This window comes from Panicum virgatum, chromosome 8K (assembly GCF_016808335.1).
Source record: "Panicum virgatum strain AP13 chromosome 8K, P.virgatum_v5, whole genome shotgun sequence".
NCBI lineage: Eukaryota > Viridiplantae > Streptophyta > Magnoliopsida > Poales > Poaceae > Panicum > Panicum virgatum.
This window is the reverse complement of record NC_053143.1, coordinates 12,580,469-12,651,687: the sequence shown is the minus strand read 5'-3', so window position 1 is coordinate 12,651,687 and position 71,219 is coordinate 12,580,469. Positions and strand designations below refer to the sequence as shown.

At 46.3% G+C, this 71,219-nt stretch overlaps 4 protein-coding genes and 1 long non-coding RNA gene across 5 annotated transcripts; 2 read left to right on the top strand and 3 right to left on the bottom strand.

Annotated features, from left to right (window-relative positions):
* Positions 1 to 31,569: 31,569 nt before the first annotated feature.
* LOC120645456 lies at positions 31,570 to 33,048 on the bottom strand. The gene is made up of 6 exons (XM_039922239.1): positions 33,034 to 33,048; positions 32,477 to 32,568; positions 32,230 to 32,397; positions 32,039 to 32,149; positions 31,779 to 31,950; positions 31,570 to 31,689 (listed from the first exon to the last, which is right to left on the bottom strand). The coding sequence occupies exons 1-6, from the start codon at positions 33,046 to 33,048 to the stop codon at positions 31,570 to 31,572; spliced, it is 678 nt and encodes a 225-aa protein (XP_039778173.1).
* A 6,978-nt stretch (positions 33,049 to 40,026) lies between these two features.
* Positions 40,027 to 40,968, bottom strand: LOC120646170. The gene is made up of 3 exons (XR_005664302.1): positions 40,859 to 40,968; positions 40,512 to 40,596; positions 40,027 to 40,168 (listed from the first exon to the last, which is right to left on the bottom strand). It is a non-coding gene; the product is annotated as an uncharacterized LOC120646170 (long non-coding RNA).
* An 8,064-nt stretch (positions 40,969 to 49,032) lies between these two features.
* Positions 49,033 to 51,401, top strand: LOC120645455. The gene is made up of 5 exons (XM_039922237.1): positions 49,033 to 49,579; positions 49,684 to 49,758; positions 50,011 to 50,931; positions 51,020 to 51,138; positions 51,237 to 51,401. Exons 1-5 carry the CDS (start codon positions 49,033 to 49,035, stop codon positions 51,399 to 51,401), a joined length of 1,827 nt encoding a protein of 608 aa, XP_039778171.1.
* Positions 51,402 to 54,259: 2,858 nt separating this feature from the next.
* Positions 54,260 to 57,834, bottom strand: LOC120645454. The gene is made up of 7 exons (XM_039922236.1): positions 57,289 to 57,834; positions 56,993 to 57,181; positions 56,320 to 56,376; positions 56,055 to 56,200; positions 55,486 to 55,719; positions 55,328 to 55,405; positions 54,260 to 54,577 (listed from the first exon to the last, which is right to left on the bottom strand). The coding sequence occupies exons 1-5, from the start codon at positions 57,832 to 57,834 to the stop codon at positions 55,710 to 55,712; spliced, it is 948 nt and encodes a 315-aa protein (XP_039778170.1). The 3' UTR covers positions 54,260 to 54,577; positions 55,328 to 55,405; positions 55,486 to 55,709.
* An 8,474-nt stretch (positions 57,835 to 66,308) lies between these two features.
* LOC120643964 (homeobox-leucine zipper protein HOX7-like) lies at positions 66,309 to 69,100 on the top strand. The gene is made up of 4 exons (XM_039920482.1): positions 66,309 to 66,572; positions 67,612 to 67,763; positions 68,083 to 68,162; positions 68,517 to 69,100. Exons 1-4 carry the CDS (start codon positions 66,332 to 66,334, stop codon positions 68,737 to 68,739), a joined length of 696 nt encoding a protein of 231 aa, XP_039776416.1. The 5' UTR covers positions 66,309 to 66,331; the 3' UTR covers positions 68,740 to 69,100.
* The last annotated feature ends 2,119 nt before the right edge of the window (positions 69,101 to 71,219 follow it).

Sequence of the window (71,219 nt, the reverse complement as noted above, 5' to 3'; positions counted from 1 at the left end):
TTGTAGAGTACACAGGTGACAGGTCTAATTGATGCCAGTCACTTTTGAGCCTGATCTAGTATTTCCCCTCTGGCAGCCGCTGGTCGGGCAGGCAATTCCTAGTAGGCAGCGGTTGCGGGCGGCGGCGGCCATTTTGGGCGATTTTGAGGTCGTACAAGGTTAGTGCTCCAAATTGTTCCCCTCTCCCTTGTCTTTTCTCCCCCATTCCCTATCCTTCCTCTCCTCCCCCTCCTCTTCAATTAATTGTTGAAAAATCTTGTGTTCTTGCGGATGTAGATGGAGAATAAAAGTTGGATGGGCCTTCCTAGCCATTGTTGTCCGCAGTACTTGAGAGGGTTGAAGTTTTTCATGGAGATTGCAAGGGCTGACATGGAAGCGGGGTCTAAAACAACAATCTACTGTCCGTGCCTCGATTGCAGAAATGATAAGAAAAAAGCTTACTTTGAAGTAGTATATGCGCACTTGATCGTTCGTGGATTTCTACCAAATTACTCTTGTTGGAATAAGCACGGAGAGGAAGGGCCTGACGAAAGGGGTGAATTGGTCGCTGATCATCAAGAAGGGCCCAACCGCAGGGAAAGGCAGGACGGTGATCAGGATGGGTAACAAGGCAATGGTGATGATGGTCAATCTTACAATGACATCAATGAGGAGTGCATTTTGGAGTGCAATGATGACTAGTTTGATGCCTTGGTGTTGGTATTTTGTAACGTGATGAATGAAATCCGCAAGCGCACGGATACCGCTGTAGATTTCACCCAGGAGTATTCCAGGGTATCGTATCCACTGAGAAACGTGAGTACACTATCTACAGGTTCAGGCTCATCCAAGGACACACACACTTGTGTAGGAGGGATAGGACAGAGAGGACTTCCTAAGATCTATAATCTATGTTTAGAAGAAGAGATAACTTCACCTTGTACTTTGAGCTACTGGTGTCCCCTGGCTTAAATAAGCCAGTTGTTCCGGTAATAATGCTCTATCCTATAACCGAATGTGGAGGGTTACTAGGGCTCGAACAGGGCTGTCACCACCTGCCGGCTACCTCTCAATTCGTGGGAATCTAGAACAACCGAGTGGTAAAGTCTAGCCTAGACACCACGTCTATGCTATACCATACTAATCCTAACCCTGGCCAAGATTATCCTTATCTATCCGGAGTCCTAAGCTAGGATCAAGTGCTACTCTAAGCTTACACTCAATTCAATAAAAGGCAGAAGGAATAACTTGCAATTAAACTCTAATTCTAAATAAGAGAGTCTCGAGCACTTACATCCGAATAAGCATCCGTCGAGGTACAAGTGGAGAAGAGTGCCGACAAACCCGGCACTTCCTCCGACTATCTCCCTTACTCTCGTAGAGGTACAATTTGGAGAAGAGCACCGTTACCGGCGCCCCTCCTAGGTACCTCTACCCCTAAACTCCCCAAGGTGACTCTACACCTCAAGTGAGAACTCAAGAGAAGAGTAAATGTGTTGTGTGGTGTGTGTGTCATTTCTTACCCCCTTCTCTACTATTTATAGAAGGGAACCACCAGCCATTCGCCCGGGGATTGAGCTAAACCACCATGGAGGACCAACCACACTCTGCCATGTGTGTTCTGAGAGGCGGTGGGGCCCGTGGGCCGCCGACACATGTTCGGCCGACCGTATGGTCGGCCGACCGTGGGCTGAGCCAATTCAGCCCAATCTTCGGTCAGAAGGCTGCTAGGTGGACCCCCATGTCATGTACATGGGTAAGGGCCTGTCTTGAGTCAGTTTGGATGTTCTGGTGGGCCCATAGATTCTCGTGAACGCGCCTGATTCATCGAGAAGATTTTGCCTCGGATTGATGACGCGTCACCTTACTTATGGGTTGCATTCTCCTCTCATTTCCAAGCATAAGCAACCTGCACATAAATGTATACCAATACTTTGTGGAATTCGTTAGCAATAACTCCTACCACTAGTGTTGACGCTCGTCTTTCATGCGCTCATGCAGGAGCTGATAGCTTGCTCTGATGGTCGGGTTTGTATCTTGACGCTTGAAGCCTGTTTTACCTGCATTTCTTCCTGAATTCCAATATAGCAATATTTTCAAGAGGAAACGTGGAATTGGCTCTTTCTGGATAACATAAGCAGGTATGAGAATTTATTTTTATGATTTTAGACTCAAGATGACGCTTGAAATGAGTCGTTATTGAGCGTCAACAAGATCTCCCACACTTAGTTCTTTGCTCGTCCTCGAGTAAAGGCTAGAACGAAGGCGGACCCGACTTCACGTGACATGACACCTGCATACAGATTATTCTAAGCTTAACCCTTACCTTTGAATTTTGATGTGTCTACCATAAATTATTTGGGAAGTTGAAGAGTGGAACGGTGCTGACTTCAGTCTCCTCCACTTTCCTGCCATATGACTGGGGTTTTGAAAATATTTTTGCAAAGACCAACCATAGCTTTATTTCTCCATAAGATCTCTCATGTTGATCAATGTGTATATATCCTCACCAAGACATTGCCTCTTTTCATCCTACTTCTAAAGATAGCTTATGTGGAGCTCATGGTAGGAGAAATGGAAGCGTGCACTTGTGTCACATATAATGCAAAATCAAACGATGGATCCATGGAGATGACGAATCACACAAGTTGATCAAGATTGTGCACGTGTGTGGAACGTGGATGGAGGAAATGGAATACTCCTCTTATGGATCTCTCTCCCTTTTATTTGGATAATATGAGGATATGACTATATTATTATTATTATTATTATTATATATATATAGGACTATAGGACAGGGCTATTCCATACTCTGGCTATGCATACCCGAGCCCATCCGGAGGCGCGCAGCGCACCCCGAGCGTGCCTCCCGTTGGCACGAAGCGCGCCCCTCCAAAGCGGTTCACCCCCCACCCCACCCCCCCTCCGCGCGTGCGGTTCTGCCCCCGCGCACGATCCAGCAGCCCGGCCTGTTCTCTGGTCCTCCACCCTCCGTCCCATTTTGCGTGGTTTGTTGGGTTTTCTTAGATTTTCTGTTTTTGTCCTGCTTATCTGCGCAGATACGGTTTCATAGGGACGTGTGATGGAGGAAAGCAAGTACTCTAATCGGAGGATGCAAAATTGATTCATATGCCTGATTCGTAGGGAGCTTTGCGTTCACGAGGCACTTTTTACGAGCTGAAGTGTGTTTTCCTAGCTAAATTGTTGTTAATTACTTGTGTGCTGGTGCTTTACTCAACAAACAAGTATTTTATTCCCATAGGGCAGTGCCGCTACAATATTTCCAATCAGGTCATATGTATTTTGCAAATAGACTTGTTATCAAATAAGCAGCCAGGTGAGTCAAGGAATACAAATTGAACAATAAATCTAATTTTTTCAATCTGTCTAAGGCCCATCTTGTCCCTTGTAGCCGTTCTTTCAGGTAGCTTCTGACCTCGTACACATTGGCATTTGTAGACTGAAGTCAGTTTTCATGAAAACAACATGCTGAATGTGTATACTTAAATGATACAGTGTTTATCTCCGTGGTCATGGATATATCATGCAGAGCTCACTACAACCTAAGCTTGTGTATTCACTCTTGCAGTTTCCTTGCGAGTTGTGACCTCGTCTTAGTCACTACCACCTGCTATAGGAACACCAAAATAGGAGAATATTTTCGCAGATAATGTCACATGTGTATAGAAAACTGAACAATATGCAACCTATCTTGGAGTTTGTTTCTTCATCACAAATAATTACATGCATAGACACAAAAATCTAGCTACCTTCTAAAATGAAGCGAGTGAATCATAAAAACCTGTCACAAGTATTCCCATGTGTGATGGAGCAAAAGACTACAGTTCAGATCAAAGTATACTTTGTAGGCAAAGATTCAGTTGGGTGATATCACATCTAATGTTCACAATTTAATAAAAGTATAAACTAAGCCATATTATTCAATGGTACTAGCTGCACATACAAAAAATAAACACTACGGGAAACTAGCTTACCATAACACCTAGTCTGACTATAAGAACCACACAAGCAGTAGCAGGCTAGAAAGTAACAGCTCATAACCACCACAATGATTGTAGTAACTATTTGTCAATTAACCAATAAAAATAAATTGAACTAATAATCATCAAATTCAGCAAAAACAGCCTAATAATTTGTTAGTTGATTGAGTGACCATAACTGTGGCAAAAGGATGATGAAACGAGGGGCCGCCACACTTTGTCCTCTGCTGGGAGCTAGATCCTGCATCGCTGCACATTGTCATGCATCAGCATGTCACTACCAGCTTGTTGGTAAAACATGGGCATCACAGCAGACCTCGATCCTGCGACCCCATAGAGGAATCAACTGACCGCATCAGGGATGACATTTTTGAAAGAATTATGTTATAGTAAACAGTCGTGCAAATTGTCTATTGCTCTGAAGAATTATTTTGTGTGACTCAGACATATGAGATAATCCATAAACAGGAATCCTGATTGAAAAAGAAGTATTTTATTAGCGATGAAGTAGAATTGAGAAGACCTGTCTCATTGCTGTTGGTAATGTTACTTGGTACAACGTTAGTAGTTTTATCAGTCACAGGTAATTGAGCTATTAGCTTTTACTTCTACACTACTCTAGGTTTTGTATATGTCATAAGAAAATTTACAAAAAGTGCTGCAGCATAAAAACAAGCCTCTATTACAAACTAAATGTACTGCTGCTGGTATTTACCATGCCACGCATGGAAAGAGGTCTTTAATACTAAACAAAGACTAGGATTTTCAGGTCATATTGCAAAAAAATTGACATGTACAACATCGCAGATTTGTTTTGAACTATAGTGCACATTCAAACTAAGTTATGTTGATAAACTTTGCATATAATGCACTAATTACCTCATTTTTTGTGGAAAAGGTCATAATCATCTGTGAAGTACTTCTGTGTCTCCTGTCCAAACGCAAGCATTTCCATGTCAATTGGACCAATTGTCCCGATCATACGTGCAAGAATGATTGGTACTGATTCATTAGGAAAGAGCACCTGTAACATGTTGAAAGAGTTGCAATCAGATATGACTTCTTTCAAAAATCAGGAGAACATGATCTCTCCTACTATTTGAATAGACAAATTATCAAGATAATCATTCCCCATTACACTTTGGTAATTGTCCAGAACTTATTAGTGACTACAATAAAACTTAAATGCGTGAAAGTAAATTAAATTCATGTCTATGCGTGCAATCAAGAGAGCATCCAGCTGCATATCTCTGGCATCCATTAACCATGCTACCTCCAGCAGCCATCACCTACCACACAGTAAACCGTTTGCCATTTTCCCTATGCTAATAGTGAGGCCAGTCTCAGTGGAGGTTTCATGGAGAGTTTCATAACTTTAAATAGCATCAATTTTGTTGACGTGGCAAGGAGAGAGAAGGATGGAGTTTTATGGGATGTGAGGAGAGTTTCATCACCATGAAACTCATCTGGCACAGTTACCTAGTTCTCAGTCTAGGTATCTGTGCCCATAAAACTCCCATTGAGACTAGACTGAGAAAGCAGCACATGGTCCCGTTGTGTTTATGCCATCGGCATGACCTACAGATGAGCGAGCAAGTCAACAAAACTAATTCGTCGGCAAGTTCCCTATAATTTAGAGCCTTGCTATCTTCATGATGTGCTTAAATAATTTAATGCCGTGCTATGTTCAGGCTGCATCCCTGGCATGTAAGCATGTTAGATACAGGAGTGCAAGTTTTTTTTTCTTTTTGATTGCTGAAAAGAATGGATAACAAAAAGTAACACAGCAATAGCATCTCCACATTGGAATATTCAGGTTAAAGTTAAACTCATCATCTGTGCTTTGTCAGATACTCAAATTTCTAAGAGCGCACTCAGATTGCAAATTAAAGGTAGAGAGAGATCACTAAAGCGAGAACGAAGCATTACTTTATCGAGGGAAATGGTCGTACATACTAACATACCGGGCAGGTAGAGGAGCTGCTGCCGGGAGCGAGGCGGGTAGATCTCCTTGGCCTGCTGCGCCCAGCTCTTGTGCAGGGCGACGACCCCCTGGGCGCCGCCGCCGTGGCTGCTGCCGATCCAGGCCCCGCCACGGCTGAGGTGGGCGGCGGGAGGTGGAAAGGGTACTCGCTGGAGGCGGAGACAGAGCTCCTGTGCCGTAGTTGCTGCATCCCATGTTTGCCATTCCAAACGCTGACATCATAAAATTGGGACTCTAAAAATGTGTCTCTTGATTATCATACCATTTAGTGTATTTCCCATTTTTTTCTTCTCAGGTATTTGGCAGGGTGAAATGTTCCTTGTGCCCCTCTGTGATTTTGCTGCAGGCTGGCTGGCCGCCGCTGGGCGCTGGCTACGCCGCCGCCCTGGGTGCTGGGCACGCCTGCCCACCAGGCTGGCTGGCCACCGCCGGACAGGGCGATGAGCGCCATAGCTGTCCGGCCTGGCGTCGAGAGGAATGCAGAGTCCGTCTGATTGGAATTCAACACGCTAACAATCACAGCAAGATGATATTAATATATACTCGTCAATTTTAACTCGATGATGGCAAATGCTCCCCCAAAGCGAGGAATCAGAACCGCACTCGGTCAATTCTACTTTTGCGAGTTGGAATTGGATGCTTGAACCTGAGTACGTTAGACATCAGGGGCAATGAAATTCCTTTCTTGTAAATTGGGGTTATCAATTCGTACTTTTCCTAGCCATGAAGCATCCATAGCCTAGCTAGGTGCAGCACTACATCACAACACAAAAAGCATTTACAGAGATGCAGCAGAGGCGCAGTGAGAATTTAGAAATCAGAACATGGCAAAGTCAAGACGCCGCCGGCCTCGGCCACGGCCGCCGCAGCCACGCTGGGCCAAGCTAGGCTAGAGTTGCCCTCGATCGGGGCAACCAGCACGGCCACGCCGGGCACAGCCACGGTGACGCCGCCCTCGGCTGGGGCAGGCGCGGCCACGCCGGACCAAGCCAAGGCGCGCCGCCGCTGCCCTGGGCCAAGCCAGGCGCAGCCTAGCGGGCTGGGAGAGCGTCAAGGGCGGGGAGCGGTGCGGCGGTGGCCGGGGGTGGGGCAGCGGCTAGAGGTCCAACAATGGAGGCGTCGGTTCTAGGGTTTCCATCGTGTCACGATAGGAGAATCGGAGGGATAGAGAAGATGATGTGTCCACATGCTCATGCAAATACAGAGGGGCAAGAAGGTCATTTCACCCTCCCAAATACCTGAAAATGAAAAGAAAAGAGGGAAAATACCCCAAATTGTAGTATAATCAAGAGACACATGTTTGGAGTCCCAATTTTACGATGTCAGCATTTGGAATGGAAAATATGCGAAGCGCATCGATTGGAGTCCTATTTTTGCAATTTTATCAGTTGTTGCCGCTGGACTGGGGCTGGAGGACGTTGGCGGGGGCTGGCCATGCAGCCGTGGCGTTGTCGGGGAAGGGAGAGGAGGGAGTAGGTGGTGCCGTGGCCGGCGCCGGGGGGCAGCTCCATGGCCCAAACCCTAGCATCGGCGTGGAGGGCCGGCGCCTCACGCGGTAGCGCCCCCCATCAGGAGCGGCGCATAGCTGGGCGGCTGGACCGTGCACCCGTGCTGCTGGATCTGATCCACGGTAGCCGGATCTGGTCCACGGCTACCGGATCTAGTGCCTGGCAGCCCCCCATGGCTAGGAGTCAGAGGACAAGGGAGCAGAACGCGGGAGCTGAAGTCGGAGGAGCAGGGCTCGGGCGCGACCTCTGCGCGGCCGCCACTACTACCTAGACTGGCCTCTAGGCGGAACTCGCCAAGGGAGGAGGCGCTCGGGGCCACGGAGGAGGGTGGGGGCAGGCGGCGGCGGCAGGGCGCGCCGGGAAAAGAGCGGCGTCGCGCAGCGATGGCAGGGTGGTGCGCGCACCGCAGGGATCGGCAACAGCTCGGCGATTTTGGGTGCTGCGGCACAGGGAACGGGCTGGGAATAAAACCTGTCGTGGGGGTGGGCGCTGGGTGGGGCGGTGCGTGACGCAGACAGGGGAGAAGCCAGACGGGGAAAACCGAAAAACCGGGTGGCTTGGTGGATGGCTCGGGTATGGAATACCTTATTCCATAGCCAGGGTGCTAAATAGACCTACTATATAATATTATATACACACACACACACACACGGGACACCCTATTCCATATCCTGGATATGGACACTGCTAGAAAAACTCTCATTAGTACCGGGCGGGAACCCCCGGTTAGTACCGGTTTCCTACCCGGTACCGCTCCTCCGTGCTAAGTGCGCGTGCACTTAGTACCAGGCGGTCTCCGAGCAGTTTAGTACCGGTTGGTAATACCAACCGGTACTAAAAGATTTTTTTTTATTTTTCATCCTTTATATTTGTTCTCTTTTCCTTTCAATTTCAATTAATTAGTATTAGTAGTCGTACTCGCAGCGGTTTGTGTATTCGTACTCATACTCGTATCTAGAATTCGTATTTGTATATGAAGCAAAGCAAATAAAAGAAATTATATACATACATGGATAAAAGAAATGTTAGAAATTATATACATACATGGATAAAAGACAATAATATTTACAAGTATGAATGCACATAAGTTTTTTCCGACAAATTCTTCAATAATTCTAATCATCTTCATCGTCATCGCACCGGCATCCTTCTTGCGGCGTTTCTTGAGTTCAGATCGAGCCACACCTATCCTTGGATCGGAATGAAATTCACCTTTTGGATTTATCACCTCATCCAATAGGAATCCATAGAGTGCTTCTTGAATTGCCCTGATTCTTTCCGGTTCGATGAGGTTCTCTTTCATATTCCAAATCTGTCAACAACAAATAAACACCAAAATTTTAATTTAGTACCTGCATGGAATTAGATACAAGAAATTGTTACTAATGTTATACGTACTTCGAAGTTTTGTTGTGTCACCCTCTTGGTATCTCTGCAAAAAAAGTGCATGTGCTCACATACGTAGTATCCGCAGAGGTTGGTTCCTTGGTTTTGTCTCAAACACTATATACATATATACATGTTATGAAATATTTATGCTGTTTGAATAAATAAAAGTAGATGTGCGATATTCGTACCGGCTTGTTATGGTTGAATTCAAGTTCAGTCGGTGTTGACGTGACTCCTAATTGTGTTTTGAGGAACCAAGACCATGCCCTTTGCATGATGTCTACGAGATTTTGATATAATTCTGGTGGCTTCTTCAAGGAGTCCCACACAGTAACTCGGGACCGATCGATTTCGATCACAAGTAGGATCCAGTGGAAACTGTTGATACATACATATGGATACAATAAATGTTAGATATATACACTTATTGGCTAGTTGAAGGGACTCAAAAAGTCAAAGGACTCACTCGAAGTTGTACGGAAACAGAATAAATGTACGATCGTGCTGCCCTTCCAAGGACATGACTATATTATTCTTGGTCCGATTAGGATATTGGCGTACACTCTCCTCATGTATAACATTCGGATCCATGAAGCCAACATTGTACATCCCGCTCTTCCGGCATTCTTGCATTTTCATCCTGCACGATTACAAATAAAAGGAGGGAATGAGAAATCTAAACGACTTAGTAGAGTTAGAGTATACAATTGACAGGAAACACTTACATAGCCCATACACTGACGAGGGACTTGTCTAGGGCGTCTTGATGGAATAGAAACAAAAAATGGTCAAAATCGATCCAAATGTCATCCATCCCCAGATAGAAATGGGTATGTTTAATTCGAGCGGCTACCATTATATACCCCTCTGCACATGCTTTCAAGTACCACTTATGGAACTCATGCATTCTTGTTGGTAGGGTGTCAATCAACTCTGGCCACATCAAAGGTTCCCCCATTACAAATGGCTTTCTTCCCGCCCCTTGGTGAATCGGGATTTTTTCATGAACTAGGAGCTGAGCTTTTGTGAGGTTTATTTCCTTGACAAACTCAGCAGTAGCTTCATCCTCTTTTGAAAGCACTACTAGAGGGGGTACCATTTTTTAGGTTGTTCTCCGAGCTGGGGAACTCTCTGGTTCTCTCACCGGTTACTCTTCTTCTCCCATGACTTTGTGATCGAGCGGTCGTAGTCCGACATCAGTGGAGGCTTTGGTTGGCACATCATGGAGAGAAAGAATTTCTTCGCTGCTAGATCCACTGGTTCCTTTGGCGGAGGCTTCTTTGGCTTCAACTGCTTGCACATGTCTTCTTGCATCCAAGCAGTCAATTCCTCATCAGTCATTTCATAACCTGACTTCTCTGGCGGGGGCTTCTCTTTCTTCTTTCGTTCTTGGGTCTTCTTCGGCCTTGGAGGTGGCAGTGGTGGCACCCAAGCAGATTGCTTCTTCTTTGTGGGGGGATCTCGAGGCGGACTAACACTGGGGCCCCGGGCAGTGGCCGGGGACGGTGGATCCATGCTGGGGTACCCTTGAGCAGCTAGTGACCACGGAGACGGGCTAGGATCCCTCCCTGTAATTCTTATGTACTGTTTTTTCCAACAGATCCAAGTGTGGAGGGCCTGTCCTAGTTCCTCTTCTCCATCGCCTCCAGGGATCTCGAGGTCGAGGTCTTCCCATCCTTTCTCGACACGGTCAACCATGGCTCTAGCATATCCTTCTAGAATCGTCATGCCATGGATTGTCCCGCCTTGAATAGGGACTTCAGCAACCCTGTGAGCGACAACTTTCATTTTTTTCCTTAGCGGACATAGAAGCTCACAGGGGTCCTGATAGTGATGTCATCCACGGGGTAATGTTCCGCAACCGTTTCCTCTTGATCTGCGGCTGGGTGTTCTTTTGAAGCGATGCTGCTACGACGCTGCGAGCCGACGAGGCTAGTCTCCAACTGAGCCGTTGATCTGGCTTCTGGTGGCTGCTACTGGCTAGTTGCAAGTGCATCTTTGATCGAAGCAACCCGTTCTGCTAGGGTATGCATCTTCTCTACTACTTCAGCCTTTCTTCTCTGTCGGCTTCGATACGTCTTTATGTCGCCACTGAAGCCATGCTTCCATGGAGCTACGCCCATGCCTCGCACACATCCTGTGTGTTCCGGTGTGCCAAGAACGTACGTCAGCTCATCTTTCTCTCTATCTGACTTGAAGCTTCCTTCGGACATGGCCTTTAGTGCCACTTCGAGCCTGTTGGCCGCTTCCCTTATGGCATCGCTAGTGACAACTCATCTTCCATATTCAATGAGCCTCCATGAGCATAGAAGTAATGTTTTCCTCGCAATGGCCAGTTGAAAGTCACCAGTACGATTCCTTTGGCAACGAGATCATCTTCCATCTTCTGCCATTTCAGAATCGCTGACGCATATCCTCCTTGCCCAAGATGATGGAAGTGCTTCTTTTTGCTCGCATTCTCTTTGGCTTGGGCTGTCTTCTTCTCGCTATCCTCGGATGACTTGTACTGCACGAATGCCTCCCAATAAGGACGTTGATTCTTGAAGTCTTTCTCGAAATCCGGCGTGAGTCCCTATTTAACATAATCTTTGTTCAAATTTTTCTTGAACGTTTGAAAAGCAATAGCCATCTTCTTCATGACCCAATCCTTAAACAGTTGTTCTTTGTCCTCCGAAAAGCTGAAATGCCATTTCACATCTGCCCATAACATTTCTTTCTCGGTCTCAGGGATGATGTCAGCATCGATATCTGTGGCTTTACTTTTCTTCCATAGCTTGAAGCTAATGGGAATGTGGTCCTTGACATAACATCCACATTGATTCACCACCATCATCTTCACACCCTTCGGAGACTTTGGTTCACCGTCAGGATGTAGTGAAGTGATAATAGTGTGCCCCTCCATAATTTTCTTCAACCCTCATTTCCGTTTTGGTTTCCTAGTCGATCCGGATGCCTAGAAAAATATGTATTTAGTACGCATTGTGCTTACATACAGAATTAATGCGTATGTTTATATATATAAGTATGAATTGTATATACCTCTGCGCTATCATCTTGCACGGTCATTTGTTCTGGCTGGTTATCATCGCCATCGCTAGTATCGTTAAGGTATTGGCTGCCATCGTCCTCGGCAGCATCCTCTTCGTAGTTGTGCGTGCCCGTACCAATTATGTCCTCAAGAAAGGCCTCGTCGTCATCACGACGAAAAGGGTTCCATTTCGTTTCCTATGTGAATCAACATATGTTTGATATGCAATTTTGTACTAATTAATAATGTATAAAAAAAATTATGAGTGCACCTTCGATAAAGCCGTACAACGCATACATGGACAAAATTTCTAAAATTTACATCATATACATCTTATATACAATGTGCCCCAGAATTTTATAAAATGTGCCCTGAATTTTCTAAGATTTTCTACTAATTACACCTATTTATAGTATAGCAAACTAAAATTTACAAAGAAAAATAGAAATTCAATAGATAAAGCTATACAAGACAAAATTTACATCATATACATTTCATAACATACACAATTCAACAATACCAAATAAAACAATAAATGTGAAGCCCGTAAACAAATGAAGTTTTCTACAATATACAAGATTTTTGTACAATATCCATAATTACAACAATATATAAAGACATACTTCTGTACAATATACCTAAGCAATAATTTTCCATAATTTCTCATAATTTCTCTACATTTTCCATAATTTTCCATACATTTTTCATAATTTTCCATACATTTTCCAATATTTTCCATAATTTCTCTACATTTTCCATAATTTCTCTACATTTTCCATAATTTCTCTACATTTTTCATAATTTTCCATACATTTAACATAATTATCCCTAATTTCTCTACATTTTCCATTATTTCTCTACATTTTCCATAATTTTCCATAATTTCTCTACATTTTCCATGATTTTCCATACATTTTCCATAATTTCCCTTAATTTATCTACATTTCCATAATTTTTCATCATTTATCCTGAAAAAAAATGCTGACGTGAGCCCCAAAGAGGGCTGACGCCAGCATCCTACTGCCGGCGGCACGCCGGCGGCGCACGGCGAGGGCGTCGGGGGTATGGGGAGGGGGGGTGGCCGGCGGGCTTGTTACCGGCGGCGGCGGCCGACGACGATTGGGCGGGGCACGGGAGCGACGAGGAGGTCGAGCGTGGTGGCAGCGTGGCGCCGACGAGGAGGCGCACGGCGCGGCGGCGTCGAGCGGTGGCAGGCACAGAGGAGGCCGGTGGCGTCGTGTGGCCGCGGCGGAACGACGGCGAGGAGGACGACGGCGCATGGAGGGGGCGGCAGCGCGGTGGCGGCGTGGACGATCGACGACGACTGGCGTGGTGGTGGCGCGTGGATTGGGCGGCGGCGCGGCGCACGGGGGCGACGGCGCGGGCGAGGCGGCCCGGATCGACTGCCGCAGAGGGACGGCACGGGTCGGAGCGGCGGCGTGGAGGGCCGGGAGGAGGCGGCCCGGAGTGGCGGCGCACGGGGGCGGCGGCACGAAGGGTGGGACGGCGCGGCGGTGACGACGACGACGACGATCGGGCGATGAATGGGGGGATCGAAAACGGCTAAGTCCCCGATCCCCCCTTTATTGCAGGCAGTTTAGTACCGGCTGGAACCAGGGCCCGGTACTAAACTCGTTTAGTACCGGGCCCTGGTTCCAGCCGGTACTAAACTGCCCCAACACGCGGGAAATTTTTGGGAGGCAGTTTAGTACCGGCTGCAACCACAGCCCGGTACTAAACTGCCCAAAATTATTCTGCCTTTTTCAGTTTTGTAATTGTAATGTAATTCGTCTAAAATATGTTTAATGTGCAATATAATTCAATAAATGATTAAAAAATAGATATATGTATTATTTTCACCATGCAAAATTATATTACTATTGTTAAACATACTTTAATGTAAATAAGTATTAGTCTTTGCACTATGTTCAAAGTATGGACACACAATTTTAAATTTCAATTCGTTTAAATATGTTTTATGTACAATAAAATTCAATAAAAGGCTAGAAAATAGATAAATATCTAATTGAAACACTAAATTTATCAAATTGGGTACAAAATTTGTAGGTTTAGTATTATTCAAATGCATTAAAATGCATATATTAACTATTTGAGCACTTAATTTATCATATTGAGTTCAAAATTTGTTTTGTTAGTGTGTCAAATCTGTTTTTGTGTGTAAAGTATTATACAAATGCATTAACATGCATATATTTACTATTTGAGCACTTAATTTATCATATTGAGTTCAAATTTTATTTTGTTATTGTGTCAAATGTGTTTTTTTGTGTAAAGTATTATACAAATGCATAAAAATCGATTGAGCACTTAATAGTTTTATACTTTACATCAAAACATCAAATCGATTGTAGGTTTTGTCGGGTACCACGATTAGGGACACCCTAATCGGGGTACTAAGATCGCTCTAAAAAACTCAAACACATGTTAAGCGACTGGGCCCGCAAAGGCCCACGGCCTCCTTCCAATCTGGAAGAAAGTAAAGGACTCAAAGAAGCCCAGCATGCGGCCCATTGGCACCCCCCTCGGAGCCGTGGGGCGATCTCCGCCTCGCTCGAGGGCACCCATTGGGACCCTCGACTGCGCCCCGCACCTCCGCCTCGCTCGAGGGTAGCGAATCTACCCTCGAGCGGGCAAACCACCTCTGCCTCACTCGAGGGTAGCGAACCTACTCTCGAGCAGGCGCCTCATCTCCGCCTCGCTCGAGGCCACCCCTCGGCATAAGGGACAAACGGCCCCGCCGCTCAACCACTCGCCGTACAGAGGCATTAAAGGCCATCCACTCCTCCACGACTCCCAGGACAGACGGTGTCATACCGCCCTTCCTCACAGTAGCTACGACCGGAGTCCCATCCGCCGACTTCAGTCACTGCTCCGCCATCCCGGACGCTGTAGCAGCACTATGGGACCTGCGACGTGGGACAAGACAGGCTCGCCACAGCTCCCCACACTATTCCGCCAATTCAGGCCGTCCGGACCCACCTCCTGCTTGGGAAGGGGTCCGGCGACGTCACGTGCCCCTTCAGAAAGGGGGCGCTCAGCACACACAGATGGAGCCCCGGACCCCCCTTGAGAGGTCCGAGACCTCCACGTGTCTCCTGGACCTCCTAGTGTGCTCGCCCGCACTCCGACCAGGGAGTCCGGGACCGCCGTGTGCCCCACTACCGCTGGTGCATGCAGGACCCTGACCTGCAGGGCCCCCCGAACACCACCGCGCCGTATATTGAAGACCATACACCAGCGACGACCACGCCGCCTGCAGGGACTGGCAGGACGCTGGCGCGATCTCCACAGGACCAAGGACGATATCCACGATGACTGCCACGCCTGACGCCATGCCCCGCAGTGTACTTCCTACAGTGTTTGACCATTGTACCCCACGATTCGGGGGAAAATGACGACTTCCACGTCCCCCACTCATGTACACCGCCCCTCCTTGTGACTATAAAAGGAGGTGGCGGGCTCCCTTTAAGGGGGGCTCCTTCTCTAGACGCTGCTGGGGATCAGCCACTGCGGTCACCTACATTCACGATCATCGCCACGCTCAACTCCTCTTCTTGCAGAGACCTGGGAGCTTCCCTCCCTCTCTCGCCTCGCTTGTACCCCCTACTACAAGCACTCTGGGTGCAGGATAATACAGTGCCCTCGCACACCCCCTTTGCTGGACGTACAGCCCCGCGGCTGGAGCCAGGATAAACCATGCGTTACTGTGTTGCCTCTTTTCGCCCAGACGCAACCCCGTCACTCCGACTTCACCGGCCCAGCGCAACAGGCACTCGGGCCACCGTTCGCGACAAGCACGCGCGGAGCGGCGCCGTGCGGCACGCCACAGCTCCCCCACGTGGGTTGAGGCTGGCATGTCACAACTTAGCGTCGTGGCCTATGGGGCCACCGCTTCGTCATCACGTGCCTCAGCACCATCTGCGCCGGCACCATCATCTACTGCGGTGCCAGTGCCTCCCAGGAGGGGCTCGACCTCGCCGTCGCCTTTTCCCTTCGGGATGCGCAACGCTACCGCCCGCGCCTCGTTAGCCAGCGCTAAGTTCACCAAGTATGAGGATCTGCCGGGTCATCATCTTCTGTCGATCCGCAGCCTCATCGCGTCGTCTCCTGACGAATCCTACCCCGAGATGGTGAGCTCAATCGCCGACGACGTCAACTTCTTCATGAACAACTTCACGGCCGAGCAGGCCGGGGACTATTCAGGGGTCCGCGACCCCGACGCATTCCGCTCGTTCCAACTCGCGACGGCCTATTGCCTCACCTACTCTGAGGACTCCAGCGAGGGGGATTATGATCCCGCCTGGGAGTGTTTCATGGCTGACCTCATGGACAAGCAAAATGACAACGCCCCTAGCGTCGACGGGGACGGCGGGGCAGACGCGCAGGCAAACCAACCGGTGGTGCCGCCTGCAGCCCCTTCTTCTTCGTCAAGCTCGGCGGCGTGGCAGGCTCAGCTGGCGCAGCTCAAGGAGCTTCAAGCCAAGCTCGACGAGCAGCGTCAGCAAACCCAGGAGCTGCGCACCGCACTCGAGCAGCAGTGTACCGCACGTGGTGCACATGCCCAGGCGGCGGGACGTGTTGCCCGGGAGCGCATCCTGGCCGACGACAACATCGACAAACCTCCAGAGCTGAAGACGGCCAGCGAAAAGCTCGTCGCTGCGGCCTATCTACTCCAAGCTATGCCCGAGCCATCGACACCTTCGGGCCGCAACCTGCGCCGCGAGGCACAGGAGCTCATCGAGCAAGCTGCCGTGCAGCAGACCGAGAGTTCTGCGTCTCGTATGCGCTCGAAAGCCCTAGAGCAGCCTGGTGGGACTGCGCACCAGGACCGCGAGGTTTCTGTGCACACACCACCAGCAGGGAAGGGCAATGCAGCCGTAGCGCCCGGTGCGAAGACACCTCCGGTGCACGAGCGCATCGGGAGGGTTCCCGTAAGGGAGCGAATCCGTGACACTCGCGGGCATGCCGGCGACGGCGACGCTCGCTACATCATCGATGGCAGGAGGTACACCCCTCGACGGGTTGGACGCTTCAACCCTGAGCATGACAGGGGTGAGTCACCCGAGCCTCCGGACACCCGGGTGTTCAGCCGGGAGATCCGAACTGCTTTTTTTCCCCCGCGCTTTCGACAACCCAACACCCTCGTCAAGTACTCGGGCGAGACTGATCCTGCAGTCTGGCTCAACGACTACCGCCTAGCGTGCCAGCTAGGCGGTAAGACGGAGGACGCGGTCATCATCCGCAACCTTCCTCTTCACCTTGCTGACGCCACACGAACGTGGCTCGAGCATCTGCCTGCGGATCAAATCCACAACTGGGTCGACTTGGTCCAGATCTTCGTGGGCAACTTCCAGGGCACATACGTGCGCCCTGGAAACTCTTGGGACCTCAAAGGGTGTTGACAGAAGCCCAACGAGTCCCTGCGTGACTATGTGTGGCGCTTCTCCAAGCGATGCACCGAGCTCCCCAGCATCACCCACGTCGAAGTCATCAACGCCTTCCTCGAGGGTACGACGTGCAGGAACCTAGTGCATGAGCTCTTGAGAAGCCGTCCGACTAACACCAACGAGTTGTTCGACGCTGCCACCAACTACGCCACCGGCAAGGAGGCTGTTGGTGCCATCTTCGATGACAAGCCGAGCAAGCGCAAGGATGATGCGCCCGCGGAGGGCAACAACGTCAAGCCCAACGCCCCCGCCAAGAAACAGAAGCGGGGGAGGAAGGGAAAGAAGCCAGTCCCACCAAACCAGCATAGGTCGGGGCAGGCAGAGGACTCCGAGGAGGCCTTCGCTGCCGCCCCAGACCGCAAAGCACCTCGAGGCCCCCCTCGAGGCGGTGGTGGCCAATTCGACGACATGCTTAAGAAGCCGTGCCCTTACCACAAGGGCCCAGTCAACCACACCCTCGAGCAATGCGAGATGCTCAAGAAATACTACAACCGCATCGCGCATCGCGACGAGGATAGGAAGAAGGATGCGGGCGACAAAGGTGGAGATGACAAGTTCCCCCCGGTGGAGAACGCCTTCTTCATCTTTGGAGGAGCCACGACGAACATGACTTCTCGACAGCGCAAGTGCGAGCGCCGGGAAGTTTTCTCCGTCACCAAGGCCATGCCATCCTACCTCAATTGGTCGAAGGATACCATTTCCTTTGGCCGTGAGGACCACCCCGACTACGTCTCGCACCCGGGACGATATCCGCTCGTTGTCGATCCCATCGTCGGCAACACCCGCTTCTCCAAGGTGCTCATGGACGGAGGCAGCGACCTCAACATCATGTACGCCCACACCTTGGAACTCATGGGGATCGGACTGGACAAGCTTCGCCCCAGCAAGTCACCATTCCATGGAGTTGTGCCGGGGAAGCGAGTCCAACCCCTCGGCCAGATCGATCTGCATGTCTGCTTCGGCACGGTAGCTAACTTCCGCAAGGAAGTACTCACCTTTGAGGTGGTGGGGTTCCGAGGATCCTATCATGCCATACTTGGTCGTCCCTACTACGCCAAGTTCATGGCCATCCCCAACTACACCTACCTCAAGCTGAAGATGCCGGGTCCAAAGGGCGTCATCACCATCGGCTCTTCATTCGAGCACGCCTACGAGTGCGATGTTGAGTGCATCGAGCGCGCGAAGGCTCAAGCGGAGGACGCGTCCCTCGCAGCCACCCTCGACAAAATGGCAAGCGAGGCCTTGGACTCCACGCACCGACACGCCGGGAGCTTCGAACCCGCCGAAGGTATCAAGAAGGTGCCCCTTGACCCGAGCCACCCCCACGACAAGGCATTGTAGATCAGCGCCACCCTCGACGACAAATAGAAAGTGGTGCTCATCGATTTCCTCCGCGCCAATGCTGACATCTTCGTGTGGAGCCCCTCGGATATGCCTGGCATACCGAGGGAGGTCGCCGAGCACTCCCTTGATGTCCGACCCAACTCCAAGCCGGTGAAGCAGCGCCTGCGACGCTTCGACGAGCTCAAGCGCCGGGCGATCGGCGTGGAGTTGCAGAAACTTCTGGCGGCCGGATTCATCAAGGAGGTATTCCATCCCGAATGGCTAGCTAATCCCGTATTAGTGAAGAAAAAGAATGGAAACTGGAGGATGTGCATAGATTATACTAGTTTAAATAAGACATGTCCGAAGGTTCCCTTTCCTTTGCCACGAATTGATCAGATTGTAGATTCTACTGCGGGGTGCGAACTTTTATCCTTTCTTGATGCTTACTACGGTTACCACCAAATCAAGATGAAAGAGTCCGACCAGCTCGCGACTTCTTTTATCACACCTTTCGGCATGTACTGCTACGTTACGATGCCCTTTGGCCTCCGAAACGCCGGAGCTACATATCAGCGGTGTATGCTCCACGTTTTCGGAGACCACCTTCGGCGGAACGTAGAGGCATATGTCGACGACATCGTTGTAAAATCCAGGAAGGCGGACGACCTGGTTGCCGATCTCAAGATCGCATTCGATTGCCTACGGGCCAAAGGGGTAAAACTTAACCCCGAGAAGTGCGTGTTCGGGGTGCCCCGAGGCATGCTCTTGGGCTTCATTGTCTCCCAGCGGGGCATCGAGCCCAACCCTGATAAAGTCTCGGCCATCACTCGGATGGGACCGATCCGAGACCTAAAGGGGGTACAGAGGGTCATGGGATGCCTAGCACCCGCTGGTAGGTCGGCGGGGAGCTTGCACCCGCTACCGCCCTATTGTCCCCCAGATGGTGGTCCTCGGCAACCGAGGCCTCCTCCTCCTCCTCGTCCGTGGACTCGGTCGTGGCAGGCCGCGGCTTCCCCTCCGAGCGTGCAATCTTGCACGCCTTGTCGTGCCTCGCCTTCCGCTTCCTCTTCCTCTTCCTCTTGACCTTTGCCTCCGCCGCGTCCTTTCGCCTTTTCATCTTCTCCGCGTGGAGGCGGTTGATTTGGCGTTCTTCCGGGACCGGGGGCTTAGAGGTGCCGCACCTCAACCCCTGCAAAGCATGCCCGAGTTGGAGTCAGGAAAAGGGGGCTACACAAGACACAGCGGATTCGGAATCAAAACTTACCAGAGAAATGTACCCCGTCTCGGGGCGCATCTTAATTCTCCAAAGATCCTCGGGATCCTGGGGAAACTCCGCCACCGCATACTTTGCCCTCCGGGCGGCGGTGGTGCGGGAAAGCAGCTTGTACGATGTCCTCGAGCCCTCAACCTGGCTCCCGGGGGTGAGCTGAAAGATCGGCAGGGCCCTTTCCACGAGAGGGATCACCGTCTGCCGGTGGAAGTTTGCGATGACGGCCGCTGCCGTCAACCCCTTCCTCACCAGATGCGCCAGTGCGTCGGTGACGACTTCGAGCTTCGCTTGTTGGGCTTGGGGCGACACCCCCCAGTCCCACTTCTGTGGTCGCACCCGGAGCACCCTGTTGGTGAATGCCGGGAGCGCGCCACTGTAGTTCCGAAGGTAGAACCACCCTCGGCTCCACCCGGCGTTGTTCGTCGTCATCTTGCTCGGAATGTAGAAGTTCTTCCGGAAGTGACGCACGTGGAACGTCAGGCCACCAGCGCGCGCAAACTGCCTCGGTTGGCACCACATGCTCTCGATGAAGAGTTCGCCGCGGAACAGGTGGATCTAGAGATCCCAGTGCACTTCTATCCTAAGGTACCCCTCGCAGACGGCGATGAAGACCGCATAAACCTGCAGACGGGGACGCCGAAGCCTCGCTTGTGAAGGCGCACGAAGCTCACAACGTAGCCCTGTGGGGGTTTCGGCTCGGTCTCGTCCGGATGCGGGGAAATCCACGCCGGCACCCCCGAGTCTGGGTTCCGCGGTAGCAGCCGGTCGGCGACCAACTGCTCCAAGACCGCCACGGTGGCGGAGGACTTCCCCTATGGCAAGGGCTCTTGGATATCCGACATTTCGTCGATTTGAGGGGGAAAGAGGGAGTGAAGGCTCTGGGATGGCTAAGGTGCTCTCTCTCTCTCTCTCTCGCTTTCCTCTCCCTCCTTTCGCTCTTGGCTGCGGGCTCAGGATGCAGGGGAGGCGGAGAAGGCAAAGTGAGACGGAGGCAAACAGCCAGGTGAGCCCAAACAACCCCCTTCTCTCCGTTTTTATTCATCACGGCGGGCGGACTCGCCGCCACAGCCCAAATCTACCGCATTGAATGCAGTAGATTTCGCTATCACTGACGGCTGGGCCCCACGGCCGCAGAGTCTCCCACGCGCGCACGCAGCAATAACTGCGACACGATAACCGGTGGATGCGGTGCGACTGCTGCACTATCCCATCCGTCAGCCGCCGCCCACGCCGCTTCGTATGCCCGAGGCTGTCGCCTGAAAAGGCGCACCCACACTGCACCGCACGAATCGGGCCACGTCGCCCATAACCAGCAGAAGACCCGCGCGCGTGGCTCGCGACTCCGCACCGTTTTCAAATCAAGACGGAATATTCCTTCGGGAGTCCCTTTACCCTCGAAGGAATCGCATTCCGAGGCCTTACTGATCAGGGGTTCGAAGCCTGGCCCATCAAGGGTTCGATAGGTGCCCCAGATCGCCAGAGTCAGGGACTGCATGGGTGTGCCGTACAAGCTACCCTCGAATGCAGAGTTTGAGACATCCTACGCTGTGTTCAAGGCCAGTCGAGAGTGCCTAGCAGGGGAATCCCATCGAGGGAGAGCATCGATCCCTTGGACCCTATCGAATGGGTCCGAGTCCCGCCTAGCGAACCCTCGCGAGCTCTTTATGTGACGTGTCTATGGACCATGAGCCGACCCTTATCGAACGGGGCACGGATGTCCGCTTGAACTACCCGCTAACAGCTCACTGAAGCAGCCATAGCTCGCGGCCCGGGCATGGGTAGCATGGTGCGCTTCACCCCTCCTCCCTGCGAAAGGGCGACGAGGGTCGTAATCTAAGACGAGGGTTCCCCTGAACGCCATCACATAGGCCTAGGCTCGGGGGCTCCTCGCACGCCACGGTTTAGACTGCACCCTCGAATAAGTCGACGACCATTGATTGTGAAGCTCCACGTGTCTAACCAAACCCTCCGCTATTAACGTGCGCTCTCCTGATGGTTAAGCTGAACGCCGGGTCGTTGTACCAGCACTGAGAATGCCGAGGCCGGCTGAAAGAGTGCCGATGCTGGCTGAAAAAGACGCTGGACGACCACCCCGGTAGGCAACCCAGTGGGACAACGTTTATAGCTCTTGGACGAGCACAAACTCTCCTCCAAGGCCTCGGGGGCTACACCCGCGGGTGCGCTGATGCGCCCCCGCGAAGGAGACTCCACACATATTCGAGGGCTGTAACCCTCTGTACATCCCTATATCCTCAGTTATCCTTCCCGTAAGGGAAAAGGGGACTTTATTGCTCAATGCAAATGAAGATTACAAAGGGTTACCGGCGCGAAGCCGTCGAAAGATACAAACACATTGCCACCTACATGGCAATTTTCCCTGTCTTGGGGAGGAGCGAGTGACAAAGAAAGGCACCGAGCCCCTGGCTGACGCAACGGCCAGGCTGCTAGGGATGCGAGGAACAGCCCCCAGACCTCACGGGTCCAGCAGGATGCTCTCCTCGCAAGCTTTCTTGTAGCATCTCCTCCACCGAAGACTATGCGGGGGGTCGAGCAGGCGGACAGCACCCTCCGCACCGTCTCCCCGAGAGCAACCTTGTTGCCGGGAAGGATGATGCGAAGAACAGTCACCAAACCTGGCACTAACGCCATTGTCAGGCGTCTCCACCCCCCTTCAGTCTAGGGGACATCGCGGGAGCAGGACCCCGCGGGCCCAATGCTCTTCTGCTGATCCCACTGAAGCTGAGGGATGGTGCGCACGCCCACTCCGGTCTTCCCCCACCGCTCGCAAGCATTCTTCTAGCACCAAAGCCTAAAAGGCCAGGCCACCCCATCTGGGGGCCGGTCATGAAAGGCAAAGGAAAACAATACAAAACTTAGGCAATGCTGGAGAGAAGAGCAGGGAAGTTGGAGAGGAAAAGGGAACCCCACGACCCCTATTTATAGCTGCGCCGGACACCAAGCTTCAAGCCCGTCGAAGGGTGGAGGTTTGGACCGCCCGTGATGGCGTGGCGCACCACGAGCAAAGGATGCCCTCGGTTACCGCACCGAGACGCGACCAAACGAAATAAAGCGATGCTGAGTCCCTGGGCGCAGAGCGGCGCAGCATCGGCTCTGGCCGACCGCCCTCGAACAACGCGCCGCAAGGCAAACAGGGAAGGCAGGGCCAAGGCCCTGAGCGCGGGACAGAGCGACGAAAATGCCAGCTGCCGAGCAGCAGGCGCCGTCGTCACCCTGGCCCTCCTCAGCGCGCGGACACGTCTTGTTCCCAGGAATAAACAAACAAAAAGGCACACTCCATGAAGCTCTCCCCCCGTAGGCGCACTACCCCAACCGACGAGTTGTCGCATCCATGGGGCCGGCACCCAGGTGCGCCTGGCGGGTGCACAGCACCGATCGATCATGTCAAGGGGTGAAATCGTCGAAATACCCTTTGGCCGAATCCCATGACTCGACCAAAGCTTCAGGGGCTACTGTCGGGTACCACGATTACGGACACCCTAATCGGGGTACTAAAATCGCTCTAAAAAACTCAAACACATGTTAGGCGACTGGGCCCGCAAAGGCCCACGGCCTCTTTCCAATCTGGAAGAAAGTAAAGGACTCAAAGAAGCCCAGCATGCGGCCCATTGGCACCCCCCTCGGAGCCGTGGGGTGATCTCCGCCTCGCTCGAGGGCACCCATCGGGACCCTCGACTACGCCCCGCACCTCCGCCTCGCCCGAGGGTAGCGAATCTACCCTCGAGCGGGCAAACCACCTCCGCCTCGCTCGAGGGTAGCGAACCTACCCTCGAGCAGGCGCCTCATCTCCGCCTCGCTCGAGGCCACCCCTCGGCATAAGGGACAAACGGCCCCGCCGCTCAATCACTCGCCGTACGGAGGCATTAAAGGCCAGCCACTCCTCCACGGCTCCCAGGACAGACGGTGTCAGACCGCCCTTCCTCACAGTAGCTACGACCGGAGTCCCATCCGCCGACTTCAGTCACCGCTCCGCCATCCCGGACGCTGTAGCAGCACTGTGGGACCTACGACGCGGGACAAGACAGGCTCTCCTCTGCTCCCCACACTATTCCGCCAATTCCGGCCGTCCGGACCCACCTCCTGCTTGGGAAGGGGTCCGGCGATATCACGTGCCCCTTCAGAAAGGGGGCACTCAGCACACACAGATAGAGCCCCGGACCCCCCTTGAGAGGTCCGGGACCTTCACGTGTCTCCCGGACCTCCTAGTGTGCTCGCCCGCACTCCGACCAGGGAGTCCGGGACCGCCATGTGCCCCGCTACCACTGGTGCATGCAGGACCCTGACTTGCAGGGCCCCCCGAACACCACCGCGCCGTATATAGAAGACCATACACCAGCGACGACCACACCGCCTGCAGGGGCTGGCAGGATGCCGGCGCGATCTCCGCAAGACCTAGCACGATATCCAGGACGACTGCCACGCCTGACGCCATGCCCCGCAGTGTACTTCCTACAGTGTTCGACCACTGTACCCCGCGATTAGGGGGGAAATGACGACTTCCACGTCCCCCGCTCATGTACACCGCCCCTCCTTGCGACTATAAAAGGAGGAGGCGGGCTCCCTTTAAGGGGGACTCCTTCTCTAGATGCTGCTGGGGATCAGCCACTGCGGTCACCTACATTCACGATCATCGCCACGCTCAACTCCTCTTCTAGCAGAGACCTGGGAGCTTCCCTCCCTCTCTCGCCTCCCTTGATCATGATCACGGCGCAAGTAAGGAGCCTCTTCTTTGGATAACAGGATGCTGGGGTCAACATCGATCGAGAATGGAGGACGGTCATCAAACTGATCAAAATCTTCTGACCTGTCCGAAATGTCTTCAACTCCAATGATTTTTCTTTTTCCTGAAAGAACTATGTGGCGTTTTGGCTCGTCATCGGACTTGCCTTGATTTTTCTTAGGTTTGTTTGTCTTGTCTTTCACATAGAACACCTGCATCACATCCTTGGCGAGGACGAATGGTTCGTCTTCATATTCAATTTTTTTGAAGTCCACTATTGTCATCCCATACCGGTCTATCGGTACGCCGCCACCTGCTCGGTTCACCCATTGGCACAGAAACATAGGAATCTTCAAAGGCCCATAGTCTAGCTCCCATATTTCCTCTATGACACCAAAGTAGGTGTCCTTATTTCCATCATGGCCTATTGCATCAATACGCACACCACTATTTTGGTTCGTGCTCTTTTCATCTTGGGCTCTTGTGTAAAATGTATATCCATTGATCTCATACCCTTTGTATTGGATGATTGTGGCCGATGGTCCCCTAGGAAGCCATTGTAGTTGTACATCAATTGTGCTATCACCTATGAGTTTCCTTTTAAGCCAAACCGCAAAGCTATCTATGTGATGACGTGTAATCCAGGTCTTGGACTTTCCTATGTTTTCAGACCGGACAATATTCATATGCTCATCCATATATGGGGCCACGAGGGATGAATTCTGTAGAACGGTGAAATTTGCTTTGCGGATTTCACTTTCAGGGATGTGCATATTAGATTTCTTACATAGTGTGCCCTTTCCTTTCAGTCGCCCATCATAGCGTGACATGGGGATTCCAATCGGACTAAGTTCATCAATGAAATCAACACAAAACTCAATGACCTCCTCTATTCTGTAGCCCTTGGCGATACATCCTTCTGGCCGAGAACGATTCCGAACATACTTCTTTAATACTGCCATGTATCTCTCGAAAGGGAACATATTGTGTAGGAATACAGGGCCTAAAATGTTTATCTCTTTCACAATATGAACCAGGAGATGGGTCATAATATTAAAGAACGAAAGTGGAAAGACCATCTCAAAACTGACAGGACATTGGACCACATCATTCTGTAGCCTTGTGAGCTTATTTGGGTCGATTGCCTTCTGCGAAATTACATTAAGAAAGGCACACAGCTTCACCACTGCTAGAATACCCCTCAGTGCGACTGGAAGCAATTGGGTCATCAGAACGTGGCAATCATGAGACTTTAAGTTTGTGAACTTTTTCTCTTTCATATTAATTCTTCCATACATATTCGAGGAGTAACCGGACGGTACATTCATACTGTTCAAGCAATCAAACATGCTTTTCCTTCTCCTTATTGCTGAGAGTGTAGCTAGCAGGACGTAAGTAGTGCTGTCCATTTTCTCTCTTCTCAAGACGTAGGTCTTCTCATTGTTTTGTTTCTTTCAAATCACGTCTTGCTTCCAGTGTATCTTTTGACTGCCCATACGTACCGAGGAATTCTAGAAGGTTCACGCAAAGATTCTTCGTCAAGTGCATCACATGGATTGCGTTGCGGACCTCCAAGACTTCCAGATATGGGAGTTCCCATAGTATGGACTTCTTCTTCCACATTGGGGCATGGTCGTTTTCATCATTCAGAACTTGTTGGCTTCCACGACCCTTTCCAAACACCATATGGACATCCTTCACCATCGAGAAAACACACTTCCTGTTTCGGAACATAGGCTTAGCACGAGTTTCTGGTTCCCCTTTGAAATGTTTTCCTTTTCTTCTCTTGGGGTGGTTGAGAGGAAGGAATCGATGATGACCCATGTACACGACCTTCTTACAATTTTTTAGATACAAGCTGTCGGTTTCTTCTAGACAATGAGTGCATGCCTGGTATTCCTTATTCGACTGTTCGGATAGACTGCTAAGTGCAGGCCAATCGTTGATGGTAACGAAAAGCAATGCTCGCAGGTCAAAATTCTCTTGTTTGTACTCATACCAAACACGTACACATTCCTCCTTCCACAGCAGCAAAAGTTCATCAACCAATGGTCTTAGGTACACGTCAATATCATTGCCCGATTGTTTTGGGCCTTGGATAAGCACCGGCATCATCATCTACTTCTGCTTCATGCATAGCCAAGAATGAAGGTTGAACATACAGAGGGTCACAGGCCATGTACTGTGACTGCTACCCCACTCGCCGAATGGATTCATTCCATCCGTACTTAAACCGAACCTTATGTTCCTTGGGTCGTTATCAAAATCTGAGAATTCTTTATCCACATTTCTCCACTGGGACCCATCCACAGGGTGTCTCAGCATCTGATCTTGCTTACGCTCTTCTTTGTGCCACCGCATCAATTTAGCATTGGATTTATTTCTGAAAAAGCGCATCAAACGTGGTATTACCGGGAAATACCACATCACCTTAGCGGGAACTTTTTTCTTGACGGGCTCCCCGTCGACCTCACCAGGATCATTTTGCCTAATCTTGTACCGTTTTGCATCACAGATAGGACAAGCATCCAGTTTTTCATATTCTTCGCCTCGATAGAGAATACAATCGTTAGGACATGCGTGAATTTTCTGTACCTCCAATCCAAGAGGGCAAACAACCTTCTTTGCTTTATATGTTGTAGAGGGCAGTTCATTTCCCTCTGGAAGCATGTTCTTTTCGATTCCAAATAGCTCCTCAAATCCCTTGCCGGTGACACCATTAGCTGTCTTCCACTACAACATTTCAAGTGTGGTACCCAACTTTTTAAGCCCCTGCTTGCAATATGGATACAATAATTTTTTGTGATCCTCCAACATCTTCTCAAACTTCTTTGACTCCTTCAAAGTTTCACAGTCTCTTTGTGAATACACTAGAACATGACCTAATTCATTAGGTGCTTGGTCTTCTGCTGCATTTTCTCCAGCCTCGTCCATTTCTTCAGCATCGTCCATGGGTTCATCTTCAAACGCTCCCGCTTCATATAGATGAGCCAAGTCTGCAATATTATGGTCATCATCTTCTTCACCATCTTGCATCACAACTCCAGGTTCACCGTGCTTGGTCCAAAGAGTATAGTTATCCATGAAACCCTTTTCATAAATGTGGGCGTGTAGAGTGCTTCTCTTAGAGTATTCCCTTTTATTTTGGCAAATGTGGCACAGACAACACATGAAACCTTTCGATGACTTGTGGGCCTCCGCCGCATCGAGAAAAGACTTTAGACCATTAATCCACGCCATGGTGCACCGGTCGCCGTACATCCATTGTCAGTCCATCGATCTACAATTTTGTATTAAGTAACAATATTATTTTACTTGTATTCATATCATTTAATTTGGCACATAACATAATGAAATACAAAAGCCATTTCTGTGAATTTAACATTGAAATACAAAATTAATAGAAGTCCAAATTAATAGATACATAACACTACATGCTTAAATTACACAACATGATAAATAGAAGTCCAAATTAATATATACATTACACTACATACTAGCTACCTAATACAAACTACTCATCATGAGATCTTTGGACCAATGCCTCATAAACTGCCTCGCGAAGTTTTGACACGGAACGGTCATATTCCACCAGCCCCGACTCTTCACGTCTTGCATTATATCGAGCCATCAACCCACAATCCAAGTTCGGCTAGGCGCCGATTAATCAGCGATTAGGCGCGATTACTTGCTAGGCGAAGCCCGTCACGTCGATTTGGCCCTAGGCGAGTGTCTAGGCGTCCGGCGGCGACTAGGTGGCGCGGAAGCGAGCGAATCGCGCACCTAGGCGGAATGCGCGGAGGGCGTGAAAAAATTGCCCCACGGGCGAGCGCGCGAATCCCGCCCGGCGCACGGCCGCGCGCGCGCATTTGCTCGGCCCGCCAAGGATTCCCCTATCCCACCTACCATTTGCTTGGCCCGTTGTTGGGTATTTTAACGATGTGAATAAATCCGCAAGCGTACAGATACAGTTGTAGCTTTCATCCGTGAGTATTCAAGGGTATCATATCCATAGGGAACATGTGTGCACTAATTTCTTACAAAGTAGGTCCAACGACACACCAAGATAAGTGGCGAAGATAGAGAGGATTCCTGAGGAAGCACTAAGGATGAGTTAAGGTCGATCTCTCAAGTTAGATGCTGGGTTCGGGCACCGGCTTACCCCTGAAATGATCAGGAGACTCCGGCCAACGGCTCTACGCTATATCCGAACGTGGAGGGCTACTAAGGACCAACAGGGCTGTCACCACCTGTGGACTACCTCACAGACCGTGGGAAATAAGGCAAACGAAGGTAACCCTTAGCCTAGACACCACATCTATGCTACTGATTACTACCATAGTCTAACTACGTCTGGTACCCCGTAGCAAACTATGGCACTCTAAACAAAGATAGAGCGACAAACCCGCGAGTAAGAGAACTGATATCACTCAAAGATAAGAACTATGCAAGAATAGAGAATCACAAATACTAACTTACTTTACTCCGAAATAAGCCAGTATCTGTAGAGGTACAAGCTTGGAGAAGTACACCGACAGGCCCGGCGCTTCCCCGAACTACTCCTCACTCTCCTCCTTTATTCTAACACTAGCGAACTAGCGCGTCGCCTTTGCAATGTGGCACTACTCTACTCCTTTGGATGGTGTGTGAAATGAGGAGTGAGGGAGGTCCCCTTTTATAGCTTGAGGAGGTCGGTTCCCACCGTATGCATATATGGAAAGAATCAAGGTTGAGTAGGCGCTACTCCTCCCCAAGACGCACCTGGACGGGTGCCCGTCTGGGTTCGGGCGACCCTAGGGGTCGGCCGGCCCCAGATGGCACCCCCAGGCCCTCCTTCCTCTAGCTGGCTGACAGGTGGGTCCTGGTCCTATCCCATGGGTGCATGTGCCTTGGTGCGCCCGTTTCCTATGGTTTGTGGGCCCTTCTTGTAAGTGTAATGCAGGACTGGATCATCTGTGCATTTCTTCTGTGTTCACTTGTGTTTTTCTTTGCATTTCAACTGTGGGTGCCTGCATACCATGATTCACCAAAACTCATGGAACTTTATTAGAATAATCCCTACAACTAAGTTTGGTGAAGAAATGCTATGAAAAGCTGCAGGAGTTGACGACAAATTTTAGGACTTAAGGGCCGTTAACAACACCCCCACACTTAGCCTTTGCTCGTCCTCGAGTGAAGGATAAAGGACTAAGGTGAAACATAACTTCCAAAGGTATGAAATGAGCATAAGAGATATTCCAAACCTCACCTTGCACTTGTGAACCTTGAAGTGTCTATCATGCCATCTCGGGTAGTTGATAAGTGGAACGGTCTTGAATCAAGTCACCTCAACTCCTTATTTCAAGTAGCTTGGGATTTTTTTTGTTAGTTTTCAAAACAAACCTTCCTTAGCTCCTCATTTGATACTCTTAGATCTCTCAAGGTGTTTCATTCCTCACCAAGGCCTTTTATGTGCTTCTTCTAATGGCTTCTTTTTGTGGAGCTGTAGGTATGGAGGATATGAAGGCAAGCTTGCTTCTCATATTTTGCTAAGTCAAAAACTGAATCCAAAGGAGAAACAAGTCATAAACCTTGATCAACATGTGCAGGTGAGTGGATTTTTATTTTGGTGGATGGTGGACGAACTCATTTGCATGATCCCTCTTTCTATCTTTTTTTTCTTTTTTTGTTCTTGGATATGGGCTATCTTTTTCTTCTTCTTTTGACATGCCTTGTGGGCATGTGGCATACCTTCTTCGGGTATGCATCTTTTTTCCCCTTTTTTTCATGCCTTGTGGGCATGTGGCATACCTTCTTTGGGTATGCATGTTTTATTTCTTTTTGCATAGCCCGTATCCTTGATGGTAACTTAGAGAGTCATGTTATGGCATGGAATTTTATTTTGTGAGTGTATGGATGGATGTTCTTGCTATCTTCCAGTGTAGAAGTATAGCATGTGAGTGGACGTGTATGTGATCTTGATCAAAGGAGTATGAAATGAATCTCACTATGGATCGCAACAATTTGACAAAGCTCAACAAGAAAACAAGTTGCATATGTGGAAAGGCTTTTCAAGAAAACTCGTCATATGGCTTTAGTAGGACTTTGGCAAACCAAAGAGGAGCTTTGCAAGTTTTTTTTTCAAATAAATTTTCCCAAGTACTTAAACATTAAGAGCGAAGATCATGTCAACAAACCATATCGCACACATCAACTACTTAGATGAACATGTTGTCCTAGAGAAATTTGTTCACAAGCATCAAGATAATAAGTATGGAATATAACTTATGCAAGCCAACCATAGAAAGTATGTAGAGCGGGTGGAGCATGATGATTCATTTTATTTGAGCTTGATTCAAAAGATCAGTTCTAAAACTCATTCAAACTCTGGAATAAAGGAGGTTGAAGCTTGGGGTTGCGTACCTTCGCTACGTGTAGACACTACTCCAGCACCCCACATCACCGCCGGTTCGTAAGGAGTATCACCAATGGTTCGGGAGGCATTGGATTTATGTCGTTGGTGATGAGGGGGGCTATCACCGCCGGTTCTAGAACCGGCGGTGATGGGGGGCTATCACCGCCGGTTATTGTAGAACCGGCGGTGATGGGTGGCGCATCACAGCCGGTTCAAAAACCGTTATTTAGAACCGGCGGTGATGACTATTTTCCCATAAAAAATATATTCAGACATCAATAATACAACATTTGTATAGCATATATAATATATAATTATTGCAGCAGAATTGAACCATAAGATATTATACATTGAAATCAAATGAGAGAGTTCAAACATCATAATAAAAAAATATAGAGTCCACACATCAAGTTTAAGAACATCTAGTCCATACACCAAATATATTACAATGCTTGACAAGAATGATACGATCTAGACATTACACCTAGATTATGCTATACTCAGATCCTGACTTCACCACGTAGTCCACAAGCCATCCGGCTAGTTCTTCTTGAAGTGCTACTAGCTCGCCCATGCGCAATTCACCTGAATCCAACTCAGTGTTCTGAAAAAAATGTCACAACAACAAGATATTAGACAAGTTAGATAATTCAAGACACAAGAACATATATCAATTAACCATTTCATACCAACCATTTCGGCGCTTCTGCAATCGCCGGTGTAGCAGTGCATGTAATGCATTACATAGAACCCACAGTGATCGTTGCCCGGAGGCTGCTTGAGGATGTATTTAGCCTCTTCTACAGTGAAGTCTCCCCAAAAAGGTCTATGGATTTTGCTTTTCTTACGGTAGTTAGCGAAGGCCCTATATATGAGCGAAATTATGAAAGAGAAATTGCATGAATAAGATACACGACATTGAAATATCGTATAAATTCACTTGCTTTACTTACTTGTTGAGGACATCAATGACGGGCTGGATTAGTGATAATGGCCTCTTTTGTGAGTCAGAAACCTCGATTCGACTATCGCTAAGGCTGATATCGAGTAGGACATGATGATAACTGTATATAAGACACAACAAAGCAAATTAATAATAACCGTGGTGAGAATAACTTTGATATGGAATTAAAAACAAACTTACAAGCAATTGTATGAAAGAAGTATGGATCTTTTATCCTGCATGGAGAGGAAAGCTTTGTACAAGTAGTTAACGGTACTTGGTAAATTGACTGTGTTCTCATGTACGGTGCTAGGGTCCAAGAAGCCTATATTGTTAATCCCACATCGTCTACATTTGTGTGACTCCATTCTAGAAAAAAAATAATGAAAAGTTAAACATGCTAATGAGTGATAAATGACGATAGATGATCAGTAGTGAGGATACTTACACAGTCCACAAGGTCATAATTGAGACGTCGAGAGCAACCTGTTGGTAGAAATGATACAAGTGCTCGAAATCAACCCACACTCTGTCTCCCCCCTTATGAAGAACTTCATCAAGATAACTTGTCCCAAACAGCTTACTTTTTTGCATCTTGTACAAAGAATGCAACTATCGCATTCTTGTGGGTAGCTTCGGGATTTGTTCTGGGGCCACCAGATCTTTCCCCAATTCAAATTGCCAGGTAATCGGTGGTAGTGGCAATGGTTGTTTCCACCAATCTTCTCCATACTCAATTTGAAGAAGTTCTAACTCTGTCATGTTGTTTTGTTCACAAAATGCGGCCCATTCAGCTACATTTAACTAGTGTGCAGCTCGGGTTCCTTCACGCCACCTCTCTATATTCATAGTTCGCTCATTGTCTGAAAGCGGAGATTGATTATTTCTAGTTTGTGGCAGTTTCATTAAGTTTAATAAATGGTCCATTGCACCTTTGGGGACTATGAAGTCCTCCTCTACTTCCTTTCCTTTTTCTTTGAGTAGCGTTGTTATGCTTCCACTCACCTGTTTCTTGCCCATCCCTTCACATGGTCCCTCTGGCTTTTCTGCCGGTTCTGAATATTGCTTCTGAGATGATATTTTCTATGTTCTCGATGATGTTCGCCTTTTTTTCAGAGGGCTAGGAGGAGTTAGCTCTCTTTGAGGTGACGGCGGGCTTGATTCTCTGTTGGACTTTGGTGAAGGAGGTAGGTCCCTCTCCGGTGACTCTCGAGGATCATCATCGGATGACTCAGATTCTGATTCAAATATTATGTAGCGTTTCCGCCACGCCACAAATCCTCCGATGTTATCCCCTAGCAACCTACTGTCATCACCGGGGATATCCAACTCCACATTTTTGTATTTCCTTTGAACATGAGAATCAATGGTAACCTTTGCATAACCTTCAGGTAAAGGGCGATTATGCAGCATAACCCCTTCGCCGGTTGGCCAAGCCTGACCTACAGCCACCTTCATATCAAAGAACTTCTGATGGATATATAGCTTGCAGGTTGTTGGTTGTGTGATCTTATCCACAGGGAAGGTGACTCCAACATCCTACTCAGGCAACGCAGTGCTTCCACAGCTACTCCGAACCAACCCTTGTGGACTTGTAAGATCTGGCGCAGCATTTCTCATTGCTTCTCCTGGTGCCAAGGGAGCACCACGGGAAAGTGATCCCACAAGCTCAGCCCGAAACTTCTCATTCGTTGCATTTACTTCTCCACGGACAGCTTGTAAAAGACTTTGCCACTCGGCCTGTTGTTGAGCATTCCTCCTCCCACGGCTCCTGTATGTGTCCAAATGTTCGGGGAAGGCAAACCTCCATGGAACATTGCCGGTCCCACGTGTGCGCCCTGGGTGCTCTTTGGATCCAAGTGCTCAAGTCAGCTCATCATTCTCCCTGTCTGGCACAAAAGCGCCTGTGGAAGCAGCCTCGTGTGCTTCATGAATCTTGCGTCCATGATCCTCATCATCACGATCACAAAAACCAAGGGAACCATCAGGATTGTAGTACGCACCCCTTGCTAGAAGATACCTCATGGCCCGAGGATCCCACCCATCTGTCTGCAGCGTAACACCACTATGGACCAACCTCTCTGCCTGCTCCTCCCACTCGGGTATTTTTCTAATATACCCACGAGAGCCGGTCTTATGGGGCTTATCATTTTTCCTACAATTCTGTGAATTTGTGGCGCTGCTAGCTTGTGCCTCCTCTGACCTCTTATACAAGACAAACTGTTCCCAAAAAGGTCGTTGGTTCGGAAAATCCTTCCAATCTGGCCCAGTTTCATTCTTCACATGCTTGTTCAAGGTAAATTTGAGGTATCTGAAAGAGTTGCCCATGAGAAACAGGGCTCGACGTCGTGCTAATGGCTCTGAATCCTCGGGGAAGATGAACTTTTCTTTCAACTTGCCCCAACATATTTCCTTGATTGAGTCCGGTACCACCCAAGTCTTATCCTTCGCATTCCAATACCTGCACGTGATGGGCACATTTTCCTTCACCACCACCCCAATAGCTGACTTGTATGGCCCCATCACCTTGACAGGAGCGATGGGCTCACCTAATTCATCGAGCTCGGTAATAAGAGACCGACCCTTAGGCATCTTGTTCCGACCTCGTTTGGCTCTACTGGCAGCTGATATCGTGGTCTCTTCCTCAGTCTGAGCTGGCGCCTGCACATATGTTGAACAGTTATTTCCTACAATTGACCAATTAGAAGAGCACACATATATGCGACACTGAATTACCTCATCATTTTGATTGAGGTTTAAGTACTCAGAAGGGCTTCCATCCCCTCCACCCTCACTATTACTACGGGCCCCTCCATCATCATTCTCCGCATTATTCTCAGCTTCAGCTTGTTTCCCACGATGAGACTTGAATCATGAAAATCGCCCCATTATACCTGCATATGAGTAAAGAAGCATGGTTTGCTCAAAAAGCTTACGGCACAGAGCAGCATTTTCTGACACCACAAAATAAGACGTGATGCATCCATGACGTCTGACAAAGTATTATACCATTAGAACAAGGTAATATGGAAAAGGAACAGAACACAGGGGGCTAGGATCAAAGATCTACTATATGGTGCAACTTATTTGTGATCAGTTTGTGAGCTGAGATAGTATACTGTAAAACAGGGCTTTGCGATCAGTCTGCGGAGATCTATCCATTTTCTATAAAAATATGGTGCAACCAGTGACCCTTCCCTGCCTAGGTTCAACAAGAGGCCGTAACTTCGCTAATCTGATTTTCCTTCCAACTATCGAGTTAGAAACACCTCTGGTATAGTTATTTGACTGAATGAATTGGGAACGTAATTCTGTGGGCAACCCTGAGTTGCAATTGCAGTTATTTGGAATAACAAAATTCTGATTACAAATCAGGACTAGTTGATGGTGGCTAGGGCTTAACCACCAGGGAAACACTGATGCTAAAGGTCCATGTTTAGTATATTAATGTAGTATGTTTATTTCTAAGGAAATGCTACTTGTTATATTAGTTTATAGGATACAAACTGGGCATTATTCTGTTGAAAAAACTAAAGCACTTCGTTATTATCAGATCGACCCATGGAAAATAACCCCCATGGCAATTAACCGTCCTTATTAGCTTTAGAGATTTAGCTATGGTTCTTATTTCTGATTGTCACTTGAAGTCCACAGTGTATAGAAATATCTATCCACCACCACATCCTGATTTTATTATGGACATACGCTTATAAGGACTGTGTCTTAATTTTAATTCAGTAGCCAGTGGTTACCTAATAATTTGTTAAGTATTAATCTTACATAGTTTCAGAGAAACTGAAGATAATCAAACTCATGGAGTACAAAATGCAAGTGAGAGACCTAGAAAGGAATAAGCAAAACCAAAAGGAGGAAGACAAACTTGGAGCCAAAAAAGAAAGCATATACTACTTTACATGTTACATATATTTTACTGATTTTAAAGGTTGCGCATTGTGGGAAAATTTTCCTTCTCATCCACAGCGTATAGAGGCACCGCACATCAAGAGAAAAAATGAAAGAGATCACTCTAGAGCACATGACACACATCACTTCCATCCTCCAGGTGGGAGTAGGGGAGGAGGGCAAGTATGCATACCAGAGACCTGCGCGAGTACGCCGTTGTGGGGGATCCGCGCCGGGAGTGCGGCCGCGTGGCGACGCCGTCGAGAGCGGCCGCGGCGGAGCTGTCGGCCCCTGCAGGGGCAGGGCCGATGGACGGGGGCAAGCGCGGCCACGGCGTGGATAGCCTCGGGGACGGCGGCGCCGGGGCTCGGGGACGGCGGCGCCGGTACTCGGGGACGGCTCCGCGTCTGGAGCCCGGGGCGGGGAACGGCGCAGGGGCGGGGGACGGGCCTCGGGGATGGCGCCACGTCTAGAGCCCGGGGCGGGGGACGGCGCCGGGGTAGTGGACGGGGCGCCGGGGCTCGGGGACGGGGCGCCGGTGCTCGGGGACGGCGCCGGGGATTGGGGATTGGGCGCGCCGCGTCTGGAGTGGCGACTGAGATTTGGTGCGCGGCGGCTAGGGAAAAAAAGGGAAAATAGGGGCTCCACCGTCGGGCCCAGCCCTCACCCGGCGGTGTTGAGTATCTATACCGCCGGGTCTATCCCCAACCTGGCGGTGTTGAGTATCTATACCGCCGGGTCTATCGCCAACCCAGCGGTGTTGAGTCTCTGCAGGCCGTCACTGCAATCAGCTTCGCATGTCTACTTCATCAGGACAAATATGGCAGTAATCCATTCAAGACAAATATGTCTACTTCCCATGTATATAATAGTTCTAATAAGACATATAATTAATAAGTTTTACACCATACGAAGTGGAGGCATATAATTAATAAAAATACTTTAATTCTTTCTAAATATTACATGGTTAAATTAGTACATAAATAGTGAAAAGATAGCTTCAATTGACGATGAGGGCCTCGTTATGATCAAGTCGCACATAAGCTGGTTCTTCTCCCTCTTCAAACACAGGTAGGTCGATATCGGGTCCAAGTGGAGGCATGTCCTGAAATCCCTTCTCTTCATCCTCAGTCTTATTTTCAACACCGACGATCTTCCTTTTCCCTTGCAGCACGACATGTTTGCCCTCATTCGCTAGGTCCTTTGCATAGAAGACTTGGACTACATCTTTAGCCCATATGAATGGTTCATCCCTATACCCTATGTTGGTGAGGTCAACGACCGTCATGCCGTACTTGTCCGTGAACACACCCTTAGGAAGCTTGATCCACTAGCACCAAAAAAGAGGGATTTTTAGTGGTCCGTACTCTAGCTCCCATATCTCTTCTATGAACCCATAATATGTCTCCAATTGACAATTGTCGTTGTAAGCATCGATACGGACACCACTATTTTGGTTGGTGCTTTTCTCATCTTGTTTTCTAGTGTAAAATGTGTATGAATTTATCTCATATCCTTGGAACTTTAGGACCGTACTAGATGGACTGATGGCCAAAAGATCTAGTTGAGCATTGCCGGTATCGACACCTGCTAATTTAAGTCGTAACCAGCTTCCAAACTCCTCTTTATGTTGTTTTGTGAGCCATGCTTCTGACCTACCGCGATATCAATATAAGGTGAGACTACAGATGCCTGTTGCAGAACAGTGAAATGTGCCTGATTAAAAGTAGCCAGGTCATCGATACGAACCGATTGCTCACCAATCATACCTCTGCCCCCCAGCCTTCCCTCATGACGAGATACTGGAACTCCCATTCTATTAAGATCCAGGTAGTATGTGCAGAACTCAACTGCCTCCTCTGTAGACCATCCATTAACCATGCACCCTTCTGGACGATATCTATTCCGAACATATTTTCTTAGAACACTCATCAACCTCTCGAAAGGAAACATCTGATGCAAGAAGATTGGACCAAGATCTTTTATCTGGGCAACAAGGTGAGTGATAAGATGCACCGATATATCAAAGAAAGTTGGTGGAAAATGCATCTCGAGCCGATTAATTGTGTGAATCAGGTCTGCTTGCAGTTTGCCAAGTGTGTTTGGGTCTATGACCTTGTGTGAGATTGTGTTGAAGAATGAGCACAACTTTATGATCGGATCTCTGACCTTCACGGGAAGCACGCCCCTCAGAGCAACTGGGAGCAACTGTGTCATAATGACATGGCAGTCATGGGCCTTCATACAGCTCATGTTGAACTTTAACTCCTTCATGTTCGCAAGCCTTCTGATGTTTGATGAGTAGCTCGTTGGCACTTTGAGTTCGTGGAAGAAGCTACAAATTTTTCCTTTTCTCAATTTTATCCAAGGTCCAAGATGCAACCGGAAGCTTCGTCTTCCCATCATGTTGAGTAATTGGATGCAACTCACTTCTGACATTCATATCTTGCAGGTCCTGTCGAGTTTCAAGTGAGTCTTTTCCTTTAGCTTTCATGGCCATTAATGTTCCGAGTGTGCTCTCGGTAACATTTTTAGTTAGATGCATGCCATCAAGTGCGTGACGAACAATCAAGTCCTGCCAATAAGGGAGTCTCCAGAACAAGGAAATTTTTTTCCACAACGAATCAGCTGGAGCGGGTACACTTCCTTTGCCCTTTCCTAGTACAACTCTTAGTTTACTAACCTTCTTGTATATCTCCTTCCCATCTAGAAACTTGGGAGGTAAACGTTCATCCCTTGTACCATCAAAGGATTTCTTGTTCCGGTGATATGGGTGAGCCTTTGGAAGGAACCTACGATGACCCATGTAAACCATTTTGTTGCTATTCTTCAACCATCTTGCGTCGGTATCATCCAAACAAACCACACATCCCTTGTAACCCTTCGTTACTTGGCCTGCTAAGCTACCAAGGCCGGGAAGGTCTGTGATTGTTACAAACAACATTGCCTTCAGAGTGAAGTGTTCTCGCTTGTACTCATCCCACACCTTGACACCATCGTTCCACAACTTCATTAGATCATCCACCAGTGGTTCCAAATACACATCGATATCATTTCCAGGTTGTTTTGGCCCTTGGATTAGTAATGGCATCATGATGTAGGTCTACTTCATACACGACCAAGGAGGAAGATTGTGTATGCAAAGAGTTACAGGCCACGTACTGTGTTTGCTACTCACCATGTTAAAAGGACACATCCCATCCGTACTCAAACCGAATCTTATGTTTCTTATTTCCTTTGCAAACCGATTCTTGTATTTGTAGTTGATAGCTCTCCACTGTGAACCATCTGCAGGGTGTCTGAGATTCCCATCAACGAGTCGATCTTTGGCATGCCACCTCGTCAGCTTGGCAGTCTTCGCGTTTGCAAACAACCGTTTCAAATGAGGAATGATAGGAAAATACCAGACGACCTTGGCAGGTGGTCATTTGTTGCGGTCACCTTTCATTGACAATGCCGATTCAGGACATTTGTACCGTGAAGCTGAGCACACTGGACATGCATCCAAGTCTTCATATTTGCCGTGATACAAGATGCAATCCTTAGGGCATGCATGGATCTTTTGTACCTCCAGTCCCATTGGGCAAATCATTTGCTTCGCCTGGTATGTGTTTTCAGGCAACCCGTTAGGGCTTGGCAGCAACTTCTACAATAAGCTTAACAAATCATCAAATCCCTTGTCTGACAAACCATTACTAGACTTCATCTCCAATAGCATCAAGTTTGCTTCAAGTTTAGACACGCTGCAACTTGGGTAAAGTGGTGTTCTTGCATCTATCCTCATCTGCTCCAACTTCTTCATATTCTTTTCGTCAAGAAAATCCGGTTCCCCATGACGTATCATCTGGTCTAGTGCATCCACAACATCATCAGCAACTAATGTTTCCTGCATGGTTTCATTTACGCTTTCATGTCCGGTTTCCTCTACTATTTCTGGGTTAGTTGTTTCCTCCACTGTTTCATGCATGTCCTCATGGATGGAGTGCATTGTCTCACCAACCTCACCGTGCTTGTTCCAAACTTGGTAGTTGGGCATAAAACCTCTAAATAATAGATGAAAGCGGATCTGCTCAACATTGCCAAACTGCTTCTGATTTTTGCAATCAATGCATGGGCAATACATGTAGCCATCATCTTGTAGATTCTTGTGTGCCTTGGCAGTCTGCACAAACGAGTCCACACCGTTGACAAATTCCAAATTTCCAGCCTTTGTACCGTACATCCAACCTCGATTCATCTATGCACACAATAAAACATCCAAGAATCTGAATTTAGTAAAATTATCATCTCAGCACATAGATTTTCAGTTTATCAAGTTTCGTAACAAATATCACACTTTAAGGGCCATCTAAATCAATTAAGAAAGAGCCTTTACTTCAATAATTAAAATATCTACTTCAATTTTTGTCAAGTTCCTTATCATCAAAACTAAGAAATGCCATCTAAATTAATTAAGAAAAAGCATTGACATCTCGATCATCACAATTAATAAATATCCTATAAACTAATTAAGAAAGACCCCTTACATCACAATCATCGCAATTATGACAACAATCTAACCATAAAGAGCTAGTTCTTACCTTGAATCAAATATGTGAAGTCCAGTCCTCAAAATTTAATGAGCCTCCATGATGACTTCATGATGAGTGTTCATGAGAAATTATCCTAAAGTGATGAAAAAGAGACTCTCCTTGATCAATTCATCACAAAATGAATGACTAATCCTAAGATAAAGGCTATGAATCAAAGGGATTGCTAGCTACAAACCTAGCACAAGTTGGTTCACTCAAACAACAAAAAAAGAAGCCCCAATGATGAGAAATGATCCAAAAATGGACAAAAAAGCCCTCGTTGATCAATTCATCACGAAATGCATGATTAATCCAAAGAAAATGGGTACAATGCCAATGAATTGATGGCTACTAACCTTAGAATAAGTTGGTGGAGCCAATACATCAAGAATGGTGAGGTTTCATGAGAATTTCGGCAAAATCCGGCAGCAACAATGGAGGAGAGAGGTGTGGCCGTCGGGTTGGAGAAGAAATGTGGTGGGAGGAAGGAGGGGTTGGGGTTTTGTACTGTACAGGCTTATCACCGCTGGTTCGAAACACGAACAGTTGGTGATGCTTAATATCACCGCCGAGTTGTGTTACAAACCGGCGGTGATATGCTCGCAGGACGTCACCAACGGTTCCTACCACGAACCGGCAGTGATAATCAGCATCACCGCCGGTTCCAACGGCCACTACGACCACCTACTCTGGACCCGGCAGTGATACCTCATCACCACCGGTTCATGTTAAACCGGCGGTGATAGCCCATTGGCAATGACCAATTCTCTAGTAGTGAGATGATCTGGGGGTTGGGAGAACCCCCCAACACTTATTCTTTTGCCTGCAATTTATTAGGGAACAAAGCAAAAAAAAAGGAGCCTAGAAAGATAAGGGTTGTCTAGCCTATTTTATTTTGGAAGTTGATTTTAAGGCTAGGTTTCTTCGATGAAGTTGATCACATCATACTCTTTATTATCGGGTTCTAGGAAGATTTTTAAACGATGACCGTTTACCTTAAAGGTCTTACCTTCGTCATCTTGAAGAGTGATTGCTCCATGTGATGCGGCGTTGACGACGGTATATGGTCCTTCCTATTTACTTCATAGCTTCCCATGTCCGAATAGCTTAACCCTAGAATTAAAGAGCAATACCTTATCTCCTGGCTCGAACTCCTTTTGTTTGATCCTTTTGTCGTGCCACTTCTTTGTCTTCTCCTTATAGATTTTGGCACTGTGGTATGCTTTGTCCCTCCATTCTTCCAGCTCTGATAACTGCTGCTTCCTATGCATTCCGGTTTTCTTAAAGTCCATGTTGAATTTCCGGATTGCCTAGTGTGCCCTGTGTTCCAGCTCGACAGGCAGGTGGCATGTTTAACCATATAAGAGCTGGTAGGGTGACATGCCCAGTGGTGTTTTGTAGGCAGTCCGATATGCCCAAAGCGCATCGGGTAGCTTCATCTTCCATGATTTCTCCATCTATTGTACGGTCTTTTGCAGAATGTTCTTGATTTGTCTATTTGATGTTTCTGCCTGACCATTGGTTTGGGGGTGATATGGAGTTGCAATGTTGTGCTCTGCTCCAAGCTCTTTGAGAAAGTTTCGGAAGGTCTTATCAATGAAGTGAGACCCTCCGTCACTTATCACCATCCTTGGTGTCACAAAATGTGGAAATATGATCTCAAGGAACATCTTTCGAGCATGCTTGGAGTCGACAGCACGGCATGGCATTGCTTCTACCCACTTGGACACATAATCATCTACCCACTTGGACACATAATCAACTGCCACCAAGATGTATTCGCTGTCATAGGACTTTGGGAATGGTCCCATAAAGTCAATGCCCCAAACGTCAAATAGTTCTATTTGGAGGTTGTTTTGTAGGGGCATTGCATCTCGTGTAGTAATTCCTCCATGCTGCTGGCATCTTTGGCATCTCCGAATGAAGTCATTAGTGTCCTCATACATGGTTGGCCTAAAGAATCCGCTTTGCCAAATCTTGGCCTGAGTACGGTATACACCATAGTGTCCCCCATATGGTGTCGCATGACATTTCTCATTGATTCTCATTCCCTCGACTGTGGGTACACATCTTCTTAGTAAGCCATCAGCACAAACTCTGTAGAGGTACGGATCATCCCACAGGTGGCATCTACTTTCATAGACCAACTTCTTCTTGTTTTCCCCTAGTGGTACATACCCTGCAACCATAAAATTCACAATATTTGCATACCAGGGCGTGATGTCTGTTACTTTCAAGAGCATGTCATCCTGGAGGAAGTCATTTATCGGTAGCTCCTGCATGTTAGTGAAATGCGTAAGCAACAAATGATATGCAACAAAGTTTTCTACTCCCTTTTTATCTTTTATTTCAATATCAAATTCTTGGAGTAGAAGGATCCAACGTATCAAGCGAGGTTTAGCTTCTTTCTTAGTGAGCAAATATTTCAAGGCAGCATGATCAGTGTAAACAACAATCTTTGCTCCAACTAAGTAAGATCTAAACTTGTCGATAGCAAAGACAACGGCAAGGAGCTCTTTTTTAGTGGTAGCATATTTTAGTTGAGCTCCTGTCAAAGTCTTGCTAGCATAAGCGATTGCATGATGCTTCCGATCCTTAGTCTGGCCGAGGACGGCCCTTACGGCGTAGTCACTAGCATCACACATGATCTCGAAGGGCAGCGTCCAATCTGGAGGCTGGATGATTGGTGCTAAAATGAGTGCCTTTTTGAGAGTGTGAAAGGCAGCGAGGCACTCATCGGTGAAGTCAAAGGGTGCATCCTTAGCTAAGAGGCTTGTGAGGGGTCTAGCGATGTGAGAAAAATCTTTGATGAAACGGCGGTAGAACCAAGCATGGCCTAGGAAGCTACGGACTCCCTTGATATTGATAGGAGGTGGAAGCTTTTCAATAACTTCAATCTTAGCTCGATCCACCTCTATCCCATGTTCAGGAACATGGTGCCCTAAGACAATGCCCTCGCGGACCATGAAATGGCACTTTTCCCAATTAAGCACCAAGTGTTTCTCTGTGCATTGTTGTAAGACCTTATCTAAATTCTCAAGGCAGTGATCAAAGGTTTTTCCATAGACAGAGAAGTCATCCATGAAAACTTCCATGATCTGCTCAATCATGTCCGAGAAAATAGACATCATGCACCTTTGAAACGAAGCAGGTGCATTACACAACCCGAACGACATCCTACGATAGGCGTACGTTCCATAAGGGCGTGTGAACGTGGTCTTACTTTGGTCATCGGGATAGATGGGGATTTGATGATAACCGGAATAACCATCAAGGAAACAAAAGAAGGAATGGTTTGCAAGCGACTCCAGCATTTCATCAATGAAGGGCAGCGGGAAGTGATCCTTCTTTGTAGCCTTGTAGAGTTTTCTATAATCTATGCACATCCTCCATCCAGTAGGGAGACGTTGAGCGATCAACTCATTCTTCTCATTAGGGACAACTGTCAACCCTCCCTTTTTAGGCACTACCTGAACGGGACTAACCCACTCACTATACGGCACAGGGTAGATAACCCCGGCGTGTAGGAGTTTCAAGACCTTCTTTATGACTTCCCTCATCGCATTGTTCAACCTTTTTTGAGGTTCCCTAGAAGGTGTGACATCTGGATCCAAGGGGATGCGATGGGTACAAAGAGTTGGGCTAACTCCCTTCAGGTCGTGGAGGGAATATCCCAGAACGGCTCGATATTTCTCTAGGACGGTGATTAGTCTCGCCAATTCTTCTTCTGAAAGTTTGTCACTAATGATTATGGGAGACTGGGTATCACCATGGAGAAAGGCGTAATGGAGGCCTGTGGGCAAAGGTTTCAACTCAATCAGGGGTCTAGTGCGAGACTCAAACTCGGATATGTCTATGGGTTCGGTGGGATCATCCTCCTCCTCAATAAACTTTTCAACATCTTTTTCAAGGAGGGATTCTGGTGAGTCAAAAGGGAGAATTCCCGTAACCTCCATGATCGGTTCAGACTCAAGGGAAGGTTCGCCCACAGAGTTTGTGGCTCTAGAGATTTGGACAGAAAAGGTTTCCTTTCCTAGACGGACATCGAGCTTACCTTGAGTCGGAGCTTCCATTAGCATTTTCTCAGTGGGGTGCCCGATCATGAAATCGAAGTCTTGGACATCGAAGACATGAAAATCAAGGATCACGTCGATGTTTTCATGCTTAACAGTCACGTTCTTCAAAATCCCAATTCCTTCTAGGATTTTTCTAGAGGAAGTCTGGAAGGTTTTGTTGGTTTGAACCAACGGCTCATCTCCCAAGAGTTGGAACGCGCATTCACTGGAGATGATGTTGGCTTTGATAGTGGGACAATAGAGAACGTCTACCGGGGTTCCCCGTATGGTGCAAGGAATGGTCGATAGAGGGGAGTTGATCTGGAGAACTTCCAGTGAGAGTTTCGCCTCCATTGACCATTCATTGGCCATAATAGCTGTTAGCTTCTTAAGATTTCCCCTCAGAAAGGTGGCTTCTATAGGATCCGCGGAAGGGATGGGAACCGGTGGTTTCCTCGTGCAGGGATAGTTTGAGGTGTTTCCAAAATCTTCGAAGAGATCATCCTCGAACTTGAAAGGGAGCTTAGAAGGTTGGATTTCTTATTCCTCCAGAACTTGTGGTTCAGAAGAGGATTCTAGAGCTGAATCTAGAGTTGTAGAAGGTGAAGGATCAGATTCACCTACTAGAATCTCTTCCTTGGAGGGTTCAGAATTGGCTACGAAGAAGGTGTTTTTGGTGATACGATCTAGCATTTTCCTACCTTCGGACGGAGTCTTGTGGGCAAAGGATCCTCCAGCAGTAACGTCAAGGTAAAAGGCAGATTCCGTATCGAGCTCGATGTAAAAATGTTGAAGCAACACATGGTCGGGTATCGATAGGTTAGGGCTAGACATTAGAAGAAGAGAAAATTTGGCCCAAGCCGCACCTATGGATTCCTTCTCATTCTGCTGAAAGCAGAGGATATCCCTTCGTAGTGCGACGATACGCGACTGGGGGAAAAATGAAAGACAAAACTTGTCTCTAAGTTCATCCCAGCTTCCATTCACGCTCCCTACGGTATATGTGTACCATTGTTTAGCCTTCTCAACAAGAGAGAAGGGAAACAACTTCCACTTGAAGGTATCGTGTGACATGCCTGCGATGGCACAACATGAACACACTTGCTCAAACTCCCGCAGATGATGGTATGGGTTTTCACTGTCTAACCCAAAGAAGGAAGATTTCTGAACCAATGCAATTAGTTTAGGGCTGAGCTCATTGCTGGATGCAAGAATTGGGTGTTCGGATTGTGGTGGCTCAATGAGCTCGCCCTTAGGAGCAGAGAAGCTTAGGATAGAGGGCTGCTCCATGATAGAAGGGGTGAAGAAGGAGATAAAAAGAAAAAGAAAAGATGATTTTTTTAAAAGATAAAATACGAGGATGACTAGGCAAGAAGAAAGATACAGCAACCGTCCCCGGCAACGGCGCCAGAAGCTTGTTGGGTATTTTAACGATGCGAATAAATCCGCAAGCGTACGGATACCGTTGTAGCTTTCACCCGTGAGTATTCATGTAACACCCTAATTCAAATTTCAGTATTTAATAATAAATTTAATTGGCTTTATTCAAATTTTTAAGGATTTTTGTGCTAGTCTTGCATTTAATCCAATTTTTGTTCCTTAAATAATTAAAATTTTATCTTAGGTTAAATTTCGTTGTTGCATCATGCTGGAGCATTGCTTTATTTGTTTGAGTGCTAGAGTGAATTCAAATTCAAATTTGAATTCATTTGGCTTGAGTTTGAGTTAGAAATAGAAATAGGAAATAGAGGAAGAAAAAGTAGAAGTGAATCCAACCCAGCAGCCCAGCAGAGGCCAGTTTCCTTTTCCCTCTAGCGGCCCAACCCGGCCTCCTTCCCTTCTCTTCGGCCGGCCCAGAACCCAAACCCAGTTTGGCCCAACTCCTCCACACCAGGCCCGGTCCGACTTCCTCCTCTTTCCCTTCCCGCGGCCTACCTCCTCCCCCGCTCGGCCCAGAGCCGCAGCACAGCAGCCCCCACTGCGCGGCCCGCGCTCAGCGGCCCACGCGCTCAGCGGCCCACTCAAGGCGGCCGGTCCACGGCGGCGCGGGGGCTCTGCTCCAAGCGGAGGCGAGGCGGTGCGCTAGGGTTTTTTTGGGTGGCGCTGCGTGGTGGATAGGGATGCAGGGGGTCCGCGGGTTGGTTTAAAGGAGATGTGCCGGAGATCTCGGGGGTCTGGGCTCGGCATGGAAGGTCGCCGGGGATCACGGTGACGCGGCGCGGTAGTTGCGCGGCGAGGAAGGCGGAGCTGACGGGTGGGCCCGGCTGGCAGCGAGGGGAAGGGGCGACCCGGCTGAGCGCGGAGTGCGGTAGAGCGGTGAGCTGGGCCTCTACGTGGGCCGCGCGTGCGGGGGTGCTGGGTGGGCTGCGCACTGCTGGGTCACGTGGGTTGAGGCGAGAGGGAGTGGGCCGCTGAGCGCGGGCCGCGCAATGGGGGCTGCTGTGCTGCGGCTCTGGGCCGAGCGGGGGAGGAGGTAGGCCGCGGGAAGGGAAAGATGAGGAAGTCGGACCGGGCCTGGTGTGGAGGAGTTGGGCCAAACTGGGTTTGGGTTCTGGGCCGGCCGAAGAGAAGGGAAGGAGGCCGGGTTGGGCCGCTAGAGGAAAAAGGAAATTGGGCTCTGCTGGGCTGCTGGGTTGGATTCACTTCTTCTTTTTCTTCCTCTATTTCCTATTTCTATTTCTAACTCTAACTCAAGCCAAATGAATTCAAATTTGAATTTGAATTCACTCTAGCACTCAAACAAATAAAGCAATGCTCCAGCATGGTGCAACAATGAAATTTAACCTAAGATAAAATTTTAATTATTTAAGTAACAAAATTTGGATTAAATGCAAGACTAGCACAAAAATCCTTAGAAATTTGAATAAAGCCAATTAAATTTATTATTAAATACTAAAATTTGAATTAGGGTGTTACAATTCAAGGGTATCATATCCATAGGGAACGTGTGTGCACTAATTTCTTACTAAGTAGGTCCAAGGACACACCAAGATAAGTGGCGAGGATAGAGAGGATTCCTGAGGTAAAACTAAGGATGAGTTAAGGTCGATCTCTCGGGCTAGATACTCGCTTCGGGCACCGGCTTACCCCTGAAATGATCAGGAGACTCCAGCCAACGGCTCTACGCTATATCCGAACGTGGAGGGCTACTAAGGACCAACAGGACTGTCACCACCTGTGGACTACCTCACATACCATAGGAAATAAGGCAAATGAAGGTAACCCTTAGGCTAGACACCACGTCTATGCTACTGATTACTACCGTAGTCTAACTACGTCTGGTACCCCGTAGCAAACTACGGCACTCTATACAAAGATAGTGCGACGAACCTGCGAGTAAGAGAACTGATCTCACTCAAAGATAAGTACTATGCAAGAATAGAGAAACACAAATACTAACTTACTTTACTCCAAAATAAACCAGTATCTGTAGAGGTACAAGCTTGGTGAAGAACACCGACAGGCCCGGCGCTTCCCCGAACTACTCCTCACTCTCCTTTATTCTAACACTAGCGAACTAGCACGTCGCCTTTGCAATGTGGCACTACTCTACTCCTTTGGATGGTGTGTGAAATGAGGGGTAAGGGAGGTCCCCTTTTATAGCTTGAGGAGGTCGGTTCCCGCCGTATGCATATATGGAAAGAATCAAGGTTGAGTAGGCGCTACTCCTCCCCAAGACGCACCTGGACGGGTGTCCGTCTAGGTTCGGGCGACCCTAGGGGTCGGCCGGCCCCAGATGGCACCCCCAGGCCCTCCTTCCTCTGGCTGGCTGGCAGGTGGGTCCTGGTCTTATCCCATGGGTGCATGTGCCTTGGCGCGCCCATTTCCTATGGTTTGTGGGCCCTTCTTGTAAGTGTAACGCAGGACTGGATCATTTGTGCATTTCTTCTACGTTCACTTGTGTTTTCCTTTGCATTTCAACTGTGGGTGCCTGCATACCATGATTCACCAAAACTCGTGGAACTTTATTAGAATAAGCCCTACAACTAAATTTGGTGAAGAAATGCTATGAAAAGCTGCAGGAGTTGACGACAGATTTTAGGACTTAAGGGCCGTCAACACCCACCGGTCGAACTCCTCCCTGCTGCTCGTCCCCGCCGCCACCAGTCAGGCGACGCTGATGGTCGTTCCCGCCGGTGTAGGTCGTCGCCACTGATCATCTTCGACTCGCGCTTGGAATCCCGACGGGTGACGGCGCACGCTGCTCCTCCCTGCCAGCCACGGGCCACCCAAGGTGAGTTTGCTCCCCCGCTGGCTGCTACCCTATTCCCTTCTTTTCTCGTTTCTCATCTCCATCGCCGACTGCTCCCTCCCTGATCCCTGCTCATCTTCCCTCCCCTGCTCCTCTCCCCTGCTCCTTCTCCTTGGCCGCTCCCCCTCTCCATGGCCGCTCCCCTGCTCCTCTCCCCTGCTCCATGGCCGCCCGCTCCCATGTATTTTCAATTTTGTGATGCCTGAGTGCCTGACTGTATAGGATGTCGACATCAGAAGCTGCAAGAGCACATGAAATTGAAACAAAGGGAGTGAATCTCCTGCAAAGGAATTCAGATGATGTTGGATGGGAATATGCTATTCTTGTTGATGCTAATAACAAAGACAAAGTGAAGTGCAAGTTCTGTGACAAAGAGATGAGGGGAGAGATTTATAGGTTGAAGGAGCATCTGGCCCATGTTGGAAAGAATGTGAAGAAATGCACTGCTAGAACACCCCAAGCTCTGGAGGCTAAAGAGAAGTGCAAGAAAGCACTAGAAGATGCAAAGAGGAAGAGGGAGGAGAAGACTGTTCATGAGCTAGAACTTAGAGAGGAAGTTAATGTATCTAGAGTTGGAGAGTCAGATGAAGTCACTTGTGTTGGAAGTTCACAGCCTCATAAATTAAGACCAATTGACAAATGGACACGTGCTATTGATCCTAAAGCTACCAATTCTGATTCTTTGAAGCAACAACAGCTGAACAAGGAACTGTGGAAAGAAAGAGTTCATGAGGTGCATAAGTTTATTGCAAGATGGTCCTATAATCATGGTAAATTGCTAGTATACTATGCTATTTTTACATTTTAAAATTCATTTGTTGCTGTTATTCATGAACTAAACACTAATTAGGCTTCCTTTTTTAAACATTGGCAGCAATACCTTTCAATGCATGTGTAACGATGAGTTCAAGCAAATGTGTGAAGCAATGGATAGTTTGGTCCAGGACTTGTATCTCCATCTCAAGATGCTCTGCGAGGGAGTTTGCTGGAAGAAGAATTTGCAAGAACCAAGAGTTTGCTGCAGGAACGTGAAGCCGAGAAGATGAAAAATGGGTGCTCTATTATGACTGATGCTTGGTCAGATAGGAAGAGGAGAAGCACAATTAATATATGCACTAATTGTGCTGAAGGAACCTCCTTCATCAGCTCAAAAGAGATGTCAGATGTCACACACAAGTGAAGTAGTGACTGACAATTGAAGGCATTGGACAATTAGTAGACAAAGCAATTGAAGACATTGGTCCAGAAAATGTGGTGCAAGTAGTGACTGACAATGCCTCTAACAACATGGGAGCAAAGAAGCTATTGCTTGAGAAGAGACCACATATATTTTGGACCTCTTGTGCAGCTCACACAATCAACTTGATGCTGCAAGGAATTGGCAACTTGCCTCGGTTCAAGAAAGTGATTGACCAAGTAAAGGCATATATCATATTTGTGTATGGCCACACAAGAACATTGGAGTGCTTGAGATACTTCACAGAGGGAAGAGAGTTAGTGAGGCCAGGAGTGAATAGATTTGCTTCATACTTTCTCACTTTGAACAGTATCCAAGAGAAGAAGGACCAGTTAAGGAAGATGGTGGTTCATAGTAGGTGGGACTCATTAAAGGATGTGAAATCAAAGAAAGTAAAAGAGGCCACAGCAACTATATTGAGTCCAACATTTTGGAAGGATGTGAAGCTAACATTGTCTGTTTTTGAGCCATTGGTCAAAGTCCTCCGTTTGGTTGATGGGGATGTCAAGCCATCCATGGGTTTTGTTTATGGAGAACAGCTAAAGGCAAAGAGAGAGATCAAAGAGGCCTTTGGCAATGTTGAGACTCGATTCAAGGATGTTATGGCTGTTATTGAGAAGAAGATGGATGGAAGACTTGATTCTCCATTGCATTTGACAGCTTATTTGCTGAATCCACACTATAGCTATAGTAAACCATCAATCTTTGATGAGCCCAAAATAATAGAAGCATTTGTAGCTTGTGTTGAGCAATTTTATTATCATGATGAGGACAAGCAAGATCAGGCTGCCAACATTGAACTGAAAAAGTTTCAAAGTAGAGAAGGGCCATTTAACAAGAAGCTTGCAACGACTTTTCAAAACTTTGATTACAACCCAGGTAGAGGTACTTGTTATTATCGGCTGTTTGCAGTTTTCTAACATGGTTGTTTGCTGTTTTTAAAACTAATAGAGGTGTTTTTGTTTTATTTCAGCATCATGGTGGCGGCTTTATGGAACTGAAACACCAGCTTTACAGAGCATGGCTACAAGGATCTTATCTTTGACATCAAGCTCTTCTGGTTGTGAAAGAAATTGGAGTTGGTTTGAAGGGGTTAGTACCTAGTACCTATCTATTATTCTATTATGAACATTTCAGCAGCATTATGATTAAATTGCAGAACTGAAAATGCTCTTGTTTTTAATTTATAGATACATACTAAGAAGAGAAATAGGCTTACTACAATCCGCCTCAACAAGTTGGTCTATATTCAATTCAACAACAGGCTGATGAATAAGAGAGAAAAGATCAAGTCAAAGAAAATCACTGATGTTCTCTTGTCTAGTGATACAACTGAAGCTCAAGGTTTTCTCTAAGAGAATGGAGATGATTGTGTATTAGTTGTCTTTAGAGATGAAGATGAGGATGAGATGGAAGGTACAGGGGTACCTTGGTCTGTTATTGGAGAGGCAGCGAGAGCAGAAGAACAGCTTTTGCGACGTAGAAGTGCAAGACTGAGGGAGCTCTATGAAGGAGAAGAGTTGAGTCTGAAGAAGAAGAATATGATGAAGAAGAGGATGACATTTATGAGTCCTATTGAACTGCGGGTTGCAGGCATGTGACTGTGTGTCTTCTTTTGTGCTTGTGCTATCGTTTATTTATGCTTGTGACTTGCGATGTGAGAACCTTGGGTGAGAACTAAGAACTATGTGTTGTGCTTGTGATGTCCTTTATTTAGAAATTGTGTCATGAACTTGTATTGCTGTCCTATCCACTTGTTTGTGCTTTGAAATTTGCAATTACTTGCTGCTGATATGGTCTGCTCATGCCTCATGGATGGGAGGTGGCTGAACTAATTCAGATAAGTGACAACTTACTGCTTTCTATTTTTTTATGAACTGCTTGCTGAAATCATTCAAATGTGTGTTTGTAGAAGCTAGGAACATGCAAGACTAAGCCACCAAGGAATCAGGTAAGTGACCCTTTTTTTTATTTACTGTAACCTATAGCTATAGTCCTATATATTCAGTATTTTTTTGTTATGTATACATAATACATATTAGTTTTGCCTAAATTGGCAAAACGTCTAGAAAAACGCCTAAGGACCGCCTAGGCGCGATTAATCCCGCCTAGGCGCTAGGCAGTGGGTCACCGCCTAGAATCCGACTAGCGCCTAGCCGAACTTGGCTCACGATTATCATCAGTACCATGCAACTCGACCTTAAATTCACGATAAAATTTACGGCTTTCTTTGCCAAGGGAGAATATATAAAAAGCTTTCTTAATCAAACGACGAATACGACCGCTAACAAGACCAACACGCTCTGCAGGGTGGAACTCAAGCGAATGACCGGTGTGCTCCAATTGATTGTGTACTGCCGCCCGAGCCACAGCTCAACGCTAAAAGGCATCATGTTGCAAAGGCATTTCTAATAAGTAATATTAGTAACATATCAATTATATGTCTCACTAAGAAACAAAACTAATTTGAGTACACTAATCAAATAAATATAAAAACCTGAACAAATTATTAGAATTAAAATAAAAACATAAATTGTAAACCATAATTTTTTTGACACTCTTCAGTTCAATGCGAATACGTCGTTCCACGCCATAAGGGATGCGCAATCAATGTTTGCGGCTTTGTTTCAGACTCACTTTCTCTAAAACCATCGAGAAGAAAAAATGTTTGTTTCGAAACATGTCTATGTCGTTAATCTTGACCCTGCAGTGATAACACTGATATTCGGGGCTAGTATTGACATCCATGACACAGTGTGGTACAATAGGACCCGATGAAGGAGTACGGCCTTGGTCCGGATAATTTCATTCTCAACTCGCTCAAAGGTGTGGATTTCTTAATTGGGACCAAGACCGTACTCCTTCATCGCGTCCTCATATATACCGCACCACATCGTGGATATCGATGCTAGCCCCGAATAGCAGTGTTTTCACTGAAGGATCAAGATTAACGACATATTCATGATTCGAAACATATATTTTTTAAACTTCTCGATGGTTTCCATATGAGCCCGAATAAATACATCATTAGATTGCCAAAATAATACAACTAAATGCATAACAAATACCAAACTAATTAACCATGCCACTTGAAAAAAAATCCCTATAAATTATCCACATTGAAATTATCCAATACAGCTTCTCCAAATTCAAGTAATGGGTTCTATGCATCTCAAATCCATGCATAAATCAAAGAAATCGTGCTCATTTTTGCTATTTATAATAATTAAAAATTTCTCTAACTATGGAGCATCAAACAAAGAATGAAGACCATCAAACAAGAGAGGATAAAGTTGTAAACCTTTGGTGCACTTAGACGAGTGAAATCCCCACAAAACTTAAAATGGGCAAAACCTCCACTCTAGGTCGCCAAGCAGAAGAAGAACCCGAGCTCTCGGTCAAATGCTGGCTCGAGTTCGGGGAGGAAGAAGGGACCAGAATATATAGAAAAGAATTAGTATCGGCTGGAGTCACCAGCCGGTACTAAAGCTCCACTTTTAGTACCGGCTGGAGCCACCAACCGATACTAAATGTCCTCGGAGCCATTTAGTACCGGCTGGTGGCTCGAGCCGGTGCTAAATGGCCACTTAGCCGTTGCGCGCAGTGTCGGTGGAGCAGTTTAGTACCGGCTGGTATTAAATAGCTTCCATGGCTATTGTTCCTTGCGTCCGGTACTAAATGTGAGCATTAGTATCAGACGAAAGCGAGCCTGGTACTAACGTCCGCAGATGAATGAGCCATTTTCTGGCAGTTACCCGAGCCCACCGGGCATGATCCGTCTCAAGCGCCCCGCACCGGCGTGCACAGAGAGCGCACCCGCGCCAGGTTTTCTTGGAGCGTGCGCGGTTTTCCTATCTCTCGCGGACTTGCATGGCCGAGAGAAACTGAACCGATCCAAGCGCCTGTTTTTTTTTTTTTTGTCCCACGCGCGCACGTCTTCCTCGCACCGGTTTTTCGATCGCACGTCCAGCCCGCTTCCCCGCGTTCCCGAGCGTCCATCTGCCGTTTTTTTTTTCAAAGAAAGGAGCGTGCAAATCTGCTGGGTACAAATGCCGATGACCTGCTTGTTTACGTGCAAGCAAGACCATCTGTCAATCTTTCTAACACAAAGAACGAGTTAACAAAGTAAAGGGAAGGCACCACTGCACGTCTATGACTGCTACATCTTGACTTTACATGGATCACTTTGCTTCACTCGTTTTCTAAAATCTCAGATCTGAACAACTTACATATAACAAAACATGTTGATGCAAAAATCTTATTATCTTACACATACCATACAATTTTTTTTTTGAGCGGTTCATAAATACCATAAGCACACAAGATGAAGCCATGCATATTGGCATCATTATTTCTACCATCTGCCAATCCGAGCTTACATTTTCATAAGAATCTATACAGAGGCATTAAATATACCAAGTAAAGATATGATCCATCCCCATGACCTCACTGCTTGAACTTTCTTCGAAGGATCATCAAGCATATTCATCATGCGGCAGAGAAGCTTTCGCTCAAGTTCTATAGCTACACCCTATACAGAAAGCATCAAATGAAGCTAAACTGAGAAAATAATCACCAGATGAGCTCATACGAAACTGAATTATTACAGCAAGTAAAACAGATGAAACATACAAAGTTGCAGGGCCACAGCCCTGAATCATTCAATAAGCCAAATCCAGGAAACAAAAAGAAGTGCCTCTCTCTCTCTCTCTCTCTCTCTCTCTCTCTCTCTCTCTCTCAAACTTGGACCCATCTGAAATTTGTTGCTGTGAGGTAATGAAATCAGGGCGTTGCCCATGATGGGAAAAACAATTCACATATCAAATGGCATACAAACACTAGTATAAAACCAAACATTATGGGATGTATACGTTTTCTAAATTAATCTAATAATTATAATTTCCAGCTTGTGTTGGGACATGCCTTCTGTAATCAATTGAGACTATAAGGAATAAATTACAGGAATTTCAATACTACAAACTAAAGGAGGAAATACTTGTGTAGCCTCCAAGCCCTATGAGTATGATGTTTAGCCTTTTTAACGCTGATATGTTGTTGATAGCGAATTAGTTCAGTGTCATTTTACTCATCTCTACCAAAGATATACTGTGGTTACTATATTATGTCACAAGGACATTAATGTCACTAATTGGTCAAACTAAAGTAATTCAGCTGAATTTCCTTAGCACTCTAGCCACATAAAAAAAATAAGTACGAATTAGGACTTATCCATATGAAGCTGATCGATTTCATCACAAAGTGTTAACTAATTTCTTTATACCTTTGAGTGGCTGTATCAAAGTAGTTGCACTCAGGCAGTCAGGTACTTGGGTTGCTTACACACTAAGAAAAAATTAATCTGTTTAGAGAAAAACAAAACTCAGCCACAGTGTGCATATATCCAATAATTTTGCATACAACAGTCAAGTAAATACTTACCAAATAGATCAAATTGTGAATTGAATACAACTGTAGTAATAGCAATCTTTCAGTTAGCTTGGAAAGAAGTGGTTGAGGTGGTAGGATAATGCAGGACACTTTAATGAGGCATCTTTCTGCCATGTCCCTTTCTGTTTTATCAGCACTTCAGAGTCTCCGGTATATTGGTGGAACCCATAAGCTTGATAGGTCCCTCATCCTTTTATGACTTTGACAAGCAAGCTTCATGATAGCCTTCACCAGAAGTTTCCAAAAAGGCAGCACTCCAAGTTATATTAAAAGATTACACGAGAAAGCAAGAGAAACAAAGATCAAGGTATATATTAAATAGTTATCTTGCAGTCTATGGTTCATGAGGAAAGTTCATACAGATATGACTCATATAATATGATTTTACATCATTTGAGGAAAATATTAATGAAACTAGAAGCATTGTGAAGGAAGATGGTCGTTCAACAATGGATGCTGCAAAGCAGTTATTTTACAGCAAATATTTGATTGCTAGTTCAACATCTTAGTAGTCACAAAAATGAAATGACATAGAACATTATTCACATGCGCAAAATTACCTGAGCTCCCTCAAATCTTGTTGACAAGGAAATGGATTGTTGAGTGCATGAACAATAGCAGTAACCACTTGGTCTGCTCTATCCTCTATAATCAAAGGCTCCAACTGCTGAACAGAGATGCACCAGATTTCCAAATTACAAACAGACTGCAAATTAAGAGGAGCAAATGGGAAACATATACTAAAATATCAAACACATATTGTTTACATCAAAATTGAGCACTTTAAGCACTTCAAAAAGAAAAATGGTTGCCTACTAGATCTACCTTCACCCGAGTATTCATGATTAGCTGCACCAAGGTATCCAATACAGCCTGAGCCATCTACGCTGAAGGATAAGATAAATCTATTATTCGCTATGCTCACTAAAACAAAAATGCAGTGCCTACAGCTCACATGTATGAGAAGAAAATGGGTTTGCCCCATAGATATATACCACTAGCATTATATGAAACATGTGAAAAAAGGTAATATGGTCAGATTGATTCTCTGATAGATAAAATCAAAACAATGATATTGGATGACAAAATGATGATGCTGTCTCAAAGAAAACCGTACATATAATATTCTAAACATAAGAAGCTCAGTTAATTGTAGAGCCCTAATCAAGAGCAAAAGTTTTAGACCCATAAAGTCCTCAAACATTTAGGTGGGTTCAGATGCGTAACCTAGTATTCTAAATACATGTGCGCAATGCCACAAAGGGGTGAGTTTTTATGTTAAACCACACTGCTAAAGGCCAATAATATTGAAAAGCAATGCCTCCATGTTCACATCATAGGCTTCCTCCCACCAAGACACTGGCGCAAACGTCGTTGTGAAATTTGCTGAATCGAATTTGTTAACTGTCCATTTGTTCACTGATTCAAATTGTGCTCAACCATCATTAAGCATTTAACTGAAGAGATGCAGGTACAGGGATGAGGGAAGTGCTAGTACCTGAGATGGTAGAGACGAGGACGGGGTGGTAGAGCACGAAGCCGAGGCACTTGAGCGTGGAGGCCTCGACGGCCTCGTCAGGGTCAGCCGCGTCGCGGAGTAGGAGCGGAGAGGGAACTCGGCGGTGAGGTCAGCGGCGGCGGAGTGGTCGTCGGTGCAGGCGCGCTGCAGGTGGAGGAGCCAAGCGTACTGACCAAAATGCTAGATCCGTTAGCAAAGACGTGGCACTGGAGTACTATCCACTAAAGGGAATCGAAGCAGAAGCAATGCAAGCAGTGAATGAGAGACTGACGCACCAGAAGGCTCCATCGGCGCACGGTCTCTCCAAGACGGCCGGAGGTGGTTGAGTCGAGGACGCGGCACGGCGGCTGAAGACTATCACCGGGACGGCGGGCGCGGACGTCTGCAGCTCGCCGGGGCGGCGCGGGAGCCGGCAGTGCAGGGCCTCGCCGGGACGGATCCCTCGTCTGTAGCTGACCGGTGCGGCACGGGTACCAGAGGTTCACCGACGATGGGTCTTCAGGCTGCAGCTCGCCGGGTGGCACGGGAGCCGGTGGCGCAGGGCCTCGCCGGGATGGAGCCCTCGTCTGCACCTGGTCGTTGCGGCACGGGTCCCAGACGATCGCAGGGGGTGCAGCTGTGGAGCTGCGTGACGGGCGCCGGAGCGAGGTCGGGGAGCGGGGTGTCGCGCTGGAGATCGGCGACGCTGGCCTGCGGAAGCGTTGAATCGTGGTAAAAAAGTAAAAAAACGGAAGGGCGAGGGGAACCGGTGATAGGGAGGAAAACCGGACGCGGAGGAGTGGGGGGAGGGGCGCTCGGCGCGGGGATCGGGTTTGGGTCATACGCGGGTTGCGGCTCGGGTGAATCACTATTCAGTACTCAGGTTACCAAATATATATATGTATATATGAATTTCAATAGATATAAAAAAATATTATATAAATAAATATATATATATATTTATATTAATGGAGTTCAGGCTCAGCTTGAATTCCAATACAAAAGTATAATATAAATAAAAAAATAAATAGAAAGGAAAACATAGAAAAGAAAAAAAAAAGGGACCTTTGGTCCCGGACTAAAGGGGTTGCCTGCCGCGCCGGGGCTGGCAGACCAAATGTCACATTTTGTCCCGGTTGCCTAACCCGGGACTAAAGGCTCCGCCTTTTAGTCCCGGATTAGAAGTCTCGGTTGGCAAATCGGGACAAGGGTTTCCCAACCACATGACAAATCAACTATTCTGTACTAGTGTTACTTTCGGTCAATCTTTTTGGTATAGGCGCGCATGGCACGCCAACCTATCTAGTCTGGTTCTGTTTTTGAAACCGAGTGTGGCAAGCAGCCGTTAGAAAGCAAGCACTAGTGCAAATGTCTGTATTTCCAACCGCCGTTAGAAAGCAAGCACTAGTGCAAATGTCTGTATTTCCAACCGCGCTAGACTTAAGGGACCCCAACGGAAATGCCCATTTTTAGTGGTGGTTGCTTATGTTAATCGCTACTGGAGCAGGGGTATTTCTAGTGGCAGTAATGTTGTGTCGCCCTCCTTTAAAAACTAGGTGATACCCCACGCGTTGCTGTGGGATTTCTTAAACAAAATTTTAAGGTGAAATTTGAAAGTAGAAACATTAAGGTAATTGCATGGCAACATTCTTTTGCATGGATCCTATTAGTCAAAGAAAAATGGTGGAAGACATAAATAGATGGTCCTAGTGGATGGTGATGTGGCGTCTGATATAGTGGGTTCCTATATGACGTGGATAGTTTGCATGTTGAAAGAAATAGAGTTAATAACTTTAGTGGGTGTCATCTATATAGTACATATAGATCTGTTTTCGGTGCACTAGCGTAAGCAATCTGACCGCTAGTGGCCAGTGCTATATATATATATATATATATATATATATATATATATATATATATATATATATATATATATATATATATATATATATATATATATATATATGTGTGTGTGTGTGTGTATATGTATATATATATATGGTGCGCAACTAGAAATCGTTTTGTTAATATGATACTAGCGCGAACAGGCAGCTGCGGCACGCCCGATTTCCCCCCTGAATAGCAAACATGAAAAGGAAACAGAGCCAAACAGTAAAGGTGAATGAAAAGTGATGAGGCCGAGATTTATTCGCATTTCACCGAGCGGAGTGTATGCGAGGCATGAGGCAAAACACGTGATGTGGTGTAATCATGGTCAAGCAACCAGGCCGGAGACGCCAAAATCATGTTGGCACATGTAGGACAGGACTGGGACACGTGGCAAGATATCCTTTTTTCATTTGTGGGCCAGCGGCATATTTAGTAATATTTTGGTAGGTGAAGCATCGTATCCGGGGCAGTGACTGCATACATGCTTGTTGAGGGAAGTAACGTGAGACGGTGACACACTGACCCTGACCCGGCCGGCTTTACATATCATTTAGCACTGGTACTTCTTGTTTTGCGTGCTTATCCTGGAGGTGTGTGCTGATTACTCTAGTTGTCGGATAAATTAGTTAATTAGTGTGCAGGTTTGTCGCCAGATATCATTAGATTGGAATGTACAAAACGAATCATTAACAACATGCCACGCGTTGAAACGTGAAATTTCCACATATTTGCAAAAATAACAAAAAAAAGAAGCTTTTCCCGTCCTGAAAACTGGAACAATCAACTTGTAATATAATAATATCATGGGTTCAAAACAGATGACGTTCTAAAATGCGCGTAACTGAACTTTTAAAACACTAAATACCAGGATAGGTAATGAAAGTAGTATTACTTGTTACAGGAGGAGGAAATATGAAGATTTTAATACTCAAAAGCACTTCTAAAATATGGAGCTATTGGCTAGCTAACCCTAAAGACTTAGATGTGATGTTGAAGGAAAAGAAGTCCCCTACACCCGGTGCAGATGGTTGTAGCAAACATGGCTCTAACGCCATGTCCTTCGTGTGATCTGGTGATTGAATAACAATATAGACATTTGGAATAACAAGTTTTGTTAAAGAATGTGAATTACAGAGATTATAGGTCATAAGGATGCAAGATATAAAGTAGCAATGAATATTGGCTTGAAGAAGCTAAAACAGTAAACATATATAGAGAAAAATGGTCTGACCAGATCATCCGGCAGTAGAAGGTTGTATATATGCACTGGAGTATTGGACATGGTTGTAAGAATGCAGAGGAAAAAGCAAGCAATGATACTCCGATGGTGAAGAAAATTGAGGGACCGGAGTATACGACAATACTTATGCACAATAGTTGATGAATGGTAGAAAAGGACAAATACCGGATGATCCAGTGATTGGTTGGGTTCGAGCATTCATTGTAGTTAAGAAATATTGTATGGACCCGATGATCCGTCGAAGGCATCGGACAACGGACGGGTGTACTGGATAATATTCTCAACGGCAAGATAACAAGTGGCAATAATAGTGCGAGCACCGGGTGATCCGGTAAAGAGAAATTAAAATGAGCGGCACCACGGTATTGGCCGGACAATGCTCTAGTGGATTGGGCCCCACATTGCAACGGCTAGTACGGAGGAAATGCAAGCACTAGATAAGCGCTCCCAAGAGAGAGAACAGCATAGTGCCCGTGTCATGCACACTGCCGCAATCGATTTCCAGGGTGATGGGACCATACTCATAGGAGACGTGGTTTATTAACCCGTGTCTCCTATATGTTATCGGAGACGCAGCTTAATTCCGCAGCTTCTATAATGATGTTTCCTTTGACCGTTTCTTACATAGTGCGATCCATGCCCATACATATGGTTTCAACTTCCAACCATCAAATTAAAGCCTTTTCTCTTGTACTTTTATCATGGGCAGCAGCGGGATTGTTTTTGCATTTTTCTTATGTTCTTTGTTTGTGTTCTTATTAATACTTCTAGGTTATATTAACTTCTTTTCAAGTTAGAATTCCTATTGCAAAATCAATGGCAAATGAAAATATGCTGTTGAACCTGATGGTGATGTCAAAATTATTAATCCTTATTCTGATGGTTTTTTATGAAGAAACTTTCAACTTGGTTGATTTGTGAGAGCTGGCTCTTCATATTGTACACAAAATATGTACCACATTTAAGATCTATCATGTTAAATTGAGAATATATGTTCCATAATACTAGAGCTTAAACATGGTTTTCTTTGTGGTGTACTTTATTACAGAAAATCCCTAAGTACTTATTTACCTTACTTTTATCCTAGATTCTTAGTTTTGAAATTAATACAAAAAAACCCAGCTCTTAGGAATTGATGACAGCTATAAATAATGATTCAAAGTTTGTTTTAAGTAACGTTGCCATGGCATCTACAAGATCTTAGGCTAATCCAAGTGCATTTTATCATGAGTGTTAAATGGGTGCCGTATATGATTTTTTTTGGAGACATGGTATATAGTTAAGAAGAGAGAGAGAGAAGAAAGTTGTGTCTTTAAGGCAATTCCAACCCTGAAACTATGAAGTAGTTTTCATATTGTGCCATATCATATATATATCCACACCACTCTAGAAACTATTCTTCTCAACGCTCCATATCAATCCGTAGCGCAAGCAATTAACTAATCACTTAATTATCTCATTCCTATCGACCAATCGTCTTTATTATTTCCCAGATAGACACTACTCTCCTCCAACACAATGAGACTTAGAGACTGCCCTCATGAAGATACAGCTTTGGCTCGATATCCAAGACTACAAAATCATGTAGGTGCTTTGGGCCCATTTCATAGATACAACTCAAGAGGCAATTAATTGATTTGTGGTTCCATTGACGCCAAAATTTTGCAAAGATAATTTTGGTAAGAAAAATTGAAGCTGATGAGGAATCTTGAGGAAGGCCGATGGCCTGTTCGGCCCAGGATGATGGAAGGTCTCACTACTAGAAAAGCATGCCTTAGGTCCACCCCAAAAGTACCCGTACGAAGATGAAGATCTTCGTACGGGTACTTTTAGGGTGGATGAAACCTATAAATGAGCCTTAGGTACCGGTTAGTGTTACCACCCGGTACCTAAGCCTAGACATTACCACCCGGTATCTAAGCCTAGACATTACCAACCGGTACCTAAGGCCCTTCACGGGTTGCTTTAAAAAGAAAATATCTCTCTTCTGATCACATGTGCTGTGTAGGTGAGATGGTAAAAGAGGTACGCGCGAGGCAAGAGGTCACGGGTTTGAATCCCAGCTACCGCATGCGTGCGTATATTTTTCTGTGATGACGAGATCCTTAGGCACCGGTTTTTTTACCGGGTGCCTAAAGCCTAGACTTTAGTCCCATTTATGGGGTACCGGTTGGCAAAACCGGTACCCAAGGGCCTCATCAACCGGTGCTATAAGGCACTTTTCTAGTAGTGTCTGGTCAAAGCTGGTGCTAGTAAGGTCAAGGCACGATCATATATTAGTTAGTCAGAGGCGGCCTAGCGACAGGCCACAATTCGGACGAGAGGATGATGTCATCAGAAGATCTAAGAGTCCGATTCTTTTGGAAGGCTTTTGTAAATATATAGATTTAGTTATTTTCTTTTCGGTCAAGTTTGTTAAAGGCATGATAGGTTAGGAGTCTTAGTGTCAGGTTATAAATAGCAGACCTGTGGGTTTTGTAAAAGACAACACATCAATCAATATAACTTCTTTTTTGGCTACGCCAAATCCTAGGAGTAAGAGTAAAGTAGAACTCGGCGCATTCTTCGGTGAGCAGGGTTGCATCAGTTAGGTCCGACCTACGGTTCGCTCGTAAGTATTGTCTTTATCAGATTTGCTAAGCTTTAATTATGGGCACATCGCTGTAATTTTGTTTAGTTTATCTACCAGTTATCTGATCTCTTATAAGTTGAGCAAGGCTGCCATTGCTTCAATCTCTTGTTTAATTTATTTGAGTTCACCGGTTATCGATTTCTTTTAATTACGCATAAGACTGTCTCGGTTAGGTCCGATCTTTTATGTGTTTTTATTAGATTTCACAATTTATCCAACATTGACTAGAGATCTATCAGCTGCTATCTAATACTTTTTCTGCAGGATCTTAATAGCCGGTAGGTTTAGAGGTCTTCATTTTACGATTAAAATTAATCAAATCTTATACCTTGTCATAGCCTATCTTATCTGCCGATTCGTTTAGCTTGGTCTTGTTATATCAGACTGTCTCGGTTAGGTCCGATCTTTGAGCGGCATGATTAAGCTAGGCTTGTCGGTTCGATTCGATCTGTTATGGTTTGAGTTGTTAATCGGCTATTTCAGCCGATCGCAGTTATGAGTTAAGATTAAGCTTTTTTATAATTAGATTCATCGGCAAGTTGGATTCAGTTTATCATTCTGGCTGTTAGCGCCGTCTAGGACTAAAGGTCAACCTCTAGTCCCGGTTGGAGCCACCAACCGGGACTAACACCTTTAGTCCCGGTTGGTGGCTCCAACCGGGACTAAACGCCTGCAAAAGCCTATGGCTCTATCCGTTGGGCAAGGCATTTTAGTCCCGGTTGGTGGCTCCAACCGAAAATAATGCTCCCATTAGTCCCTGACCCAACTCTGGCCGAGACTAAAGCAAAAAACTGAAGGTCTGTTCTCTAATAGTGTTAGACTAGAAAGGCGCGCAGCTTTGCCACGCAGGGCCCGTATTTTGTGTTGTAGGATTATAGTTGATATAGACTTTAGTGGATGCATAGAGTAGTAATTATTGTATGTAGGCAAATGTACAATTTTTTTAAGCAACGTAGGTAATACAAATCTCTCGCTTTGTTATTTTCGCATAGGTGTCATAGTGTACGGCCTGTTATTGCGCTTGGTATATATTTTGGACACTCTATTGTTGTGATGCTATTATTTAAGTATCATATTATTTTGGGTATCAAAATGGAACTGACATTTTTTGCTATATTTATTGTGGTGAGAGAATGGGAAAAATTATTTATTGGGGAGGGCGGATAATAATTAGCTGGAAGCTTAATGCAATTGCGAAATGAAGAAAGTTCAACTTTCAATCATGAGATTTGGCAATTAATTGATGTGATGTATTTTCTTTCAGAAAGTAGGTGTTATATTAAAATTTAGCGCGTTATTGTGGACGTAGCATGAGAAGCCATAAAAAAAACAGTGGTACAATATTATGTTTTTAGAAAAATAGGATCTTATATTGCTGTGCTACTTTATTTATGAAAGTAGTGTCAATATTAGAAATGACGTATTGCTATAGGGTTTGTACATTTTTTCATTACAAAATAGGATCTCAGACTGTGGTGAGTTAGTTGTGTAAGATATGAAGGTTCTTTTTTAAAGAATAACGTGTCATGATGTGGAGCATGGATTGATTTAATGGGAAAAGCAGGCTCCTTTTATAAAACAGTGGAAAAAAAGGGGCTGCGGATTAATTTCTTGAGAAAAAAAGGTCTATTTTGTAAATTGATGAAGAGAGGGATTGGTCCGTGAAAGGGATCGGTGCTCGTAGCCTAGCTATAAGGGGGAGGAGGTGAATTAGGTAAACTAAAAATCTTAACCTATGGCTCCAACTAGTTTGCACAAAATATAAACTAAAACATGCCATCTAAATGTGCAACTACGGTTCATCTAGTATCAAACCCTCATTCCAAAAATAAGTTTTGCAACTTATAGCCAATCCTAACTTGATGCTACTCTAAGAATATAAAGGCGCACAAGTTACAAGTATGAAATGCAGAAACGTAAAGAGGGGATGAGGGGAAGTGAACTCTTGACAAAAGGATGTATCGCGTGGTATCGGTAGGCACTAAGCCACCCCTAGTCTACGTTGTTGAAGCACTCAATTAAGAGTATCGCTTCTCGGCCACCAAATCTCTTCCGGGGACCCCTTGACTTGCCACAAAGGCTAGGCCACCAAGGCTCACACCAAGTTCCCGGTCACCTTGATCCCATTTTCCACTAAGGAGCTTCTCCACGAAGGAAGGGGGTCTCCACGTCCCCCGCAGACGGTTGTCGATGCCGTTCCACACAAGCCGAAGGGCCGAGATACAAGCTTGAGATTCACTCAAGCACAGCACACAAGGCACAACACCTTGCTCTCTTTCAATCTCTCACGAGCTAACCTAGCACTTACACTCTCAAAGATGTGCTACGGACTAAGGATATGATCACTTGGAACTTTGATGTCTTGGAGACATTCTTCAATATGTGTGTAGCTTCTCTGGACTCTAGCAACCTCAAATGACCCGGGCTGAGGCCTTATATAGGCTAGAGATTCACTTCTAGCCGTTACATGCTTTTCTGCCAAAAAGCATAAAGCGTTGGTTAAACCAGTCACGGCCTTCGGTTTAACCAGTCACACTGAACCTGCCTCCTAGCCGTTGAACTCCAACATCTTGTTCCGCTGATGTCATTGCACTGACGCAATATAACGACGCACCGTCGGTTCAATCGGTGCTGAAGACTTTGCTCCTGGCCGCTTGACATGATCTCTGGACAATGCCAACACAAATGCACCGACACCTCTTTGTTTGCACCATCGGTTTAACCGGTCGCATAGGCATGTCTTGACTTGATCATCGTGGCCACTCAGCATTGCACCGATGCCCTTCTTTTAGTAGCGTCGGTTCAACCGGTGCTACTGAGCTTCTCCCACTTGAACGCCATTTGCACTGACCCATTGATTCATGATAGCGTCAGTTCAACCGGTACCCTAGTTTATGCTGAACTCATCCAATTTAACGTTTCTTTGAGTTCTTTCTTCATTTCTTGTTTTGCTAAGGCTTTGTACTTCATCCTTGGGACCTAGCTAATATCATTCACTTAATGCACATGTTAGTCCCACGATCATATTATCACAAAATCACCAAAATCATGAACTATGGCCTAATGGGGTCATGTTCCTTACAGTCCGTGAATTCATTTTGTGAGAATCCGAGGTCTATTTTGTAAAATAACCAAAGACGGACTATGGGTTAATTTTAGCAGAATCTAAGGGGGGTTTTGCAAAAACCCTGTGAGGGCCCTAGGACTGTGGGTTGATTTAAGTGAAAGTCGAGGGGTTTTGTGGAAAAAATGTGGACTTCCCTGGACTGCGGGTTAATTTTCAATAAATGGAAGGGTCTTTTTGCAAAAAGCTCAGGTCCAATCCAACGGCTGAAAAAATCAGGTGACGTGGCTTGCTTACTGGCCCTCTTTTGATGTGTGAATCGTAGTAAGAGATTGCCTACATTACCAGGTATTATTGTAATCTAACCTATTACCGGATGCGGGAAATTATTGTTAGGTACGCTATATGGAATTATTTTCTTTGGTAAAGTCTTGCCATTGGCCCATCAGTACTATAAATATGGTGCTTGCTCTGCTTTCTCTTCGAATCATTTCCAGCCCCCTATTCTCCTACATGGAGCTTGAGCTTAATCTAGGGGTTTCTCCAGCTCTAGCAAAGGGCACTGCCAGGCATATGCTGACATGTACACGCGCAGGCGATGGAGAAGGCCATGATGAGCTTGTGCTAGAACTAGGAGTACGGACAGCCAAAGGAGACGAACTAGACAATCTGGAGACATCCATGCAACCAGAAGACGTGCGGGAAGAAGATCTTTACCAAGGCTGCCCTCAACCAACTGCCTCTGCAGAAACAGGTACGAAAGAATTTGACGTGTCGGAATCGGCGAGGTTAGGTAACTCTGGTCGTGTTTAGATGAAACACAAAAAATTTTTGCGATGAAATCTTACTAATTTGAAGTACTAAATAAAGTCTATTTATAAAACTTTTTGAACAGATGGATTGTATATCGCGAGACGAATCTAATGATGCTAATTAATCCATAATTAGCGGTGATTACTGTAGCATCACTGTTGCAAATCATGGATTAAGTAGGCTCATTAGATTCGTCTCGCAATTTACAGCCCATCCATGCAAAAAGTTTTGTAAATAGATTTCATTTGGTACTCCATGCATATGTCCAAATATTCGATGTGATGATTTTTTTGTATTTACGGAATTTACGGGTTGTGATCTAAAGTCCTCTATGAGCAGCAAAGAGGAATCGATTCCTTGAAGAAAAAAAAAAGCATCATGGGTCCCACATAATCTAATAGAAAATTGCACACAAATTCTTTATGTAATCTTCTCTGCTTTCTTCGGGCGTACACAGCCGCTCGCTCAAGCTTTGGATTCGGTCAGATAGGTGAGAGAAATTTGTTTTTTTATTCACCACGAGTCGACTCCAAACCTTGCATCGGTTCTTCCCTCTCTCCTCCATGAGTCGTTCTCTCGGATGGTTGAGTCGGTTCTTCCCGCTGGAGAAGCCCTAAGGGCATCGCCAGTGACTAGTCGACCCGTCGCTTGAGTCGAATCTTGGCCCAAATCAAGCCATGGGTCCCACTCTCTAATAAAAAACTTAGAACAATAAACCTGTCATCAGCCAAAGCAAGAGCTGAATCATTTTTTATTCATGAGAACGGAGCGAGAGAGAAGAATGGATTGTGGATGGGACTGGTTCACTTTTTTATTCGAGAAGATTTGACTCCCAATTACAGCTCAACTCTTCTCTCTCTTCGATGGTCTGTGTTCTGCCAGCTCAGATGAGATTCGCTTTCAAACCTCTCACTGGAGAAGCCCTTAGCCAAAGTTCTAGTTCTTCTTGGACGTACGGTGACAAGTCCTTGTCTGTACAGGGAGTGTGAGCTCATCCTTGCAGGTGGAAGTTCCTATGCGCCAGGCAGCTAAAGACAAGGGTGGATTTGGTGGTAGAACCAAGAAAAGGCTGAGCAAGGAGCAGTATGGGTTCCTGGAGGACAGCTTCAAGGAGCACAGCACCCTGACGCCAGTAGGTGTTCTGATTACTATATCGCCCCCATGTCTGTCAAAAAGAAATTACATGTCCCGTCGTATTTTTGGAAAAGAGACCTGATGTGTTAAGATTTAAATACCGCATTTAAAAAAAATGAAAACAACTCAACTACCAAAAGAAATTCTGCGTATATACAGCTTATATTAGAAAGTCATTGTAGAATGTAAGCCCTATCGATCATTGACAAGGATTTTATTTTTCTTCTTATTTGCAGACAAAATAAGTAAGAAGTTAGAATATGCATGTTTCATTGAATTAAATTAATTTTGTTTTGTTTTGTTTTGGAATACTACAGAGACAGAATAGTGATTTAGCGAGCCGGCTCAACCTTGGACCGCAGCAAGTGGCCATCTGGTTTCAAAACAGAAGAGCTCGGTAGACCCTTTTTCTCATTGATAATGCATATCTTGGTATCTAGTAAAAGCTAGGGTACTCCCTCCATCTCAGAGTAAGTGTTGCTATGGTATTCATGTTGGTCAAACCTTTTTAAGTTTGTCTAGGTTTATAGAAAATATTAGCAATATTTGTATCTCCAAATAAGTTTATTATAAAAATATGTTCAACGATCTATCTAATGATACTAATTATGTATTATAAATATTAATATTTTCTTGTATTTATTTTGATATTTTGTATATATATATATATATGGTCAACTTGTTTTTCTCGTACCAAAAAAATTCTTTTACATAATAATATAATAATAGCGTGAAATCAATAATGTTTCAGGACAAAGGTGCAGCAAACCAAGGAGGAGTGCGAGAAGCTGAAACGTGGCTGCGCGGCGCTAACACAGGAGAACCGAAGGCTCCAAGGAGAGGTCGCGCAACTGCGCGCCTTGCTTACCAACCCTGCAAGTTTTGCAGCCACCAACCAGCTCCGTTCCTTTGGGCACTGTGCAGCGGGGCCTGCCAGGGTCGATTTCTCTTGTACTCCTCGTCGTAGGTGCTAGGGCAGCTCCACCATCTCTGCCGCTGCCCGATCGTCGACGACGCTGCATGCTGCAGCCGTGCCATGGCACTGCCGGCCTGGTGGCGTCCCAAGGTGCGTGTGGATAACGTACGGTTAAGAAGATGCAGGCGGGCGGTACAGGCAAGATGGATGTTCAGCTAGGCAAGACGTATGCGCAGCGTGGAAAGGCCTGGGGGTTTGGCCAGCTGGTGCACCGGCACATGTGTATTAAGAGCTCCTTGTTACCGTACGTGTACTCTATGCATGTTTATGCAATATACGCTTGTATAGTATGTTAAATATATGTAGATATCGAGCGCTTTATTATTGTTTTGTGAGTTAAAAGGCTTGCTCCGGTTTCCTTAGAATCGTCAATCGTGGCTGCCCCAACTGCGCCCACAGTCAATCTTTTTGTGGAGAATGGAGATCCGCTGCGAGAATTTGAGTTCTGCTTGTGCTTTCTTCTAAGACCTTTATTTGTGTCCATTTGTAAGAATAGTATCCGTTTATTTAATAACATTGTATCTGTTATTCACTCGTGACATCATTGTATGTGTGAAAATTGATCCTGGGCAAACATATGATATACATTTGGTTCTGTTTTTTGAAACCGAGTGTGGCAAGCAGCCGTTAGAAAGCAAGCACTAGTGCAAATGTCTGTATTTCCAACCGCGCTAGTCCTAAGGGACCCCAACGGAAATGCCCATTTTTAGTGATGGTTGCTTATGTTGATCGCTACTGGGAGCAGGGGTATTTCTAGTGGCATTAATGTTGTGTCGCCCACCTTTGAAAACTAGGTGATACCCTGCGTGTTGCTGCAGGATTTTTTAAACAAAATTTTAAGGTGAAATTTGAAAGTAGAAACACTAAGGTAATTGCATGGCAATATTCTTTTGCATGGATGCTATTATTAGTCACAGAAAAATGGTGAAAGATATAAATAGATGTCCTAGTGGATGGTGATGTGGCGTCTGATATAATGGGTTCCTATATGACGTGGATAGCTTGTATGTTGAGAGAAATAGAGTTACTGACTTTAGTGGGTGTCATCTATATAGTACATATATATCTGTTTTCGGTGCACTAGCGGAAGCAAATTCTGACCGCCATTGCTATATATATATATATATATATATATATATATATATATATATATATATATATATATATATATATATATATGACGCCACTAGAAATCGTTTTGTTAATATGATACTAGCGCGAACAGGCAGCTGCAGCACGCCGGATTTCCCCCTGGGCCATGTTTGGTTAGCACCCTGAATTTTTTTTTCACAAAAAGACAAATATATGCATGGAGTGCTAAACGAAGTTTATTTGCGAAACCTTTTCACGGATGAGTGTAACTTTTCGAGACGAATCTAATGAGCCAAGTTCCACCATGATTGGCTACAGTGATGCTACAGTAACCGCTCCTAAACATCTTCTAAACATGCGGTCAAATGCCTTATTTGCTACAACACATGCTACAGTGCCATAATTATGGAGATTGTTTTGTAATTAGACTTTATTTAATACCTTCAATTAGTGATCAAAGGAGTTTTCACCCCTAACCAAACAAGGCTCTGAATTGCAAATATGAAAAGGAAACCTCGCCAAACAGTAAAGGTGAATGAAAAGTGATGAGGCCGAGATTTATTCGCATTTCACCGAGCGGAGTGTATGCGAGGCAAAACACGTGACGCGGTGTAATCATGGCAAAGCAACCAGGAGACGCTAAAATCATGTTGGCACACGTACTCCCTCTGTCCCACTTTCATTGCACGACAACCAAGACTGAAAGCTGTGGGGAGGAAGGAAGCAGGAAGTGTCGGCAGCCTTTTCTTATTTTATTACGGCAAAGGACGGGCGAGAGCAATCCAGAGCCCCGTAGAGTTTTCTTTCCTTTTTTAATATACCATCTTTGTATTCGCCCAATGCTGCACCGTTTGATAGTTCCTGCCACCGCTGCATGCGTCCACTCGAAGCAAAGCGTTCGGAGGAGTGTGGTTAATTTGAGACATTTTTTAAATCGTAGAAGTGCAGTTAAACTGACGGAGGGAGTATGTAAAGCCGGCCGGATCAGTGTCAGTGTCACTGTTTTCACGTTACTTCTCTCAATAAGGATGTTCGGCTGTGCTTCGGCTGTGCTCAGTTCCCCCAACTTTCTCCAAAATTTCCAAAATTCTCATCACATCGAATCATTAAATGTATCTAAAGACGTATACATGGAGTATGAAATGTAGGTAAATAAAATAACTAATTTCATAGTTTAGATGTATATTTCACGACGAATCTTTTAAGTCTAGTTACCCTATAGTAGAATAATATTTACCACAAATAAACGAAAAATGTTACAATTCGCTACAATGCCAATTTTCTAGGATTTTGTAGGATCTAAACACAACCGTAGTCACTGTCCCGGATACGATCTGGTGAAAGATATGCCGGCCGGATCAGTGTCAGGTTGGTACTAAATATGCC

Coding starts and splice junctions, on each gene's coding strand:
- LOC120645456 (XM_039922239.1), bottom strand. Junction 32,150..32,229: donor CTTCTTTCATACAATTGCTT/GTAAGTTTGTTT, acceptor TCTTATATACAG/TTATCATCATGTCCTACTCG. Junction 31,951..32,038: donor GTCATTGATGTCCTCAACAA/GTAAGTAAAGCA, acceptor GCTCATATATAG/GGCCTTCGCTAACTACCGTA.
- LOC120645455 (XM_039922237.1), top strand. CDS start 49,033: ATGTCGACATCAGAAGCTGCAAGAGCACATGAAATTGAAACAAAGGGA. Junction 49,580..49,683: donor AAGATGGTCCTATAATCATG/GTAAATTGCTAG, acceptor AAACATTGGCAG/CAATACCTTTCAATGCATGT. Junction 50,932..51,019: donor TGATTACAACCCAGGTAGAG/GTACTTGTTATT, acceptor GTTTTATTTCAG/CATCATGGTGGCGGCTTTAT.
- LOC120645454 (XM_039922236.1), bottom strand. CDS start 57,834: ATGACCCAAACCCGATCCCCGCGCCGAGCGCCCCTCCCCCCACTCCTC. Junction 57,182..57,288: donor TGCGCCGATGGAGCCTTCTG/GTGCGTCAGTCT, acceptor CATTTTGGTCAG/TACGCTTGGCTCCTCCACCT. Junction 56,377..56,992: donor CCTCGTCTCTACCATCTCAG/GTACTAGCACTT, acceptor CCTTCAGCGTAG/ATGGCTCAGGCTGTATTGGA.
- LOC120643964 (XM_039920482.1), top strand. CDS start 66,332: ATGGAGCTTGAGCTTAATCTAGGGGTTTCTCCAGCTCTAGCAAAGGGC. Junction 66,573..67,611: donor AACTGCCTCTGCAGAAACAG/GTACGAAAGAAT, acceptor TTGTCTGTACAG/GGAGTGTGAGCTCATCCTTG. Junction 67,764..68,082: donor AGCACAGCACCCTGACGCCA/GTAGGTGTTCTG, acceptor GGAATACTACAG/AGACAGAATAGTGATTTAGC.